This window comes from Pinus tabuliformis, chromosome 9, assembly GCF_031772625.1.
Source record: "Pinus tabuliformis cultivar Carrire ecotype Pingquan chromosome 9, CPIR1, whole genome shotgun sequence".
NCBI classification, from domain to species: Eukaryota; Viridiplantae; Streptophyta; class Pinopsida; order Pinales; family Pinaceae; genus Pinus; species Pinus tabuliformis.
The window spans coordinates 641131632-641203720 of NC_142307.1; positions in this window are offsets into that span (position 1 = coordinate 641131632).

Here is a 72089-nt window from a genome sequence, read left to right on the forward strand (position 1 = left end):
ATAGGAATTTCTTCAAGATCCATTAATTTCGCACCTGTAAAGATACTTAGGGCAAAATCAATTCCTCCAATGATCTGATAATAATTTAGAACTTTAAGAGTTCAGATCATTTCATCAATGTATACACTAGACCATAAATCAGATAAACTCCTAAAAAAGAGTTTCACCTTCATATTTGGTAAAGGAAATATTTTTACCAATGTATCATCTAGGCCCAGAGAAACACCTAAATTCTTGGATTGCCATGCTTGGCACTTTTTTATCCAAGTACTTCTTCTTAACCTCGTTCCTACCACCTTTTTTATTTCTTCTGCAAGATGCATTGCATGACCTTCAAAAATTCTAAATCTATCTACAAAAGTAGCAAAATTATCATCCTTTGAACATTTGCCTGGAATATCAAAAAATGAACCTGTACAAGTCCTGAATGCCTTATTCATGTCTCTTGTTAGTGAATCTGTAAAAAAATTTGAATTTCCTAGGATCCACTCAACTTCAAAGTCGAATTGTTGGAACAAGATCTGCCAAGCTAGAATCCTTCCTTTAGCAATTTGCCTTGATATTTTGGCAAATAGAAAATATTTGAAATTCCTGGAATCTGTTCTGATCAAAAATTTTACGGGAGTAAGATATTCCTCAAATCACTGTATCCCGTTAAATATAACCAATGTTCCTTTTCGGCTATGAAATAATTCTTCTGGCTAGGTGTAAATTCACCAGAAGGATATGCACAAAGTTTTTCTTCTGATTTACCTTCACTGTCTTTTCTTTGTTCTAATAGAACGGCTGCCCAAAAATCTAAAGAAGCGTCAGTCTGTAAGATAAGCAAACCATCACCTGGTGGCTGAAGCTTTGGCAGGTGTTGACACTCTTCTTTCAATTGTTTAACAGCTTTTGTTGCTTCTTGTGACCATCCCTGTTTGAGATGTCGTCTGATTGGTGTTGTCTTCTCTGTCAAATTTGGAATATACTTGTGAAGATAATTCAAAACTCCTAAGAATCTTTGCATTGTCTTGGTATCCTTCAATTCATCAGGGAATTGTGTCAATTTTGTTAAAACATGAGGTTGCATTTGAATTGCACCATTGACAACATTAATTCCCAGAAAATCAATACTATCTTGGAATAAAGACATTTTTCTTTCTGACAGGACTATACCATGTTGTTGAACTAATTTCAGGAAAATTTCTAAATGCTCTAGATGAGTATGTACATCTGGACTATGAATAAGAATATCATGTATGTATGTTACAATGAAATCATATTTAGCAAAAATAAAATCCATTCTTCGCTGGAAGAATGCAGGGGCGTTTTTTAAACCGAAAGGAACAACCTTCCACTGGTAAAATCCGGCTGGACAAATGAAAGCAGTTTTATGTCGGTCTTCTGGCTGCTAAATCTGATAATACCCTGACTTCATGTCAAACTTACTAAACACCTTGCTATGCTGAATTTTCTGCATGATTGTCTCAGGCCTTGGCAATGGATAATTAAAGCTCTGAGTAATGGCATTGAGGGGTTTATAATTTATCACCATCCTTGTTTTACCCCTGACTATCTCAGAGTGATTCCTCAATAGAAAAGCTGAGCAAGAATAATGAGATTCACTCAGCTCAATGAGCTGCATCTGTAACATTTCTTTTATCTGCTTCTTTATTTCCTGCTCATCAGAAGGGGTGCAGGGAATCATCTTACCTTTTACTCCATTGTCATTCAAGGTTATGATCTCTTGCATCGGGCTCTCTGTTTCCCAAAACTGCTGTGGGTTTTCTCAGCAACTCTTTAAAAGTCTTTGATGGATATCACCTTGTTCTGTAAACCAGTTGGGATCAATACATGCCAATTGTTTTGTTTTAGATTCTGCTATTTTTTCATAAAATTGCAGGACTTCCTGCCAATCATCAGAATCCTTTTGTGGTTTTCTGGCTCCTATCGTTTTCTGGCTATTTTCATACCTAGCTTCTGAATTTGCAATAAAAAATCTAGGAACAAAAATAGCTTTCTTTTTCAAATTGATAATCAGCTTATCCTAGCTGATTGTTACGCGAAGCACAGAATTTAGAAATGGCATTCCCAACATTAAACTAGCTGTGGGATCAAAATGATGAATTGCATAAATCTTCACAATACTTCCCCCAACTTTCAAAGAAATGTTGTCTACATAATGTGTTAAACTTACAGATCCTCCAATTGTTTCTGAAACCAGAATGTTTTTTAATAGTTTCCACAGAGATTTGAATAAAGATGGTCTAGCCAAATTATTTGATCCTCCGGTATCAACAAATGCATCTACAGATACCCATTCATTTTTTACCTGAACTTGTACCGAGATGTAGAAAAGGCTATTAGTTTTGACTATATTTTTCAATAATGCACTTTCTTCTGTTCTTTTAATCTCTGGTTGTGGAAGACTTATTGACAGTGTTGTTCTTTCTTCAAATGGACAAAAAGCATTTATTTCTAGCAAAGGTGCCACAGGTTGCTTACCTTATTTGACTGATAATGATACTGCACTTGCAGGTTCATCGTCTGAGTCTTCTGATGTCTCACTTGTGACTTCATAGTTAGTGTCACTCTCCTCTTCGCTATAATGGTGTTCTTCTAAAAAATCATCATCAGAACATGACGGACAAAAATTCATTTTCTGAACATTCTCTTCTTCTTCAACATCTGATATTTCAGTTAAGATATATACATCTGAAACATCGTCTTCTGAATCTACAACTGACCAATCATCCTAAAATTCTTCTATATCTCTACATGCTTTTAGTTTACTAGATGAATTCTCGGGACACTTTCTTGCAAAATGTCCTTCTTTCTTACAGATGAAACAACAGTTGTTGTTTCGAGGTCTGGATCTTTTCTTCAAAAATTTGAATTTTCTGAAAGGCTTTTTTGGATTAGAGACTCTCTTGGGTTTGAATCTACCATACCTTTTTGTTTTCTTCTTGTTTCTGAAAGGTGTCCATGGTAGCATTATTTTGCAGACATCAGAACTGGGTGTGATGTCGTGCACCTTCTTTTGCCAGCATAAATATTTTACTTTCTCTGTAACTCTAAAAAGAAGGTCAACCCAATATATTTGATCTAGTCTTTTACTTTGTACATCTAGATCTTTCGTTACGAGGTCTCCTAGATTGCCTGGTAATTTTGACAAAAATGAAATTTTCTGAGCCACATCATTAAAGAGATTAGCTTTAAGTACCTTAGCCATAAAATCCTTACTGAATTGATCAAGATATTTCAGATCTTTTAATTCCATTCGGCTAAGATCAGTTATGATTTGCTTCTTCTCATCCACTGGTTCTGGCACAAACTGTGTTTTTAATAATAATTCCAATGTGGACAGTCCGGCTTCCATGACGGCTCTTCTTTCTTCTTCAGATGGTCCCATCCACCAATCATAGACTATTCCAGTCATTCTTTTCTCTGCTAGGACCATGATGTATATATTATCCAACTTTGTAGTAACCTGCATTTGATATAATGCTCCTATCCAAATCCGGATTGATTCTCTAGGGTTTGAAGAATTATATAGATCTAGGATATAGCCACTAGTATTAGCTACATACAGGTCTTCTTCAACTCTAGGATATTTATTGACTTATTTCAAAATATGTGCCTTATTCTGATTATTTATAGATGGCAGAATGAAAGATGGGAATTTAGAGGCAGCTCTTTCTAAGGTCATTACTTCCTTCTTTGATTCAAAAGGTTTATCAGATTTAAATGTCCTGGATTCACTAGTTAATTTTCCAGTGTCTTTGGAAGTACCTTCTCCTGCACTATTTGCAGTTGTTTCTCCCTTTGCTTCCTCTTCTTCCTCCTCTAGATCCCAATAGTTGGGTGCAGACATATCTATATGGAATTTTGGAGTTTCTTTGGCCTTTTTCTTTTGTCTTCTTTTTCTCCTTTCTTCCTTTTCTTGCTTCTCTGATTGTTGCTCATCATATAGCAACTTAAGATTGGCATTTATCAGATCAACTTGTTTGCCTAGATCATCTAGAACATCTTCTGCATGGGCACACCAAGTTGTTAGATAGTTTCCTATCCGATATACTTGGTCCAAATCATTTGAGAGAGCATTGCTTGAGAGAGAACTTTGAGACTTCTTGTTGTAATAAGCTTTATGTATTCTGTTTGCTTTTTGTTAATATTGAAGCCTACTGGGCCGCCTGTCCGAGGACAGTTCCTGTATCCAAAAGAACCTTGAGCTGTAAGGCGTTGGAGTTTTGAAGACCCGTGGAGAGAGGTCGTGTTGCTCACGCATGATCGGTTGAGGAAGGTTGCTTGTCTTAGATCTGCTGTTTAGAAAGCTTCGACTTTAATTAGAAGTAAGTTCGAATGCACCAAAGCTTCATCTTATTATCTGTATGTCTTGATAAATAATCTCTGTTAAACGGTCACCCCTAAATTTGGTATCAGAGCCACACCTCGTTCCTTGGACAATATATATTCTATAGACAGAGCCTGAAGTTAGCCAGGTAGCCTTTGAAAAGCATCTTGTTTACGAGTGCTGAGTAAATAAAAGCTACTTCAGTGAATCTCTAGAATAGAATTGTAAAAGTTCAACATGGCCAGCTTCTTGAGATCTTTCTCGACCATTGATAAGAAATCTGTCTAAAGCAGAGAATGAACCAATCCATAATAGTGGAAGGAGATATTTCTATCGTCATATTGCTATACCAGAGGAGCCTAGTTCTTCCACCTATATGCCACTGTATGCAAATCAGTTGTATATACCAGAAGAAAAGCTGTTTTTTGCAGTAAATAAGATGTTTAGAACTTATGTAAATACTTTCCCGCCAGTAGAGGAATTTCAATATGCAAATCATAGATTTATAAGAGGAGGAAAATGGCCACCAAAAACAAGGTTTTGTACTTCCTCATCCAATACCAAACAGCCACCCACAAGCGTTGACTGTGCCCCATTGCTAGAACATAATTCACAGAATCCAAATGATTTGGACCAAGTATATCAGATAGGAAACTATCTAACAACTTGGTGTGCCCATGCAGAAGATGTTCTAGATTGTCTAGGCAAACAAGCTAATCTGATAAATGCTAATCTTAAGTTGCTATATGATGAGCAACAATCAGAGAAGAAAGAAAAGGAAGAAAGGAGAAAAAGAAGACAAAAGAAAAAGGGCAAATAAACTCCAAAATTCCATATAGATATGTCTATACCCAACTATTGGGATCTAGAGGAGGAAGAAGAGGAAGCAAAGGGAGAAACAACTGCAAACAGTGCAGGAGAAGGTACTTCCAAAGACACTGGAAAATTAACCAGTGAATCCAGGACATTTAAATCTGATAAACCTTTTGAATCAAAGAAGGAAGTAATGACCTTAGAAAAAGATGCCTCTAAATTCCCCTCTTTCATACTGCCATCTATAAATAATCAGAATAAGGCACATATTTTGAAAGAAGTCAATAAATATCCTAGAGTTGAAGAAGACTTGTATGCAACTAATACTAGTGGCTATATCCTAGATCTAGATAATTCTTCAAACCCTGGAGAATCAATCCGGATTTGGATAGGAGCAATATATCAAATGCGGGTTACTACAAAGTTGGATAATATATCCATCATGGTCCTAGCAGAGAAAAGAATGACTAGAATAGTCTATGATTGGTGGATGGGACCATCTGAAGAAGAAAGAAGAGCCATCATGGAAGCCGGACTGTCCACATTGGAATTATTATTGAAAACACAGTTCGTGCCAGAACCAGTGGATGAGAAGAAGCAAATCATAACTGATCTTAGCCGAATGGAATTAAAAGATCTGAAATATCTTGATCAATTCAGTAAAGATTTTATGGCTAAGGTATTTAAAGCTAATCTCTCTAATGATGTGGCTCAGAAAATTTCATTTTTGTCAAAATTACCAGGCAATCTAGGAGACCTCGTAATGAAAGATCTAGATGTACAAAGTAAAAGACTAGATCAAATATATTAGGTTGACCTTCTTTTTAGAGTTACAGAGAAAGTAAAATATTTATGCTGGAAAAAGAAGGCGCACGACATCACACCCAGTTCTGATGTCTGCAAAATAATGCTACCATGGACACCTTTCAGAAAAAAGAAGAAAACAAAAAGGTATGGTAGATTCAAACCCAAGAGAGTCTCTAATCCAAAAAAGCCTTTCAGAAAATTCAAATTTTTGAAGAAAAGATCCAGACCTCGAAACAACAACTGTTGTTTCATGTGTAAGAAAGTAGGACATTTTGCAAGAAAGTGTCCCCAGAATTCATCTAGTAAACTAAAAGCATGTATAGATATAGAAGAATTTCAGGATGATTGGTCAGTTGTAGATTCACAAGACGATGTTTCAGATGCATATATGTTAACTGAAATATTAGATGTTGAAGAAGAAGAGAATGTTCAGAAAATGAATTTTTGTCCGTCATGTTTTGATGATGATTTTTTAGAAGAACACCATTATAGCGAAGAGGAGAGTGACACTGACTATGAAGTCATAAGTGAGACATCAGAAGACTCAGACGATGAATCTGCAAGTGCAGTATCATTATCAGTCAAACAAGGTAAGCAACCTGTGTCACCTTTTCCAGAAATAAATGCTTTTTGTCCATTTGAAAAAAGAAAAATAGTGTCAACAAGTCTTCCATAACCAGAGATTAAAAGAACAGAAGAAAGTGCATTGTTGAAAAAGATAGTCAAAACTAATAGCCTTATCTACATCCCGGTAAAAGTTCAGGTCAAAAATGAATGGGTATCTGTAGATGCATTTGTTGATACCAGAGGATCAAATAATTTGGCTAGACCATCTTTATTCAAATCTCTGTGGAAACCATTAAAAAACATTCTAGTTTCAGAAACAATTGGAGGATCTGTAAGTTTAACACATTATGTAGACAACATTTCTTTGAAAGTTGGGGGAAGTATTGTGAAGATTTCTGCAATTCAGAGTTTTGATCCCTCAGCTAGTTTAATGTTGGGAATGCCATTTCTAAATTATGTGCTTCCAGTAACAATCAGCCAGGATAAGCTGATTATCAATTTGAAAAAGAAAGCTATTTCTGTTCCTAGATTATTTATTGCAAATTCAGAAGCTAGGTATGAAAATAGCCAAAAAAGGATAGGGGCTAGAAAACCACAAAAGGATTCTGATGATTGGCAGGAAGTCCTGCAATTTTATGAAAGAAGAGAAGAATCTAAAACAAAACAATTGGCATGTATTGATCCCAACTGGTCTACAGAACAAGGTGATATCCATCAAAGACTTTTAAAGAGTTGCTTAGAAAACCCACAGCAGTTTTGGGAAACAGAGAGCCCGATGCAAGAGATCATAACCTTGCATGACAATGGAGTAAAAGGTAAGATGATTCCGTGCACCCCTTCTGATGAGCAAGAAATAAAGAAGCAGATAAAATAACTGCTACAGATATAGCTCATTGAGCCGAGTGAATCTCATTATTCTTGCTCAGCGTTTCTAGTGAGGAATCACTCTGAGATAGTCAGGGGTAAACTAAGAATGGTGATAAATTATAAACCCCTCAATGCCATTACTCAGAGCTTTAATTATCCATTGTCAAGGCCTGAGACAATCATGCAGAAAATTTAGCATAGCAAGGTGTTTAGTAAGTTTGACATGAAGTCAGGGTATTATCAAATTCAGATCCAGCCAGAAGACTGGCATAAAACTGCTTTCATTTGTCCAGTCGGATTTTACCAGTGGAAGGTTGTTCCTTTCGGTTTAAAAAATGCCCCTGCATTCTTCCAGCGAAGAATGGATTTTATTTTTGCTAAATATGATTTCATTGTAACATACATAGATGATATTCTTATTCATAGTCCAGATGTACATACTCATCTAGAGCATTTAGAAATTTTCCTGAAAGAAGTTCAACAACATGGTATAGTCCTGTCAGAAAGAAAAATGTCTTTATTCCAAGATAGTATTGATTTTCTGGGAATTAATGTTGTCAATGGTGCAATCCAAATGCAACCTCATGTTTTAACAAAATTGACACAATTTCCTGATGAATTGAAGGATACCAAGACAATTCAAAGATTCTTGGGAGTTTTGAATTATCTTCACAAGTATATTCCAAATTTGACAGAGAAGACAGCACCAATCAGAAGACATCTCAAACAGGGATGGTCACAAGAAGCAACAGAAGCTGTTAAACAATTGAAAGAAGAGTGTCAACACCTGCCAAAGCTTCAGCCACCTGGTGATGGTTTGCTTATCTTACAGATTGACGCTTCTTTAGATTTTTAGGCAGCCGTTCTATTAGAACAAAGAAAAGACAATGAAGGTAAATCTGAAGAAAAACTCTGTGCATATGCTTCTGGTGAATTTACACCTAGCCAGAAGAATTATTTCATAGCCGAAAAGGAAACATTGGCTATATTCAATGGGATACAGCGATTTCAGGTATATCTTACTCCCTTAAAATTTTTGATCAGGACAGATTCCAGGAATTTCAAATATTTTCTATCTGCCAAAATATCAGGACAAATTGCTAAAGGAAGGATTCTAGATTGGCAGATCCGGTTCCAACAATTCGAATTTGAAGTTGAGTGGATCCCAGGAAATTCAAATTTTTTGACAGATTCACTAACAAGAGACATGAATAAGGCATTCAGGACTTGTACAGGTTCATTTTTTGATATTCTAGGCAAATGTTCAAAGGATGATAATTTTGCTACTTTTGTAGATAGATTTAGAATTTTTGAAGGTCATGCAGTTCATCTTGCAGAAGAAATAAAAAAGGTGGTAGGAATGAGGTTAAGAAGAAATACTTGGATAAGAAAGTGCCAAGCATGGCAATCCAATAATTTAAGTGTTTCTCTTGGCCTAGATGATACATTGGTAAAAATATTTCCTTTACCAAATATGAAGGTGAAACTCTTTTTTAGGAGTTTATCTGATTTATGGTCTAGTGTATACACTGATGAAATGATCTAGACTCTTAAAGTTCTAAATTATTATCAGATCATTGGAGGAATTGATTTTGCCCCAAGTATCTTTACAAGTGCGAAATTAATGGATCTTGAAGAAATTCCTATCAAAACCGAGTTAGAAAAGTTTATTGTCTCTAAAGATTCTTGACATTTTTGAAGAATTGGAAGCCTCTTTCCTGCAGAGATATGATGAAAACTATGCAGTCATGGACACTTTCCCTCAATATGAAATTTTCGAAGGATTTGCTGATTGGGAAATCAAAGGAGGTTTATGCAGAAAAACGCTAACGACCAGGGTATCCCAATGCATTCAAAGGACATTGCAGTATCTCAGAACTTTCTCATATCCTTGGGATTTTCATGGTTTAAAACTGAGAGAAAGCAATGATCCTAATCCATTCGTACAGGTATTCAGGCATGAAAGAATCAGAGAAAAAACAAGCAACAATCAAGAAATGATCAAGCAGCGTGCCGACTGGTTTCATGATTTTGGCAACCTAAAGTTGATAGAAAAACTCCAGATTCTAAATAAAATGGAAGATTTACAAGGAGAGCCTAAAGCTTTAAAATTTGTAATTAATCAAAAGGCTTTAGTCACCATAATTGCTAGATCACCCAATTGGAACAATAATGCTATTCATATTATCAGTTTGATGATCTCAAAGAAAATTTGCACTTCAGTAATTTTTTAGCAAGGGTGGCAGCAGAAAGATTTCATGAGTGATAATTGCGGATCATGGGTTCAGCATGCTATAGAAGGGTCCACAAATATGTTTGAGATTTTTAAGTGGGAATTATTAGATGGCATTGAGCTGGTAGTTCAGAGATCACCTGCAATCCGAAATGTCTATAATGATTCCTTTCTAGACATAGAGATAAGTGCTTTACCTTTTCTTAACAAATGGGAGAAGGAGGAAGCCATGTACACACCTCAGCAACCGGGCCTCCGCAAGATAAAGACAAATACGGAAAAGGGAGAATCTTCAAAAGCAGCATCTTGAAGGACAATAATTTTAGATAAATATGCCAAAGGAAAAGACGATATGACATATGCCCAGGTCCCAGAAGCAGATATTGACGAAGAATATAATCGATTGATAAACTGCCACTATCAAAGAATACTCGATGAGTACGAGCCATCTCCAGGATCTTCAGAATGAGACGATTCGGATAAGAGTCCGATGCGACCATGGTAGAATCTTTTGCTAGCAATGTGATAATGTGGTCACATGTTGTAGCAAGAATCTTTGTATTGGAAAAGATTGAGTAGACACCGTCGGTGAAAGAAATACCGACAGGACCCTCAATAATTTCCTTTTTACGTCATTGCTTAGGTAGGATTAGATTCGCTAGAACTCTATATAAGAAAGAGTCTGCAGATGTTCAAGGCATCACTTGACAGAGCATTGCTTGAGAGAGAACTCTGAGACTTCTTGTTGTAATAAGCTTTATGTATTCTGCTTGTTTTTGTTAATATTGAAGCCTACTGGGCTGCCTGTCTGAGGACAGTTCCTGTAACCAAAAGAACCTTGAGTTGTAAGGCGCTGGAGTTTTGAAGACCCGTGGAGAGAGGTCGTGTTGCTCGCGCATGATCGGTTGAGGAAGGTTGCTTGTCTCAGATCTGCTGTTTAGAAAGCTTCGACTTTAATTAGAAGTAAGTTCGAATGCACCAAAGTTTCATCTTATTATCTGTATGTCTTGATAAATAATCTCTGTTAAACGGTCACCCCTAAATTTGGTATCAGAGCCACACCCTGTTCCTTGGACAATATATATTCTATAGACAGAGCCTGAAGTTAGCCAGGTAGCCTTTGAAAAGCATCTTGTTTTACGAGTGCTGAGTAAATAAAAGTTGCTTCGGTCAATCTCTAGAATAGAATTGTAAAAGTTCAACATGGCCAGCTTCTTGAGATCTTTCTATCGTCATATTCCTATACCAGAGGAGCCTAGTTCTTCCACCAATATGCCACTGTCTGCAAATCAGTTGTATATACCAGAAGAAAAGCCGTTTTTTGCAGTAAATAAGATGTTTAGAACTTATGTAAATACTTTCCCGCCAGTAGAGGAATTTCAATATGCAAATCATAGATTTGTAAGAGGAAAATGGCCACCAAAAACAAAGGTGTTTACTTCTTCATCCAATACCAGACAGCCACCCACAAGAGCTCACTGTACCCCATTGCTAGAACATAATTCACAGAATCCAAATGATTTGGACCAAGTATATCAGATAGGAAACTATCTAACAACTTGGTGTGCCCATGCAGAAGATGTTCTAGATGATCTAGGCAAACACGCTGATCTGATATATGCCAATCTTAAGTTGCTATATGATGAGCAACAATCAGAGAAGCAAGAAAAGGAAGAAAGGAGAAAAAGAAGACAAAAGAAAAAGGCCAAAGAAACTCCAAAATTCCATATAGATATGTCTGCACCCAACTATTGGGATCTAGAGGAGGAAGAAGAGGAAGCAAAGGGAGAAACAACTGCAAACAGTGCAGGAGAAGGTACTTCCAAAGACACTGGAAAATTAACCAGTGAATCCAGGACATTTAAATCTGATAAACCTTTTGAATCAAAGAAGGAAGTAATGACCTTAGAAAAAACTGCCTCTAAATTCCCATATTTCATTTTTCCATCTATAAATAATCAGAATAAGGCACATATTTTGAAAGAAGTCAATAAATATCCTAGAGTTGAAAAAGACCTGTATGCAGCGAATACTAGTGGCTATATCCTAGATCTAGATAATTCTTCAAACCGTGGAGAATCAATCTGGATTTGGATAGGAGCATTATATCAAATGCAGGTTACTACAAAGTTGGATAATATATCCATCATGGTCCTAGCAGAGAAAAGAATGACTGGAATAGTCTATGATTGGTGGATGGGACCATCTGAAGAAGAAAGAAGAGCCGTCATGGAAGTCGGGCTGTCCACATTGGAATTATTATTAAAAACACAGTTCGTGCCAGAACCAGTGGATGAGAAGAAGCAAATCATAACTGATCTTAGCCGAATGGAATTAAAAGATCTGAAATATCTTGATCAATTCAGTAAAGATTTTATGGCTAAGGTATTTAAAGCTAATCTCTCTAATGATGTGGCTCAGAAAATTTCATTTTTGTCAAAATTACCAGGCAATCTAGGAGACCTCGTAATGAAAGACCTAGATGTACAAAGCAAAAGACTAGATCAAATATATTGGGTTGACCTTCTTTTTAGAGTTACAGAGAAAGTAAAATATTTATGCTGGCAAAAGAAGGCGCACGACATCATGCCCAGTTCTGATGTCTGCAAAATAATGGTACCATGGACACCTTTTAGAAACAAGAAGAAAACAAAAAGGTATGGTAGATTCAAACCCAAGAGAGTCTTGAATCCAAGAAAGCCTTTCATAAAATTCAAATTTTTTAAGAAAAGATCTAGACCTCGAAACAACAACTGTTGTTTCATCTGTAAGAAAGAAGGACATTTTGCAAGAAAGTGTCCCCAGAATTCATCAAGTAAACTAAAAGCATGTATAGATATAGAAGAATTTCAGGATGATTGGTCAGTTGTAGATTCAGAAGACGATGTTTCAGATGTATATATTTTAACTGAAATATCAGATGTTGAAGAAGAAGAGAATGTTCTGAAAATGAATTTTTGTCCGTCATGTTTTGATGATGATTTTTCAGAAGAACACCATTATAGCGAAGAGGAGAGTGACACTGACTATGAAGTCACAAGTGAGACATCAGAAGACTCAGACGATGAATCTGCAAGTGCAATATCATTATCAGTCAAACAAGATAAGCAACCTGTGTCACATTTGCCAGAAATAAATGCTTTTTGTCCATTTGAAAAAAGAACAACAGTGTCAACAAGTCTTCCACAACCAGAGATTAAAAGAACAGAAGAAAGTGCATTGTTGAAAAATATAGTCAAAACTAATAGCCTTATCTTCCTCCCCGTACAAGTTTAGGTCAAAAATGAATGGGTATCTATAGATGCATTTGTTGATACTGGAGGATCAAATAATTTGGCTAGACCATCTTTATTCAAATCTCTGTGGAAACCATTAAAAACCATTCTGGTTTCAGAAACAATTGGAGGATCTGTAAGTTTAACACATTATGTAGACAACATTTCTTTGAAAGTTGGGGGAAGTATTGTGAAGATTTCTACAATTCAGCATTTTGATCCCTCAACTAGTTTAATGTTCGGAATGCCATTTCTAAATTCTATGCTTCCAGTAACAATAAGCCAGGATAAGCTGATTATCAATTTGAAAAAGAAAGCTATTTCTGTTCCTAGATTATTTATTGCAAATTCAGAAGCTAGGTATGAAAATAGCCAGGAAAGGATAGGAGCCAGAAAACCACAAAAGGATTCTGATGATTGGTAGGAAGTCCTGCATTTTTATGAAAAAAGAGTAGAATCTAAAACAAAACAATTGGCATGTATTGATCCCAACTGGTCTACAGAACAAGATGATATCCATCAAAGGCTTTTAAAGAGTTGCTGAGAAAACCCACAGTAGTTTTGGGAAACAGAGAGCCCGATGCAAGAGGTCATAACCTTGAATGACAATGGAGTAAAAGGTAAGATGATTCCCTGCACCCCTTCTGATGAGCAAGAAATAAAGAAGCAGATAAAAGAACTGTTACAGATGCAGCTCATTGAGCTGAGTGAATCTCATTATTCTTGCTCAGCTTTTCTATTGAGGAATCACTCTGAGATAGTCAGGGGTAAACCAAGGATGGTGATAAATTATAAACCCCTCAATGCCATTACTCAGAGCTTTAATTATCCATTGCCAAGGCCTGAGACAATCATGCAGAAAATTCAGCATAGCAAGGTGTTTAGTAAGTTTGACATGAAGTCAGGGTATTATCAGATTCAGATCCAGCTAGAAGACCGGCATAAAACCGCTTTCATTATTCCATCCGGATTTTACCAGTGGAAGGTTGTTCCTTTCGGTTTAAAAAATGCCCCTGCATTCTTCCAGCGAAGAATGGATTTTATTTTTGCTAAATATGATTTCATTGTAACATACATAGATGATATTCTTATTCATAGTCTAGATGTACATACTCATCTAGAGCATTTAGAAATTTTCCTGAAATAAGTTCAACAACATGGTATAGCCCTGTCAGAAAGAAAAATGTCTTTATTCCAAGATAGTATTGATTTTCTGGGAATTAATGTTGTCAATGGTGCAATTCAAATGCAACCTCATGTTTTAACAAAATTGACACAATTCCCTGATGAATTGAAGGATACCAAGACAATTCAAATATTCTTGGGAGTTTTGAATTATCTTCACAAGTATATTCCAAATTTGACAGAGAAGACAGCACCAATCAAACGACATCTCAAACAGGGATGGTCACAAGAAGCAACACAAGTTGTTAAACAATTGAAAGAAGAGTGTCAACACCTGCCAAAGCTTCAGCCACCAGGTGATGGTTTGCTTATCTTACAAACTGACGCTTCTTTAGATTTTTGGGCAGCTGTTCTATTAGAACAAAGAAAAGACAGTGAAGGTAAATCTGAAGAAAAACTCTGTGCATATGCTTCTGGTGAATTTACACCTAGCCAGAAGAATTATTTCATAGCCGAAAAGGAAACATTGGCTATATTCAACGGGATACAGTGATTTCAGGTATATCTTACTCCTGTAAAAATTTTTATCAGAACAGATTCCAGGAATTTCAAATATTTTCTATTTGCCAAAATATCAAGACAAATTGCTAAAGGAAGGATTCTAGCTTGGCAGATCTGGTTCCAACAATTCGACTTTGAAGTTGAGTGGATCCCAGGAAATTCAAAATTTTTGACAGATTCACTAACAAGAGACATGAATAAGGCATTCAGGACTTGTACAGGTTCTTTTTTTGATATTCCAGACAAATGTTCAAAGGATGATAATTTTGCTACTTTTGTAGATAGATTTAGAATTTTTGAAGGTCATGCAGTTCATCTTGCAGAAGAAATAAAAAAGGTGGTAGGAATGAGGTTAAGAAGAAATACTTGGATAAGAAAGTGCCAAGCATGGCAATCCAAGAATTTAGGTGTTTTTCTGGGCCTAGATGATATATTGGTAAAAATATTTCATTTACCAAATATGAAGGTGAAACTCTTTGTTAGGAGTTTATCTGATTTATGGTCTAGTGTATACACTGATGAAATGATCTGGACTCTTAAAGTTCTAAATTATTATCAGATCATTGCAGGAATTGATTTTGCCCTAAGTATCTTTACAGGTGCGAAATTAATGGATCTTGAAGAAATTCCTATCAAAACCGAGTTAGAAAAGTTTATTGTGTCTCTAAAGATTCCTGACATTTTTGAAGAATTAGAAGCCTCTTTCCTGCAGAGATATGATCAAAACTATGCAGTCAGCGACACTTTCCCTCAATATGAAATTTTCGAAGGATTTGCTAATTGGGAAATCAGAGGAGGTTTATGCAGAAAAAAGCTAACGACCAGGGTATCCCAGTGCATTCAAAGGACATTGCAATATCTCAGAGCTTTCTCATATCCTTGGGATTTTCATATTTTAAGACTGAGAGAAAGCATTGATCCTAATCCATTCGCACAGGTGTTCAGCCATGAAAGAATCAGAGAAATAGAAACATGCAACAATCAAGAAATGATCAAGCAGCATGACCACTGGTTTCATGAATTCGGCAACCTAAAGTTGATAGAAAAACTCGAGATTCTAAATAAAATGGAAGATTTACAAGGAGAGCCTAAAGCTTTGTAATTTGTAATTAATCAAAAGGCTTTAGTCACCATAATTGCTAGATCACCCAATTGGAACAATAATGCTATTCATATTATCAGTTTGATGATCTCAAAGAAAATTTGCACTTCAGTAATTTTTGAGCAAGGGTGGCAGCATAAAGATTTCATGAGTGATAATTGCAGATCATGGGTTCAGCATGCTATAGAAGGGTCCACAAACATGTTTCAGATTTTTAAGTGGGAATTATTAGACGGCATTGAGCTGGCAGTTCAGAGATCACCTGCAATCCGAAATGTCTATAAAGATCCTTTCTAGACATAGAGATAAGTGCTTTACCTTTTCTTAACAAATGGGAGAAGCAGGAAGCCATGTACACACCTCAGCAACCGGGCCTCCGCAAGATAAAGACAAATACGGAAAAGGGAGAATCTTCAAAAGCAACATCTCGAAGGACAATAATTTTAGATAAAGATGCCAAAGGAAAAGACGATATGACAGATGCCCAGGACCCAAAAGCAGATATCGACGAAGAATATAATCCACTGATAGACCGCCACTATCAAAGAATACTCGATGAGTACAAGCCATCTCCAGGATTTTCAAAACGAGACGATTCGGATAGGAGTCCGATGGGACCATGGTAGAATCTTTTGCTAGCAATGTGATAATGTGGTCACATGTTGTAGCAGGAATCTTTGTACTGGAAAAGATTGAGTAGACACTGTCAGTGAAAGAAATACCGACAGGACCCTTAATAATTTCCTTTTTACGTCATTGCTTAGGTAGGATTAGATTAGCTAGAACTCTATATAAGAAAGAGTCTGCAGATGTTCAAGGCATCACTTGACAGAGCATTGCTTGAGAGAGAACTCTGAGACTTCTTGTTGTAATAAGCTTTATGTATTCTTCTTGTTTTTGTTAATCTTGAAGCCTACTGGGCCGCCTGTCTGAGGACAGTTCTTGTATCCAAAAGAACCTTCAGCTGTAAGGCGTTGAAGTTTTGAAGACCCGTGGAGAGAGGTCGTGTTGCTCGCGCATGATCGATTGAGGAAGGTTGCTTGTCTCAGATCTGCTGTTTAGAAAGCTTCAACTTTAATTAGAAGTAAGTTCGAATGCACCAAAGCTTCATCTTAATATCTATATGTCTTGATAAATAATCTCTGTTAAACGGTCACCCCTAAATTTGCCATCATAGAAAACTGCTTTGGTGCATTCGATATTACTTCTAATTAGAAGTAAAGATCATACAGTTCGTTAAACAAGACCTACAGAGGTCGTTAATTATTTGGTATCAGAGAGCCAAAGATGGTCTAGCCAAATTATTTGATCCTCCAGTATCAACAAATGCATCTACAGATACCCATTCATTTTTGACCTGAACTTGTACCCAGGGTGTTACTTCAAGATATACACTATAATAAGCTTTAAATTGTCGTTGACTGCATAGTTTTCATCAGAGACAAGCAACCTTTGAAGACCTGTGGAGAGAGGTCGTGTTGCTCACGCATGATCGGTTGAGGAAGGTTGCTTGTCTCAGATCTGCTGTTTAGAAAGCTTCGACTTTAATTAGAAGTAAGTTCGAATGCACCAAAGCTTCATCTTATTATATGTATGTCTTGATAAATAATCTCTGTTAAACGGTCACCCCTAAATTTGGTATCAGAGCCACACCCCGTTCCTTGGACAATATATATTCTATAGACAGAGCCTAAAGTTAGCCAGGTAGCCTTTTAAAAGCATCTTGTTTTATGAGTGCTGAGTAAATAAAAGTTGCTTCAGTCAATCTCTGGAATAGAATTGTAAAAGTTCAACATGGCCAGCTTCTTGAGATCTTTCTCGACCATTGATAAGAAATCTGTGTCTGAAGTAGAGGAATTTCAATATGCAAATCATAGATTTGTAAGAGGAGGAAAATGGCCACCAAAAAGAAAGTTTTGTACTTCTTCATCCAATACCAGTCAGCCACCCACAAGAGCTGACTGTGCCCCATTGCTAGAACATAATTCACAGAATCCAAATGATTTGGACCATGTATATCAAATAGGAAACTATCTAACAACTTGGTGTACCCATGCAGAAGATGTTCTAAATGATCTAGGCAAACAAGATGATCTGATAAATGCCAATCTTAAGTTGCTATATGATGAGCAACAATTAGAGAAGCAAGAAAAGGAAGAAAGGAGAAAAAGAAGACAAAAGAAAAAGGGTAAAGAAACTCCAAAATTCCATATAGATATGTCTGCACCCAACTATTTGGATCTAGAGGAGGAAGAAGAGGAAGCAAAGGGAGAAACAACTGCAAACAGTGCAGGAGAAGGTACTTCCAAAGACACTGGAAAATTAACCAGTGAATCCAGGACATTTAAATCTGATAAACCTTTTGAATCAAAGAAGGAAGTAATGACCTTAGAAAGAGCTGCCTCTAAATTCCCAACTTTCATTCTGCCATCTATAAATAATCAGAATAAGGCACATATTTTGAAAGAAGTCAATAAATATCCTAGAGTTGAAGAAGACCAGTGTGTAGCGAATAATAGTGGCTATATCCTAGATCTAGATAATTCTTCAAACCGTGGAGAATCAATCCAGATTTGGATAGGAGCATTATATCAAATGCAGGTTACTACAAAGTTGGATAATATATCCATCATGGTCCTAGCAGAGAAAAGAATGACTGGAATAGTCTATGATTGGTGGATGGGACCATCTGAAGAAGAAAGAAGAGCCGTCATGGAAGCTGGACTGTCCACATTGGAATTATTATTAAAAACACAGTTCGTGCCAGAACCAGTGGATGAGAAGAAGCAAATCATAACTGATCTTCGCCGAATGGGATTAAAAGATCTGAAATATCGTGATCAATTCAGGAAAGATTTTATGGCTAAGGTATTTAAAGCTAATCTCTCTAATGATGTGGCTCAGAAAATTTCATTTTTGTCAAAATTACCAGGCAATCTAGGAGACCTCGTAATGAAAGATCTAGATGTACAAAGTAAAAGACTAGATCAAATATATTGGGTTGACCTTCTTTTTAGAGTTACAGAGAAAGTAAAATATTTATGCTGGCAAAAGAAGGCGCACGACATCACACCCAGTTCTGATGTCTGCAAAATAATGCTACAATGGACACATTTCAGAAACAAGAAAAAAACAAAAAGGTGTGGTAGATTCAAACCCAAGGGAGTCTCTAATCCAAAGAATCCTTTCAGAAAATTCAAATTTTTGAAGAAAAGAACCAAACCTCGAAACAACAACTGTTGTTTCATCTGTAAGAAAGAAGGAAATTTTGCAAGAAAGTGTCCCCAGAATTCATCTAGTAAACTAAAAGCATGTATAGATATAGAAGAATTTTAGGATGATTAGTCAGTTGTAGATTCAGAAGACGATGTTTCAGATGTATATATATATATATATTTATTTATTTTTGAATTGATCGGAGAATCCACAGTGTAAACATTTTTGAACCAACGTTTCGAATCCCAAGTGGGATCCATCATCAGGGTTGAAGAATGATGATAAAAGAAGAGCAAGCAGGGAGAATAAATACTAACGAGGCCAAAACTATCTAAGGAGGAACAAACAGTCGGCTAGAACCCTAATTTTAATTTATTATTATTTTTATCATTTTTATTATATTTTATTTTAATTATTCTTAATAATTAACATTCAAATAAATTAATATAATAATAACTTATACGTTAATTAATGTAATATTAATATTAATATGATAATTAATAATTATTATATAATAAATAATTAACTATTACTAAATAATAATAATTAAAATTTTCTTTTTTATAATACCAATTATTAATTAATAACTAAATTAATAAGATCAAAACATATTATAAATGAATAATATTTACAGCTAACCTAAATAATAAATTTCTAAATCATATTAATTGATTAATATATTAATTTAAATTATATTAGAAAATATAAATAATTAATAATTAAAATAGATGAATATAATAATTCATATATTAATTAATAAGATAGCTGATAAATAAATTAACATAGACTTTTTATATAAAATCTTTTTATATAATTAAAATAATAATGATCAACTACTTGATTTCAAAATAAATTAAATTAATAAATATTTGATCTTATTAATAATTAATTATTTATACTAGATTAATATAATAATTCATATATTTATAAAATAACTAATGTATAAATCAAAATTAATATTAATAATCAATTATTTTATAATAAATAATTAATTTCTATTTTTATTTTATAATAAATAATTAATATCTATTTTTATTTTTATTTGAATAATGTATAATAATTGATAATTATTATTCTTATTATATAATAATAATTAAATATTATATTAATAATTATTATTATTATTAATTAATTATAAAATTAATGTCTTATAATAAATTAATAATTCTTATAATAAATATTATAAAGAATAAACTAATAAATTCTATATATTTATTACATTATATTAGAAAACATAAATAGTTAATATATAGTTAACTAATGAATAAATTCATTGATAGCTAGAAAGAAATTAAATTATTATAGAATAAAAGAGGACAACATACCTGAGGACGCATTACCTGGGGATGGGATGGCGACTTTTAACTTCATTGATCAAGGGCAGCCAGCTTCCGCTAATTTCCAAACCATTGTCTCTGTTCAGATTCTGAGGATACTTCATAATTTCAAGAGCTTCTCTGATCTTCCGTCTTTGATGGTGTTCCTCTCTTGCGATAATCGAAGCGTTTTCCAGGCAAATATGGTGCTTAGTCTTCAAGGAGTGTTCTGCCAGTGCTGAGGTACGAGATCTTCCATTCTTGATATCAGCGCCATGTTCTTTGAGCCTAGTCTGGAGGGAGCGACCTGTTTCACCTATGTAGCCTTTTCCATAAGAGCAGTCTATCTTATAGACTCCCTTAAGCTGAAGATTGTCAATATCATCTTTAACAGACTTCAAACCTTGTCTGATGGTACCCGGAGCTGAGAAATGAGTGAAAATGTTCTTCTTCCTTAGGATTTTTGCGATTTTGTCTGTAACACCAAGGATATAAGGAAGAAAAATCTTACCTTGAGGCTGATCTTGCGCCTTATGCTCATGGGATGACAACTTTCTTTCAGCTCTCTCTATGGCTTTTTTAATCTCATGCTCTTTGTAGCCTATATTCTTGAAAACTGAAACCAAATGCCTCTTTTCTTCAATCAGATGCTCTGAGTCAGAAACCTCTTATAACTGCCACAGTTTAGGTGATCATTCATTTTGCGCACATAGTCTTCTTTATCTAAGATGACTGCTGCTCCTCCTTTATCAGCTTTAAGAACCACCACCTTGTCATTGTTTCGCAAAGATTTGAAAGCTTTTTGTTCCTCCCTACTCAGGTTGCTTTTGGGAGCCTTGGCTTTTCTCATGATGAGAGAAATTTCTTGCCTTAATGCTTCTTTTTCATCCAGAGGGAGGTTACTAATCCCATCTTCTATGCTGCATATCATGCTCTCAATGGGTAGGCTTCTAGGAGCAACCGCAAACCCCATACCCTTGCTGAGAACATTGGTTACTAGAGGATCTAATTCTTGGGAAGAAAGGTTGACCACTTTTCTATTAGGTCTTGGCTCACCGGTATTTTCTGAAGACATATCTTTTCCTTTTATCTGGACATTCATGACTAAGCCTTGATTTTTATTGCTTCCCATGCCATCACCAGAGTTCTGAATGCGCTCACAATTATGCGACCTGAGAGTACTTAATGAATTGTATTCAAAGTTATCCTCTTTTGAATCAACAAGACTGTTTTGACCGAAACCGATGACATTGTCTTTTATTAATAAATTAGGGTTATTATTATTAATAGCGCAGTTGTTGTCGTTTCTTCCATCTGCATAATCTATTGAAACCTTTAAACTGTCATCGTTGCTAACTGGTTCAGATGTGTCTTTGGGAGACTTGACACCGCAATCTGCGAAGTTACTGGAATGTTCAACGAATTTCACCTTATTATTATTACTGTCATTAACTGCGCAGCTACTTGTGACAATAAAACCGTTTGCTGCTCCGTGGTTTTCAAGGACTGCGCTGTTTTTAGTTGGATCATCAACGTAGCAGGCACGGTTTCTAAGGATGGAATCATCTGCGCAGCTTTCAAAGGTTTCATCATTTAAATTGCTGGAACTGACAGCGGCATTCACCATGCTGGAACCTTCTGCGAACTGTCTCTCAAATGATTCAACATTCAAACCGCTTACAACTACGCTATCTCCAGAGCTGGAATTCACAATGCTGGAACCTTCTGCGAATTGTCTCCCAAATGATTCAACATTCAAACCGCTTACAACTCTGTCCATTAATCTGCTTGTATTATAATCTACGCTATCTCCAGAGCTAACACTGCTTGGACTACTTCTGCTGCCCCCCATTATGTTGATCAAATTTCTCGGATTACATTTACCTGCGTGGTTTATATTGGAGTTAACTGAAATATTAGATGTTGAAGAAGAAGAGAATGTTCAGAAAATGAATTTTTGTCCGTCATGTTCTGATGATGATTTTTCAGAAGAACACCATTATAGCTAAGAGGAGAGTGACACTGACTATGAAGTCACAAGTGAGACATCAGAAGACTCAGACGATGAATCTGCAAGTGCAGTATCATTATCAGTCAAACAAGGTAAGCAACCTGTGTCACCTTTGCCAGAAATAAATGATTTTTGTCCATTTGAAAAAAGAACAACAGTGTCAACAAGTCTTCCACAACCAGAGATTAAAAGAACAGAAGAAAGTGCATTGTTGAAAAAGATAGTCAAAACTAATAGCCTTATCTACATCCCGGTACAAGTTCAGGTCAAAAATGAATGGGAATCTGTAGATGCATTTGTTGATACCGGAGGATCAAATAATTTGGCTAGACCATCTTTATTCAAATCTCTATGGAAACCATAAAAAAACATTCTGGTTTCAGAAACAATTGGAGGATCTGTAAGTTTAACACATTATGTAGACAACATTTCTTTGAAAGTTGGGGGAAGTATAGTGAAGATTTCTGTAATTCAGCATTTTGATCCCTCAGCTAGTTTAATGTTGGGAATGCCATTTCTAAATTCTATGCTTCCAGTGACAATCAGCCAGGATAAGCTAATTATCAATTTGAAAAAGAAAGCTATTTCTGTTCCTAAATTATTTATTGCAAATTCAGAAGCTAGGTATGAAAATATCCAGAAAAGGATAGGAGCCAGAAAACCACAAAAGGATTCTGATGATTGGCAGGAAGTCCTGCAATTTTATGAAAAAAGAGCAGAATTTAAAACAAAACAATTGGCATGTATTGATCCCAACTGGTCTACAGAACAAAGTGATATCCATCAAAGACTTTTAAAGAGTTTCTCAAAAAACCCACAACAGTTTTGGGAAACAGAGAGCCCGATGCAAGAGATCATAACCTTGCATGACAATGGAGTAAAAGGTAAGATGATTCCCTGCACCCCTTCTGATGAGTGGGAAATAAAGAAGCAGATAAAAGAACTGTTACAGATGCAGCTCATTGAGCCGAGTGAATCTCATTATTCTTGCTTAGCTTTTCTAGTGAGGAATCACTCTTAGATAGTCAGGGGTAAACCAATAATGGTGATAAATTATAAACCCCTCAATGCCATTACTCAGAGCTTTAATTATCCATTGCCAAGGCTTGAGACAATCATGCAGAAAATTCAGCATAGCAAGGTGTTTAGTAAGGTTGACATGAATTCAGGGTATTATCAGATTCAGATCCAGCCAGAAGAAAAGCATAAAACCGCTTTCATTTGTCCAACCGGATTTTACCAGTGGAAGGTTGTTCCTTTCGGTTTAAAAAACGCCCCTGCATTCTTCCACCGAAGAATGGATTTTATTTTTGCTAAATATGATTTCATTGTAACATACATAGATGATATTCTTATTCATAGTCTAGATGTACATACTCATCTAGAGCATTTAGAAATTTTCCTGAATGAAATTCAACAACATGGTATAGTCCTGTCAGAAAGAAAAATGTCTTTATTCCAAGATAGTATTGATTTTCTGGGAATTAATGTTGTCAATGGTGCAATTCAAATGTAACCTCATGTTTTAACAAAATTGACACAATTCCCTGATGAATTGAAGGATACCAAGACAATTCAAAGATTCTTGGGAGTTTTGAATTATCTTCACAAGTATATTCCAAATTTGACACAGAAGACAGCACCAATCAGACGACATCTCAAACAGGGATGGTCACAAGAAGCAACAGAAGCTGTTAAACAATTGAAAGAAGAGTGCCAACACCTGCCAAAGCTTCAGCCACCAGGTGATGGTTTGCTTATCTTACAGACTGACGCTTCTTTAGATTTTTAGTTAGCTGTTTTATTAGAACAAAGAAAAGACAGTGAAGGTAAATTTGAAGAAAAACTCTGTGCATATGCTTCTGGTGAATTTACACCTAGTCAGAAGAATTATTTCATAGCTGAAAAGGAAACATTGGCTATATTCAACGGGATACAGCGATTTAAGGTATATCTTACTCCCATAAAAAATTTGATCAGAACAGATTCCAGGAATTTCAAATATTTTCTATCTGCCAAACTATCAAGACAAATTGCTAAAGGAAGGATTCTAGCTTGGCAGATCTAGTTCCAACAATTCGAATTTGAAGTTGAGTGGATCCCAGGAAATTCAAATTTTTTGACAGATTCACTAACAAGAGACATGAATAAGGCATTCAGGACTTGTACAGGTTCATTTTTTGATATTCCAGGCAAATGTTCAAAGGATGATAATTTTGCTACTTTTGTAGATGGATTTAGAATTTTTTAAGGTCATGCAGTTCATCTTACAGAAGAAATAAAAAAGGTGATAGGAATGAGGTTAAGAAGAAATACTTGGATAAGAAAGTGCCAAGCATGGCAATCCAAGAATTTAGGTGTTTCTCTGGGCCTAGATGATACATTGGTAAAAATATTTCCTTTACCAAATATGAAGGTGAAACTCTTTGTTAGGAGTTTATCTGATTTATGGTCTAGTGTATACACTGATGAAATGATCTAGACTCTTAAAGTTCTAAATTATTATCAGATCATTGGAGGAATTGATTTTGCCCCAAGTATCTTTACAAGTGCGAAATTAATGGATCTTGAAGAAATTCCTATCAAAACCGAGTTAGAAAAGTTTATTGTCTCTAAAGATTCTTGACATTTTTGAAGAATTGGAAGCCTCTTTCCTGCAGAGATATGATGAAAACTATGCAGTCAGCGACACTTTCCCTCAATATGAAATTTTCGAAGGATTTGCTGATTGGGAAATCAAAGGAGGTTTATGCAGAAAAAAGCTAACGACCAGGGTATCCCAGTGCATTCAAAGGACATTGCAATATCTCAGAACTTTCTCATATCCTTGGGATTTTCATAGTTTAAGATTGAGAGGAAGAATTGATCATAATCCATTCGCACAGGTATTCAGCAATGAAAGAATCGGAGAAATAGAAACAAGCAACAATCAAGAAATGATCAAGCAGCATGCCGACTGGTTTCATGAATTCGGCAACCTAAAGTTGATAGAAAAACTCTAGATTCTAAATAAAATGGAAGATTTACAAGGAGAGCCTAAAGCTTTAAAATTTGTAATTAATCAAAAGGCTTTAGTCACCATAATTGCTAGATCACCCAATTGGAACAATAATGCTATTCATATTATCAGTTTGATGATATCAAAGAAAATTTGCACTTCAATAATTTTTGAGCAAGGGTGGCAGCATAAAGATTTCATGAGTGATAATTACAGATCATGGGTTCAACATGCAATAGAAGGGTCCACAAATATGTTTCAGATTTTTAAGTGGGAATTATTAGACGGCATTGAGCTGGCAGTTCAGAGATCACCTGCAATCCGAAATGTCTATAAAGATTCCTTTCTAGACATAGAGATAAGTGTTTTACCTTTTCTTAACAAATGGGAGACGCAGGAAGCCATGTACACACCTCAGCAATCGGGCCTCCACAAGATAAAGACAAATATGGAAAAGGGAGAATCTTCGAAAGCAACAGCTCGAAGGACAATAATTTTAGATAAAGATGCCAAAGGAAAAGACGATATGACAGATGCCCAGGACCCAGAAGCAGATATCGACAAAGAATATAATCGACTGATAGACCGCCACTATCAAAGAATTCTCGATGAGTACGAGCCATCTCCAGGATCTTCAAAATGAGACGATTCGGATAGGAGTCTGATGGGACCATGGTATAATCTTTTGCTAGCAATGTGATAATGTGGTCACATGTTGTAGCAGGAATCTTTGTACTTGAAAAGATTGAGTAGACACCGTCGGTGAAAGAAATACCAACAGGACCCTCAATAATTTCCTCTTTACGTCATTGCTTAGGTAGGATTAGATTAGCTAGAACTCTATATAAGAAAGAGTCTACAGATGTTCAAGGCATCGCTTGATAGAGCATTGCTTGAGAGAGAACTCTGAGACTTCTTGTTGTAATAAGCTTTATGTATTCTGCTTGTTTTTGTTAATATTGAAGCCCACTAGGGCGCCTGTCTGAGGACAGTTCCTGTATCCAAAAGAACCTTGAGATGTAAGGCGCTGGAGTTTTGAAGACCCATGGAGAGAGGTCGTGTTGCTCGCGCATGATCGGTTGAGGAAGGTTGCTTGTCTCAGATCTGCTGTTTAGAAAGCTTCGACTTTAATTAGAAGTAAGTTCGAATACACCAAAGCTTCATCTTATTATCTGTATGTCTTGATAAATAATCTCTGTTAAATGGTCACCCCTAAATTTGGTATCAGAGCCACACCCCGTTCCTTGGACACTATATATTCTATAGACAGAGCCTGAAGTTAGTAACAAATATAAAATAACCAGCTTTATTACCTTTCAATCTTGTTGACCCATGGGGTTCAACAGCTGCTTGGAAAATGTTTCCTAGGATGTAGTCTACTGGAATATCTGCAACTGCAAATTTCAGATTAATGCAATGATGTTCGAAACATATAGAAACTTTTGGAACTTCATAATTGAGCGTTTTCTTGCCCAAGTCTACTACCTTTCTTTCTGCAGAAACCCAGTGTTTTACTGGTATGACTTTTTTGTTCAGAATATTCACATCAGCTCCTGAATCAAGGAGTGTTGTGAGTTCAAACATCTCGCCTTTAATACAAATGTTTATTTTGACATGATGCCGCTGGTAAGAGATAGCTAGCAGCCTCATTTCCTAGAATCTGAATACTGGATCCCTTTTTCCTTCAATGATCTCAACATTTGAATTTCTGGCATGTTCTGTAGTATCCCAATGGGATTTTTCATTTTCTTCTGTAACCCTTTTTCCATTTTTGATTTCAGAAAGTTGAGTTTTTAAAGCAAAGATTTCTACTTTAATATTGTGAATTTCTCTACTCACTTCCCCTAAGGTGAGGAAACGCACCTTATGAGGCTTCTCTTGATGTCTTTGGAAAGATCTAGTATTTCGTTCAAAAGAAGCATCAATAAACAATGGCTTTTTACCTGAGTTTCTAGAAGAGCTAGATTTGAGTTGATCCATGAAGGCTTCAGTTAATCTGTTCTTCATGTCACCATCTTCCATTGCTCTGATTCGAGATAATATTTTTATCTCATCTTCTTCTGTTGCAGCCATTAGAATTTTTCTTTCTAAGGTTTGAAGAAAGTTTCCTCAGAGCTTGAATCACTATATGACTCTAAATCAGAATCATAATGCATTTGACAGGCGCATTCTTCAGATTCACCACAGGAACAAGATGTACTTTCTGAATCTGAATTTCCTTGTATATGTGCTTGTTACTCATCCGGAGATGATGAATCAAAAGATGATTCTTCAAATTGGTGTTGCTGAAGTTGTTCTCTGATGACCACATTTTGGCACTGTTCTGTTGTATGAGAACGTGAGCCATATTTCATGCATTTGATCTGTCCTTCTTTCTTGACTTGTTTTCCTCCCCTTCTGGACACCTTGATGATGTATGTCCAATCTTTCCACACGGCCAACAGGTGAGCTTGTTCCATTTCTTCTGCTTTGAAGTGTGAAGATGTACGTCAGAAGGTTTATAATAATGTGTTATGGGCACATACTTGTAATAACCTTTTCTGACCTTGGAGGATTGGCCTTTAGATCACTGAGGAGTCCTCTTTTATGCTATCACTGTTAATTTCATTGAATGGTGGCGAATATATGGTCTTTCAGCTTTGATCATAAAGCCATATACACTCCATATGCTTAAAATCCCTGGTTTCAGTGAATTGCTTCATCAAGGATTGTTCTATTATATTTGCAGAAGGATAATACCATTCATAGAATGATATCCATTGATTTTCTGCCTTCATCCATTCTTTCCATTTTTCAACATTCTGTCTGTTGAAGGCAGGACGATCATTCTTTGGAAGAAGCATTACTTCTTCAAAATACAAATGTTCTTTTTCATGTGTAAACATATCCCAATTGAACATTTTCTTTTTCCATTTATCATCAGGATCATATGGACTGATTCCTTTAAAAATCTTTAAAAAGGCAATTATCTCTGAATCAGAAGGAATTTCTACATGTCTTGGAATCTTGTCAATGGGATTTCTTCTGAATTCAGGAACCAGGCTAAGCAGAAAAAAATCAAGGATCCAGAAAAATTTGTAGAAGAAAAGTTGAAAGAAAATCCAGTAGTGATTCCTCCTCCTTTGAAAGCACATGTTTTTCAGCCAAAGATTCAGAGCATGTTAAATAAGCCAAATATTCCCAGATCTCTGATTGCTGTTCAGGTTGAAGGAGAAAAACTACTAAGAAAAATTTGTTCTCAGTTCCAAGTAAACATGATGAGGACTGGGACTCCAAATAAGCACAAGTGGGAACTCCTTGATGGAAACCTTTTAGAAACAGACACAGAGTTTCCCCCTTGGAAAAATTTTGTGATTAGAAGCCAAGATGGGAAGTTGTATAAATTACTTCCATCTCATGTTGATGATCCTAATTTAGTAGCAAGAGATGTTGTTGCTGCTACAAATTGGACAAATTTAGCTCTATCCAGTCTGGAGAAATTTGTCAGTTCTAAGTTTGAAAACATTGAAACTGCTAATTCTGAAATGAAGATCATGCTAGAAAGCATCTTGAGAAAACAAGACTATAATACAGCCTGCTTGAATAACAGTGTTACTACTTTAGCAGAAAATGATAAGGCTCTTGCTAAGAGTCTTGACAGATTACCTTTACAAACAGGACAGATAGACAGGAAAACCCATGATGCCACCAATGCTCATGGAAAGGAGATTGTAAAGATTAGTAATTCCATGGATATTGTAAAGAAACAAGTTTGGGAAGTAACTCAAGGGATAGAATCCTTGAAAAAGAAGCCTAAGGTTGAAGCATATAAATCTGCCACTATATTTTCAGAACCTAAGACTTCTGTTCCATATTCTATTAGTCCTTCTGTGGAAAGACTTATTAGAACACCCAACTCTATAACCTTTCCACCACCTACTTCTTCTCATCCATATTCTCTGTTTGCAAATCCCAGTTTCTTTAGTCCACATCCTGTCATAAAACATTCCAAAGAAACTAGTGAATCCAGCAAACCAGAATCTTCTAATCTCATGACTGAAGATTCCTACACTAGAGAAGAAGAAGAAAGTTTTGATACAAGTTTTCGCAAAACAGAGACTTCCTTTGGTGATATGACTCTTCACAAAATAGAGGCAGAACCACAGATTGAAGAGCTTGAAACTTGTATTAATAACTTATCTCTGACAGATCAAGAACAGGATCAACTTGATAATGAAAATCAAGTCAATGCTACATCATCCAGGTCAAGATGGGAGACTACTTGGAACCCTGCTCCTGATAGAAGAGATCTTATGAAATCTGAATACCATAAAGATTGGTCTGCAAATGCTACTTACTCATGGAATATTGATAATTGCAGAGAGGCTAAAATCATGTCTGTTCTACATTCCATGCTTGTATGTTATAGGACTTACCTTGCAGATGAATAAAGTCCGGTAAATGCGTAGACAGTCGACCTCTGTAGGGAGATTTATCCTATGTAATATCTGCATCCATATAATAAAAATTCCAGTTCAAAATTCCGTAATCTTGCTGTGTTCATTTACTTGCTAAAGGTCCTGTATGAGATGGTATCAGAGCCAAGTATTGTTTGAGTTGATATTTTGCTGTGAGATATTGTTTGAGTGAAAAAATTCGCTTGAGTCCTGAATAGCGTTCGAGCTCGTTGTTGCCGGTGTTGGCGTTGGAGAGCGTTGAAGACGTTGGACGAGAATTTGCCGCAATTTCTCCTTCAGAAGAAGACCGCAATTCTTCTCATCATTTTCTGCAAGACTTTTGATCGGGTATTTATCTATTCTAAAATGGATGCTCCTAGACATTCTTCAGCTGAATCTTCTGATTCTATTTTTGGAACTAAGCACTTTAGAACTATGAAAGATGAAGAAAAATCAAAATCTGCATTAGAATGGTTATGTAGATCTGAATCCACTTCTGGTAATTCTGCTATCATAGAACAAGAAGAAACAGATCCCTCTGTTAATTGGAAACTTCCACCAGTTTCTCCACATGATGTCTATAGAAATTTATCCTCATTTAATTTCCGTGACATTAGCCAAATCAAAATCAAAGAAAAATCCATCAAAGAAGATTTAACTTTGAATGCTATGTTAACTATATCTCTCCTCGAAGCCAAACATATTAAATCAGCTCTCAAAGCTAGTTACCAGTATGTCCATCTGGGGATGGTAAGGATAGGACTGAATGCATTACATAGAAAAGGACAAAAAGCTTATGTGTTCTCAGCCCTATTTGATAATCGATGGACCACATTCACACAGGCCATGATAGGTGGTATTGAAACAAGCCTTGCTGAAGGCCCAGTACAGTATGATGTTTTTCCAGATTTCTCTGTTGCACTTGACGACCCAAATGTCCTGCAATGCCTAACCTTAGGTATCCAGACTGCCAGGTATCAAAACTTCAAAGCAAAATCAAAAAATTTGGCCATATTTTATATTACTTGCGTTAGGTTTTATAATACAACAATCCCTGCTGTTTTGCACACCCCTGATAAAGATGAAGGCCGAGTTACTCTTATCCAGTATGATTCATCTTGTAATCCAGTAGCACCAGTCTATGTCTCCAGAAATGATTTATGTCCTCTTGATGACTGGGTAACTAATTGGGGAAAACCCACAAAGAAACCTATTGCTGCTGCACAGTCAATAATAACAGAGATAGATGGAAAGGTTATCACACGGTTTCCCAGAATTAACATAGTTCAGAATGGTGAACCTTCTACTTCTGTCTCTGCAATTCCTACTACAATCAGTCAGTTACATCCTAGTCAGTCTTCTGCACCTCCACAGTTTGTAATAGACCAAGCAGTGTATGATTCTATCAGAAGAATGTTTTCACAGCCAAGCTCATCTCAGCCTTTTAGTTCAGTCTGTGATCATCCACACTACTCCAAGACTTTCTGTCAATTTTTTTCAGAACCACCAACTCCACATGGGGAGTCATCAGATCGTCATAGGATAAACATGATCATATTTACTCCTCCATCTGACTCTTCTGAAGAAAATTACAAAAAGGTTGTATTTTTTAATCCACAAGAAGAGCTACTTGTACATACTGTATCCAGTTCTTCTACTTATGGTTTAGGATATGTTGATTCTTCACCTATTCCTGAATACAGAAGAAATCCCATTGACAAGATTCCAAGACATGTAGAAATTCCTTCTGATTCAGAGATAATTGCCTTTTTAAAGATTTTTAAAGGAATCAGTCCATATGATCCTGATGATCAATGGAAAAAGAAAATGTTCAATTGGGATATGTTTACACATGAAAAAGAACATTTGTATTTTGAAGAAGTAATGCTTCTTCCAAAGAATGATCGTCCTGCCTTCAACAGACAAAATGTTGAAAAATGGAAAGAATGGATGAAGGCAGAAAATCAATGGATATCATTCTATGAATGGTATTATCCTTCTGCAAATATAATAGAACAATCCTTGATGAAGCAATTCAGGAACCAGGCTAAGCAGAAAAAAATCAAGGATCCAGAAAAATTTGTAGAAGAAAAGTTGAAAGAAAATCCAGTAGTGATTCCTCCTCCTTTGAAAGCACATGTTTTTCAGCCAAAGATTCAGAGCATGTTAAATAAGCCAAATATTCCCAGATCTCTGATTGCTGTTCAGGTTGAAGGAGAAAAACTACTAAGAAAAATTTGTTCTCAGTTCCAAGTAAACATGATGAGGACTGGGACTCCAAATAAGCACAAGTGGGAACTCCTTGATGGAAATCTTTTAGAAACAGACACAGAGTTTCCCCCTTGGAAAAATTTTGTGATTAGAAGCCAAGATGGGAAGTTGTATAAATTACTTCCATCTCATGTTGATGATCCTAATTTAGTAGCAAGAGATGTTGTTGCTGCTACAAATTGGACAAATTTAGCTCTATCCAGTCTGGAGAAATTTGTCAGTTCTAAGTTTGAAAACATTGAAACTGCTAATTCTGAAATGAAGATCATGCTTGAAAGCATCTTGAGAAAACAAGACTATAATACAGTCTGCTTGAATAACAGTGTTACTACTTTGGCAGAAAATGATAAGGCTCTTGCTAAGAGTCTTGACAGATTATCTTTACAAACAGGACAGATAGACAGGAAAACCCATGATGCCACCAATGCTCATGGAAAGGAGATTGTAAAGATTAGTAATTCCATGGATATTGTAAAGAAACAAGTTTGGGAAGTAACTCAAGGGATAGAATCCTTGAAAAAGAAGCCTAAGGTTGAAGCATATAAATCTGCCACTATATTTTCAGAACCTAAGACTTCTGTTCCATATTCTATTACTCCTTCTGTGGAAAGACTTATTAGAACACCCAACTCTATAACCTTTCCACCACCTACTTCTTCTCATCCATATTCTCTGTTTTCAAATCCCAGTTTCTTTAGTCCACATCCTGTCATAAAACATTCCAAAGAAACTAGTGAATCCAACAAACCAGAATCTTCTAATCTCATCACTGAAGATTCCTACACTAGAGAAGAAGAAGAAAGTTTTGATACAAGTTTTCGCAAAACAGAGACTTCCTTTGGTGATATGACTCTTCACAAAATAGAGGCAGAACCACAGATTGAAGAGCTTGAAACTTGTATTAATAACTTATCTCTGACAGATCAAGAACAGGATCAACATGATAATGAAAATCAAGTCAATGCTACATCATTCAGGTCAAGATGGGAGACTACTTGGAACCCTGCTCCTGATAGAAGAGATCTTATGAAATCTGAATACCATAAAGATTGGTCTGCAAATGCTACTTACTCATGGAATATTGATAATTGCACAGAGGCTGAAATCATGTTTGTTCTACATTCCATGCTTGTATGTTATAGGACTTACCTTGCAGATGACATAGGACATATTAATGCTACAAGGAGAATAATAGGAGGATTTGAAGGAACATTGGATTCTTGGCTAAAAGCTGAGACAGTAAAAGATCCCCATCTCCTTGCAGGATGGGAACAAGCAGTTGTTGAAAATGGAGATGGATCTACTCACATAGATCCTGTCACTAGTCTGCCTGTGAACAATATGATAGGAAAACTTCTTTATGCTATCACTATTAATTTCATTGGTTTCCCACAGATAACCAATGAACGGCGGACGAGGGCACGGGCGGGTGAGGCGGGTGAGGGCGCCGGCGGGCGATGGCGCCGGGCGGGCGGGCGGGTGAGGGCACCCGGGCGGTAGGGCGATTCCCGGAATCGCCCGGGAGCCCTCACCCGCCCGCCCGCCCGGCGCCCTCACCCTCCCGCCCGCATGGCACCCTCGCCCGCCCGGCGCCCACACCCGCCTCAACCGCCCGGGCGCCCTCGCCCGCCCGCCCGGCGGCACCCTCACCCACCTCACCCACCCGGGCGCCCTCGCCCGTCCGCCCACTCGGTGCCCTCACCCTCCTCACCCGCCCTCGCCCGCCCGACCCTCGCCCACCCTCGCCCTCACCCGCCCGCCCGCCCGTGCCTTCGTCCGCTCGGCGCCCTCACCCGCCTCACTCGCCCGGCGGGCGGGCGGGTGAGGGCGCTGGGTTGGCGAGGGCGCCGGGCAGGCGGGGGGGTGAGGGAGCCCGGGCGATTCCCGGAATCGCCCGGGCGCCCTCACCCGCCCGCCCGCCCGTGCCCTCGCCCGCCCGGCGCCCTCACCCGCCTCACCCGCCCGTGCCCTCGCCCGCCCGGCGGGTGAGTCGGGTGAGGGCGCCGGGCGGACGAGCGGGTGAGGGCGCCCGGGCGATTCTGGTAATCGCCCGGGCGCCCTCACCCGCCCGCCCGCCGGGCGGGTGAGGCGGGTGAGGGTGCCAGGCGGACGAGGGCACGGGCGGGCGGGCGGGTAAGGGCGCCCGGGCGATTCCCGGCGGGTGAGGCGGGTGAGGGCGCCGGGCGGATGAGGGCACGGGCGGGCGGGCGGGTGAGGGCACCCGGGATTCCGGCGCCCTCACCAGCCCGCCTGCCCGTGCCCTCGCCCGCCCGGCGCCCTCACCCGCCCGTGCCCTCGCCTGCCCGGCGGGTGAGGCGGGTGAGGGCGCCGGGCGGACGGGCGGGTGAGGGCGCCCGGGCGATTCCGGGAATCGCCCGGGCACCCTCACCCGCCCGCCCGCCGGGCGCCCTCACCCGCCCGCCCGCAGGGCGGGTGAGGCGGGTGAGGGCGCTGGGCGGACGAGGGCACGGGCGGGCGGGCGGGCGGGTGAGGGCACCCGGGCGATTCCCGGAATCGCCCGGGCGCCCTCACCCGCCCGCCCGCCCGTGCCCTCGTCCGCCCGGCGCCCTCACCCGCCTCACCCGCCCGGCGGTCGGGCGGGTGAGGGCGCCGGGCGGGCGGGCGGGTGAGGGGAATCGCCTGGGTGCCCTCACCCGCCCGCCCGCCCGTGCCCTTGTCCGCCCGGCGCCCTCACCCGCCTCACCCGCCCGGCGGTCGGGCGGGTGAGGGCGCCGGGCGGGCGAGGGCGCCGGGCGGGCGGCCGGGTGAGGGCGCCCGGGCGATTCCCGGAATCGCCCGGGCGCCCTCACCCGGCCGCCCGCCCGGCGCCCTCGCCCGCCCGGCGCCCTCACCCGCCTCACCCGCCCGTGCCCTCGCCCACCCGGCGGGTGAGGCGGGTGAGGGCACCGGGCGGACGAGGGCGCCGGGCGGGCGGGCGGGTGAGGGCGCCCGGAATCGCCCGGGCGCCCTCACCCGCCCGCCCGGCGCCCTCGCCCCCCCGGCGCCCTCACCCGCCCGCCTTCCGGGCGAGTGAGGCGGGTGAGGGCGCCGGGCGGACGAGGGCACGGGCGGGCGGGCGGGTGAGGGCGCCCGGGCGATTCCGGGAATCGCCCGGGCGCCCTCACCCGCCCGCCCGCCCGGCACCCAAACTCGCCCGCCCGGGCGCCCTCACCCGCCCGCCCGGCGCCCAAACCCGCCCGCTCGGGCGCCCTCACCCGCCCGCCCGCCCGTGCCCTCGTTCGCCCGGGGCCTCACCCGCCTCACCCTTCCGGCGGTCGGGCGGGTGAGGGCGCCGGGTGGGCGAGGGCGCCGGGCGGACGGGCGGGTGAGGTCTCCCGGGCGATTCCCGGAATCGCCCGGGCGCCCTCACCCGCCCGCCCGCCCGTGCCCTCGCCCCCCCCCCCCCCCGGCGCCCTCACCCGCCTCACCCGCCCGTGCCCTCGCCCGCCCGGCGGGTGAGGCGGGTGAAGGCGCCGGGCGGGCGAGGGTGCCGGGCGGGCGGGCGGGTGAGGTGGGTGAGGGCGTCGGGCGGACGAGGGCACGGGCGGACGAGGGCACGGGCGGGCGGGCCGGTGAGGGCGCCCGGGCGATTCCGGGAATCCCCCGGGCGCCCTCACCCGCCCGCCCGCCCGGCGCCCTCGCCTGCCCGGCGCCCTCACCCGCCCTCCCGCCGGGAGGGTGAGGGCGCCGGGCGGGCGATGGCGCCGGGCGGGCGGGCGGGTGAGGGCGCCCGGGCGGCAGGGCGATTCCCAGAATCGCCCGCCCGCCCGGCGCCCTCGCCCGCCCGGCGCCCTCACCCGCCCGCCCGCACGGCACCCTCGCCCGCCCGGCGCCCTCACCCGCCTCACCCGCCCGGGCGCCCTCGCCCGCCTGACCCGCCCGGGCGCCCTCGCCCGCCTGCCCGGCACCCTCACCCACCTCACCCGCCCGGGCGCCCTCGCCCGCCCGCCCGCTCGGCGCCCTCACCCTCCTCACCCGCCCTCGCCCGCCCGGCCCTCGCCCGCCCGGCGCCCTCGCCCGCCCGCCCGGCACCCTCACCCGCCTCACCCGCCCGTGTGCCCTCGCCCGCCCGCCCGGCCGGCACCCTCACTCGCCTCACCCGCCCTCGCCAGCCCAGCGCCCTCGCCCGCCCGCCCTCGCCTGCCCGGCGCCCTCGCCCGCCCGGCGCCCTCGCCCGTCCGCCCTCGCCTGCCGCCGTTACTCGCCACACCCGCCCGCCCGGCGCCCTCACCAGCCTCGCCCGCCCCGACGCCCTCACCCGCCCGCCCGGCGCCCTCACCCGCTTGCCAGCCAGGTGCCCTGACCCGCCCGCCCCCCCGCACGGGCGCCCTGACCCGCCGGCCCCCCCGGCCACCCTCACCAACCCTGCCTAGGCCGCACCCCCCCTGGCAGGCGGCAAGGCGTTTCCGGCAATCGCCCGGGTGGCCCTCACCCGCCCGCCCGCCCGGCGCCCTCACCCGCCTTGCCCCCCCAGGCGCCCTCGTCCGCCCGCCCGTCCGGCGCCCTTGCACGCCCGACACCCTCACCCGCCTCACCCGCCCGGGCGCCCTCGCCCGCCCACCCGCCTGGCACCCTCACCCGCCTCACCTGCCCGCCCGCCCTCGCTCGCCTGCCCGCTCGGTGCCCTCGCCCGCCCGCCCCGCGCCCTCACCCGCCCAGGCGCCCTCGCCCGCCCGCCCGACGCCCTCACCCGCCTCACCCGCCCGCCCGCCCCCGCCCGCCCGCCCCGGCGCCCTCACCCGGCTGCCCGCTCACCCTACTGCCCGCTCGCCCGGCGGCCTCACCCACCTCACCCGCTCGGCACCCTGACCCGCCCGCCCCCCTGCCCGGGCGCCCTGACCCACCCTCCCCCCCCCCCCCCCGGGGCGCCCTGACCCACCCTGCCTCGTCCGCGCCACCCGGGCGGCCCCCGCCCCGGCCCGGCAAGCGGCAGGGCGATTCTGGTAATCGCCCTGCCGCCTGTCGGGCGGGGGCGCGGGCCGCCCAGGTGGCGCCTGCCTCGGCCGCGCCACCCGGGTAGCCCGCGCCCCCGCCTGGTGAATCACGTGTGGCAAAAAAGGCAAAGGAACCCCAACCACCATTACATGGAATGTTTGGAAAGACATACATTGGGAGTTTCGCAGACATCAAAGACCCATTAGAAGAGGAAAATGAGCAAAATGAAACAGAAAATATTGTGGAAGAGGACAATGATGAAACTCTAGAGGACGAAGAGTTTGGATTACGTGACATTGTTGATTAAATTTAAGTTATGCTTGTAAATCAAGCTTTGCAATGTTTTGACTTTGACATTTTATGAGAAGAATAAACACTCAATTATGGTTGTTATACGTTCAATATTGGTAATATGTGATTTTTGCATTGATTTTTAAGTTAATCATTATTTTTTGAAAAAAAAAGTGATTTTTATTATTTTTTTGACATGAAATTCATAGAAAAAACTATTATTTAACCATTTTTAGTTAAAATTATCGTATAAAAATTGTGATTTTGACATGTCAATTCTAACAAAAAATTATCAAAACGTGTAGTTTTTTAGTTATATTTATGTTAAAAATGGTTATTTTTATGTCCATTGTTAAAAAATATTGTTTTTTAGAAACAATTATTTCATGTCGATTGAAAAATTAATTAAGGATGTATAAATATGTAGAATATCGAAAAGTCTAAATATCGACCTTCTAATTTAAAAATGCAAAACAGTAAAAACCTCACGAAAAAAAATTTTAAAATTATAATAAAAAACAAGGAAATGTGAAGAAAACGACCACTTCAAAAATTATCAAATTTACTAAATAATTATTTACATTTTATACATTAAAAAATTTAAAGCCAAAAAACAGGGCTTTTAAGAAAGGAGTGTGATGCAGAATGCTCACTTTTTAAAATCAGCATGAAAATCACTACCATTCTAAAATGTGATGTACATAAAAAAAAACTAAAGTGCCAAAAACTATGCTCTAGAAAAAACATGTGCGTTCTGCATCACCCATTTTCAAAATCAGGTCACTTTTTAGCTATCTCTACGAAACGGGTAACAGTATCAGTTCCCGTTTCATAGTTTACATTGTTAGTATAGAAATAAGAAAGGAAAGATAAATTCATTTGATCTTCCTAGTAGCTGTGATGAATTGGTATCTTCTGATTCAGGATCTGAAAATGAATTTAATTTTGTTGATTCAGAAGAATCATCTGATGAAGAATTCTGTAATGATCCCCATTGTACAGAATGTAAATACTGTGATTGTGATGATCCTGATATTTGTACATGTAATGCAGTCAGGATGATGAAGACTGATTATGATGAAATCAGTAAGAATATTTTTGCACAAATGATGGCTGCTACAGATCCGCAAATGAAAGAAATGTACAGATCCTTGCTGACAGAACATTTGAAGAAATCACCCTCTACTCCAAAGAACTCTCCAAATAAAGGGTATGTGCCTCCTGCTACTTTTTTCTCTGTTGAAGCCTTAACCAGACAATTTAAGAATGAAGATTTTGGAGAAGACTTGCCACAGACTTTACCTGCAGTGCATCAGGCAATAAAAGAATTTAGAAAAACAATCAAAGAGAATAGAAGGTTGTGTGTGGAAAGGCACAATGAGTTAAGCCTAAAGATGTTAAATCCACAAGCTCCTTTTGTGTCTTCATCACAAGATCCTATTTTAGGAAAGACAGAAAACTGGACCTATCATACAGGGCCAGTTCAACAGCAGTATAACAAAGAAGAAGGAGAAGAAGAAGAAGAGGTAGCAAGAACAGATTTTGGATGCAATAGCATGAATAGAGATGTCATGTGTTGTGTCAAAATGAAGGTAAAGATTGGACACCAGTATGAATTCTGGAAAGTTCTTATGGATACTGGTTCCAGGCTAAATATTGTAAGTGATACAGTGGTTGGTATGCATCATAGAAGACCAACAACATGTCCAAGGGTAATCACTGCAAGTGGTGATATCCCTACAAAGCATGAAGCAGAAATTGATGTTCTGCTTACAGACAAAATAGGAGTTCACCTGGTTTGTCCTGTTGTTCCAGGACTGGATTGTGCAATGTACCTCGGGACACCATTTTTTCAGAATTTCAATATGCATGGAGCAAAATTTGATGAAAAGACTCAGAGGTATGGATACTTTGTCAATTTTCATAATAAAGAAGTCTTTTTCCCATTCATTAATTCCAATTTTCAACATTCTGTCTGTTGAAGGCAGGACGATCATTCTTTGGAAGAAGCATTACTTCTTCAAAATACAAATGTTCTTTTTCATGTGTAAACATATCCCAATTGAACATTTTCTTTTTCCATTGATCATCAGGATCATATGGACTGATTCCTTTAAAAATCTTTAAAAAGGCAATTATCTCTGAATCAGAAGGAATTTCTACATGTCTTGGAATCTTGTCAATGGGATTTCTTCTGTATTCAGGAATAGGTGAAAAATCAACATATCCTAAACCATAAGTAGAAGAGCTACTTGTACAGTAGACATTTACCGGACTTTATACCGTCCTCAAGGAACAAGTATCACCGGAGGCTACCTGGCAATAGACAGACTCTGCCTCAGAGATTATAGACAAACTCTCAGACTTTCCTAATGGTTCAGCCACTTTAGGTTCTCACCAGTGCCGAGCACACTGATGCGCAGGCTTCCAAACCAGACTCTAGGACTTACAAAACTCTTCGTGATGCAAGCAGATCAGACACAAATGTCCGCAGATGCAGAGCAGGAAAAGCTTATGACTCTAGACTCAGACTCTCTCACGACCCGAATGAGTCTTACTTCGCAGCTAGCTCTTATTTATAAGCTGGAAGGGAACAAACATTCATGAGTGCTCTTTGTACAGACTGATGACTCAGAAACATAAGTACTCAGACAGATCTGGCTGGATCACCGAAAGTAATATTCGGGCATAGGACCAAATCGTCCTATGTTATCTCGTCCCTACTCTTTATCAGAGAGCCTAAGGCATGTGGGGACCGAATCTTAGTACAAACAAACTATTTACACAGAGGAAATTCGTAAGTGAACCCTCGAAAGACTAGAATGACATAAAAGATGAGATTTGCAAATCTCAAGGTTTGTACAAAGTGGAGATTCCAGAGCGAGGGAATCCACGAAAGCTCGTCCGGCACCATAGTCGGCCAGAAAGACGACACTCAATCCATAGTATAGTATTCTATCTGCAGATGTGTATAATGCTGGTATCTGAATCTTTCAATCAGAGAATTATTAAAGTATTGCACTCTTATTTCTTTCCCTGATTCCCACATTTGTGAAATATTTTGGTTGGGTGGTTCCAGGCAAATTGATGGGTTGGAAAGGATTTGATGTGATATCAACCTGATGGTGGAAATCTTCATAATTAGTACTATGGGATATCATTCTTGCCTTGTACTGGTTTGTGACAAACCATCTGATGTGACCACATCGTCTGATCGCTTGTAGAAAAGATAGATCATTGATGTCGGCAACATTTTCAACATCTTTGTATACTATTCCGTTCATATGGGAAAATGGTTCACTGAAACCAGGGATTTTAAGCATATGGAGTGTATATGGATTTATGATCAAAGCTGAAAGACCATATATTCGCCACCATTCAATGAACCAATCTGGTGTAGGATCTTCTTGTTCCAAAGCTTCTGCTGTCATACCTTCAAATTCAAATGAGGACTGTATGGAATAAAATAAATTGGCTGAGCAATTTTGTAGATTCATAGTTGTATAGAAACATTCCTTTTGTTTGTCAGGGTCATAATTCTCTACCAGAAGAGGGTTATCAAATCTTCTGAGTGTGATATGGCAGCTTGTCATCCAATCATCATCCTCATCATCTCTCTCAAGAGTATAATGTATACTGTCAATGTGTTCCAGATATTCCAGAGCCTCCAATGCTTCTTGATTCATTTCATCTTGCATTGTTTCTGTCCATAGATAGGGAATATCTTCTCGATGTCTAATTTCTTTGATTGGGTACCAATCTACATCATGGATAAGTACTGGAGTTTCAAGCATATAACTTACCCAACCATTTGGAGTTTCTATTTCAACAGTGCTTTCCCTTCTCCTGATATAATTGCAGTGTAGACTTAAGATTGAATGTTCGGACAGAAATTCTCTACTCAACATATCTGCAAAATTGTTCTTATCACCTTTAACAAATTCAACATCAAAATTATACTGACTTAACTGCATGATCCATCTGACCATAGCAGCATCCTCAAAATCACACTTATGAATTGCAAATTTCAATGCCTGGCAGTCTGTCTTAACAGTAAATTTGGTGTAGATAACAAAATCCCTGAATTTCTCTATTCCCAAACAAACTGCTCTAAGTTCTTTCTTCAGACTTGACCAATTTAATTGATTTTTGGCCCATAATCCAGATGCATATTGGCAGATTTCAATCTCACTTTTACTGCTGGGATTCTTCTGACATAAAACTGCTCCCCATCCTTCATAACTGGCATCTGTCATGATTATTTTCTCCCATTCTTCTCTAATAGGAGAGAGAGGTTGGATATTTCTGACTTTTTCCTTTATTGTTCTTACTGCCTGGGTGCAATCATTATTCCATGGTATAGGATCCTTCTGAAGCCTTTTATTCAGCAATTTTCTTTCTTGTGCACAATGCTTCAGAAATTTACAAATATAATTCAGACTTCCCAGAAACCTTTGTAATTGTGTTTTATCTTTAATCTCATCAGGGAAGTGATCAATGAAATTCAGACTTCTTTGGATTACAGTATATGATCCATACTGTATATTGTAACCCAAGAAATCTATTATTGGCCGGAACAATTTCATCTTGGATTCTGATAATACTATGCCCATTTCTTTGACCCTGCGAAGAAAGATTTTCAAATGTTTGATATGGTCAACAATATTATCAGAATGAATCAATAAATCATCAATGTATTTCTTCAAGAAACTTTCCATTCCTTCGAAAGTTTCATCCATTATTCTCTGAAAGGCTGAAGGAGCATTGAGCAGGCCGAATGGCATGATATTCCACTCATAATGTCCTTCTGGTACAGAGAATGTTGTCTTCCATTTATCTTCTTCTTTGATCCCTACTTGCCAAAAACCAGATTTAAGGTCAAACTTGGAGAATATCTTAGATTTTGAGATCTGAGCAAGTATGGAGGATGGTTTTGGCAAGGGATATGCATCATAGTCCAGAATATTATTCAGAGGTTTATAATTCACGACTAACCTTGGTTTACCTCTGGCAATTTCAGCATGCTTATTAACATAGAATGCAAAACATGCTATGGGGCTTTTACTTTTCCTGATAAGCCCTTTCTTTAAAAGATCCTTTATTTCTTCCTTGCAGAGTTTCATCTATTCTTCATTCATCGCCACTGCTTTGGATCTCCTTAATTTTCCACTAAAATCTTTTTTGAGAGGAAGTTCTACTTCTTGTTTCTTAATATGCCAGAAACCATTTGGATCATCTGAACAACATTCTTTAAATTGAGCAGTGAGGTTTGCGATTTCAGAAGCAAATTTTCCATTATCCAAATGTTCTTTTGTCTTTAATACTTCTCTTTTTATTTCCATCTTTGCCAAAAGATTTTCCATCCTTTCTATTCTCTTAATCCTGATTGGAGAATTGGAATTAATGAATGGGAAAAAGACTTCTTTATTATCAAAATTGACAAAGTATCCATACCTCTGAGTCTTTTCATCAAATTTTGCTCCATGCATATTGAAATTCTGAAAAAATGGTGTCCCGAGGTACATCGCAAAATCCAGTCCTGGAACAACAGGACAAACCAGGTGAACTCCTATTTTGTCTGTAAGCAGAACATCAATTTCTACTTCATGCTTTGTAGGGATATCACCACTTGCAGTGATTACCCTTGGACATGTTGTTGGTCTTCTATGATGCATACCAACCACTGTATCACTTACAATATTTAGCCTGGAACCAGTATCCATAAGAACTTTCCAGAATTCATACTGGTGTCCAATCTTTACCTTCAGAAGGAGACAGTCGACCTCTGTAGGGAGATTTATCCTATGTAATATCTGCATCCATATAATAAAAATTCCAGTTCAAAATTCCGCAATCTTGCTGTGTTCATTTACTTGTTAAAAGTCCTATATGAGATGGTATCAGAGCCAAGTATTGTTTGAGTTGATATTTTGCTGTGAGATATTGTTTGAGTGAAAAAATTCGCTTGAGTCCTGAATAGCGTTCCAGCTCGTTGTTGCCGGTGTTGGCGTTGGAGAGCGTTGAAGACGTTGGACGAGAATTTGCCACAATTTCTCCTTCAGAAGAAGACCGCAATTCTTCTCATCATTTTCTGCAAGACTTTTGATCGGGTATTTATCTATTCTAAAATGGATGCTCCTAGACATTCTTCAGCTGAATCTTCTGATTCTATTTTTGGAACTAAGCACTTTAGAACTATGAAAGATGAAGAAAAATCAAAATCTGCATTAGAAGGGTTATGTAGATCTGAATCCACTTCTGGTAATTCTGCTATCATAGAACAAGAAGAAACAGATCCCTCTGTTAATTGGAAACTTCCACCAGTTTCTCCACATGATGTATATAGAAATTTATCCTCATTTAATTTTCGTGCCCTTAGCCAAATCAAAATCAAAGAAAAATCCATCAAAGCAGATTTAACTTTGAATGCTATGTTAACTATATCTCTCCTCGAAGCCAAACATATCAAATCAGCTCTCAAAGCTGGTTACCAGTATGTCCATCTGGGGATGGTGAGGATAGGACTGAATGCACTACATAGAAAAGGACAAAAAGCTTATGTGTTCTCAGCCCTATTTGATAATCGATGGACCACATTCACACAGGCCATGATAGGTGGTATTGAAACAAGCCTTGCTGAAGGCCCAGTACAGTATGATGTTTTTCCAGATTTCTCTGTTGCACTTGACGACCCAAATGTCCTGCAATGCCTAACCTTAGGTATCCAGACTGCCGGGTATCAAAACTTCAAAGCAAAATCAAAAAATTTGGCCATATTTTATATTACTTGCGTTAGGTTTTATAATACAACAATCCCTGCTGTTTTGCACACCCCTGATAAAGATGAAGGCCGAGTTACTCTTATCCAGTATGATTCATCTTGTAATCCAGTAGCACCAGTCTATGTCTCTAGAAATGATTTATGTCCTCCTGATGACTGGGTAACTAATTGGGGAAAACCCACAAAGAAACCTATTGCTGCTGCACAGTCAATAATAACAGAGATAGATGGAAAGGTTATCACACGGTTTCCCAGAATTAACACAGTTCAGCATGGTGGACCTTCTACTTCTGTCTCTGCAATTCCTACTACAATCAGTCAGTTACATCCTGGTCAGTCTTCTGCACCTCCACAGTTTGTAATAGACCAAGCAGTGTATGATTCTATCAGAAGAATGTTTTCACAGCCAAGCTCATCTCAGCCTTTTAGTTCAGTCTGTGATCATCCACACTGCTCCAAGACTTTCTGTCAATTTTCTTCAGAACCACCAACTCCACATGGGGAGTCATCAGACCGTCATAGGATAAACATGATCAGATTTACTCCTCCATCTGACTCTTCTGAAGAAAATTACAAAAAGGTTGTATTTTTTAATCCACAAGAAGAGCTACTTGTACATACTGTATCCAGTTCTTCTACTTATGGTTTAGGATATGTTGATTTTTCACCTATTCCTGAATACAGAAGAAATCCCATTGACAAGATTCCAAGACATGTAGAAATTCCTTCTGATTCAGAGATAATTGCCTTTTTAAAGATTTTTAAAGGAATCAGTCCATATGATCCTGATGATCAATGGAAAAAGAAAATGTTCAATTGGGATATGTTTACACATGAAAAAGAACATTTGTATTTTGAAGAAGTAATGCTTCTTCCAAAGAATGATCGTCCTGCCTTCAACAGACAGAATGTTGAAAAATGGAAAGAATGGATGAAGGCAGAAAATCAATGGATATCACTCTATGAATGGTATTATCCTTCTGCAAATATAATAGAACAATCCTTGATGAAGCAATTCAGGAACCAGGCTAAGCAGAAAAAAATCAAGGATCCAGAAAAATTTGTAGAAGAAAAGTTGAAAGAAAATCCAGTAGTGATTCCTCCTCCTTTGAAAGCACATGTTTTTCAGCCAAAGATTCAGAGCATGTTAAATAAGCCAAATATTCCCAGATCTCTGATTTCTATTCAGGTTGAAGGAGAAAAACTACTAAGAAAAATTTGTTCTCAGTTCCAAGTAAACATGATGAGGACTGGGACTCCAAATAAGCACAAGTGGGAACTCCTTGATGGAAACCTTTTAGAAACAGACACAGAGTTTCCCCCTTGGAAAAATTTTGTGATTAGAAGCCAAGATGGGAAGTTGTATAAATTACTTCCATCTCATGTTGATGATCCTAATTTAGTAGCAAGAGATGTTGTTGCTGCTACAAATTGGACAAATTTAGCTCTATCCAGTCTGGAGAAATTTGTCAGTTCTAAGTTTGAAAACATTGAAACTGCTAATTCTGAAATGAAGATCATGCTAGAAAGCATCTTGAGAAAACAAGACTATAATACAGCATGCTTGAATAACATTGTTACTACTTTGGCAGAAAATGATAAGGCTCTTGCCTAGAGTCTTGACAGATTATCTTTACAAACAGGACAGATAGACAGGAAAACCCATGATGCCACCAATGCTCATGGAAAGGAGATTGTAAAGATTAGTAATTCCCTGGATATTGCAAAGAAACAAGTTTTGGAAGTAACTCAAGGGATAGAATCCTTGAAAAAGAAGCCTAAGGTTGAAGCATATAAATCTGCCACTATATTTTCAGAACCTAAGACTTCTGTTCCATATTCTATTACTCCTTCTGTGGAAAGCCTTATTAGAACACCCAACTCTATAACCTTTCCACCACCTACTTCTTCTCATCCATATTCTCTGTTTGCAAATCCCAGTTTCTTTAGTCCACATCCTGTCATAAAACATTCCAAAGAAACTAGTGAATCCAGCAAACCAGAATCTTCTAATCTCATGACTGAAGATTCCTACACTAGAGAAGAAGAAGAAAGTTTTGATACAAGTTTTCGCAAAACAGAGACTTCCTTTGGTGATATGACTCTTCACAAAATAGAGGTAGAACCACAGATTGAAGAGCTTGAAACTTGTATTAATAACTTATCTCTGACAAATCAAGAACAGGATCAACTTGATAATGAAAATCAAGTCAATGCTACATCATCCAGGTCAAGATGGGAGACTACTTGGAACCCTGCCCTTGATAGAAGAGATCTTATGAAATCTGAATACCATAAAGATTGGTCTGCAAATGCTACTTACTCATGGAATATTGATAATTGCACAGAGGCTGAAATCATGTCTGTTCTACATTCCATGCTTGTATGTTATAGGACTTACCTTGCAGATGACATAGGACCTATTAATGCTACAAGGAGAATAATAGGAGGATTTGAAGGATCATTGGATTCTTGGCTAAAAGATGAGACAGTAAAAGATCCCCATCTCCTTGCAGGATGGGAACAAGCAGTTGTTGAAAATGGAGATGGATCTACTCACATAGATCCTGTCACTAGTCTGCCTGTGAACAATATGATAGGAAAACTTCTTTATGCTATCACTGTTAATTTCATTGGTTTCCCACAGATAACCAATGATATTACAACTATTACTCTGTTGGCCATGAAATTGCATAATATGCAACATTTTGATGAATACTTTAATGAATTCCTTCACAGATTGCATACTTTGACTCCAGATCTCATTCTTGAGCCAAAATGGAAGGAAATTTTTGTTGCATCTCTTCCCCAATGGGTCTCTTCAGCTATTGTCAATAAACTACCAGGAAAGATTGGGGATTATAAATTTGGCATAATCAGACAAGCAGTAAAAGCAATCATTGTTGAATTATGTTCACAAATGAAGATTGCAAGAGCTGCCACAAATCCTAAAAAGCCACATGGATATCAACAGCTTTGCAAACAATGGCATCTTGGTAAAGCTGGCAATTCTGAGGGGCATAAGAGGAGAAAAAGACATTTCAAGAAGAATTCCCAGATCTCCCAAGATAAGCCAAAAAGAAAACATTACAAAGCAAAACCTTACAAGCATACAAAGATGTTTTCTAAGGATAGAGAAATAATTTGTTACAACTGTAACAAAAAAGGTCACACAGCTCCAAATTGTCCAAATAAAAAGAAAGACTCTTCTAAAAAGAAAGTCCAGTATAGAAATAAGAAAGGAAAGATAAATTCATTTGATCTTCCTAGTAGCTGTGATGAATTGGTATCTTCTGATTCAGGATCTGAAAATGAATTTAATTTTGTTGATTCAGAAGAATCATCTGATGAAGAATTCTGTAATGATCCCCATTGTACAGAATGTAAATACTGTGATTGTGATGATCCTGATATTTGTACATGCAATGCAGTCAGGATGATGAAGACTGATTATGATGAAATCAGTAAGAATATTTTTGCACAAATGATGGCTGCTACAGATCCGCAAATGAAAGAAATGTACAGATCTTTGCTGACAGAACATTTGAAGAAATCACCCTCTACTCCAAAGAACTCTCCAAATAAAGGGTATGTGCCTCCTGCTACTCTTTTCTCTGTTGAAGCCTTAACCAGACAATTTAAGAATGAAGATTTTGGAGAAGACTTGCCACAGACTTTACCTGCAGTGCATCAGGCAATAAAAGAATTGAGAAAAACAATCAAAGAGAATAGAAGGTTGTGTGTTGAAAGGCACAATGAGTTAAGCCTAAAGATGTTAAATGCACAAGCTCCTTTTGCTTCTTCATCACAAGATCCTATTTCAGGAAAGACAGAAAACTGGACCTATCATACAGGGCCAGTTCAACAGCAGTATAACAAAGAAGAAGAAGAAGAAGAAGAAGAGGTAGCAAGAACAGATTTTGGATGCAATAGCATGAATAGAGATGTCATGTATTGTGTCAAAATGAAGGTAAAGATTGGACACTAGTATGAATTCTGGAAAGTTCTTATGGATACTAGTTCCAGGCTAAATATTGTAAGTGATACAGTGGTTGGTATGCATCATAGAAGACCAACAACATGTCCAAGGGTAATCACTGCAAGTGGTGATATCCCTACAAAGCATGAAGCAGAAATTGATGTTCTGCTTACAGACAAAATAGGAGTTCACCTGGTTTGTCCTGTTGTTCCAGGACTGGATTGTGCAATGTACCTCGGGACACCATTTTTTCAGAATTTCAATATGCATGGAGCAAAATTTGATGAAAAGACTCAGAGGTATGGATACTTTGTCAATTTTGATAATAAAGAAGTCTTTTTCCCATTCATTAATTCCAATTCTCCAATCAGGATTAAGAGAATAGAAAGGATGGAAAATCTTTTGGCAAAGATGGAAATAAAAAGAGAAGTATTAAAGACAAAAGAACATTTGGATAATGGAAAATTTGCTTCTGAAATCGCAAACCTCACTGCTTAATTTAAAGAATGTTGTTCAGATGATCCAAATGCTTTCTGGCATATTAAGAAACAAGAAGTAGAACTTCCTCTCAAAAAAGATTTTAGTTGAAAATTAAGGAGATCCAAAGTAGTGGCGATGAATGAAGAACAGATGAAACTCTCCAAGGAAGAAATAAAGGATCTTTTAAAGAAAGGGCTTATCAGGAAAAGTAAAAGCCCCATAGCATGTTTTGCATTCTATGTTAGTAAGCATGCTGAAATTGCCAGAGGTAAACCAAGGTTAGTCGTGAATTATAAACCTCTGAATAATATTCTGGACTATGATGCATATCCCTTGCCAAAACCATCCTCCATACTTGCTCAGATCTCAAAATCTAAGATATTCTCCAAGTTTGACCTTAAATCTGGTTTTTGGAAAGTAGGGATCAAAGAAGAAGATAAATGGAAGACAGCATTCTCTGTACCAGAAGGACATTATGAGTGGAATATCATGCCATTCGGCCTGATCAATGCTCCTTCAGCCTTTCAGAGAATAATGGATGAAACTTTCGAAGGAATGGAAAGTTTCTTGAAGAAATACATTGATGATTTATTGATTCATTCTGATAATATTGTTGACCATATCAAACATTTGAAAATCTTTCTTCGCAGGGTCAAAGAAATGGGCATAGTATTATAAGAATCCAAGATGAAATTGTTCCGGCCAATAATAGATTTCTTGGGTTACAATATACAGTATGGATCATATACTGTAATCCAAAGAAGTTTGAATTTCATTGATCACTTCCCTGATGAGATTAAAGATAAAACACAATTACAAAGGTTTTTGGGAAGTCTGAATTATATTTCTAAATTTCTGAAGCATTGTGCACAAGAAAGAAAATTGCTGAATAAAAGGCTTCAGAAGGATCCTATACCATGGAATAATGATTGCACCCAGGCAGTCAGAACAATAAAGGAAAAAGTCAGAAATATCCAGCCTCTCTCTCCTATTAGAGAAGAATGGGAGAAAATAATCATGACAGATGCTAGTTATGAAGGATGGGGAGCAGTTTTATGTCAGAAGAATCCCAACAGTAAAAGTGAGATTGAAATCTGCCAATATGCATCTGGATTATGGGCCAAAAATCAATTAAATTGTTCAAGTCTGAAGAAAGAACTCAAAGCAGTTTGTTTGGGAATAGAGAAATTCAGGGATTTTGTTATCTACACCAAATTTACTGTTAAGACAGACTGCCAGGCATTGAAATTTGCAATTCATAAGTGTGATTTTGAGGATGCTGCTATGGTCAGATGGATCATGCAGTTAAGTCAGTATAATTTTGATGTTGAATTTGTTAAAGGTGATAAGAACAATTTTGCAGATATGTTGAGTAGAGAATTTCTGTCCGAACATTCAATCTTAAGTCTACACTGCAATTATATCAGGAGAAGGGAAAGCACTGTTGAAATAGAAACTCCAAATGGTTGGGTAAGTTATATGCTTGAAACTCCAGTACTTATCCATGATGTAGATTGGTACCCAATCAAAGAAATTAGACATCGAGAAGATATTCCCTATCTATGGACAGAAACAATGCAAGATGAAATGAATCAAGAAGCAGTGGAGGCTCTGGAATATCTGGAACACATTGACAGTATACATTATACTCTTGAGAGAGATGATGAGGATGATGATCGGATGACCACCTGCCATATCACACTCAGAAGATTTGATAACCCTCTTCTGGTAGAGAATTATGACCCTGATAGACAAAAGGAATGTTTCTATACAGCTATGAATCTACAAAATTGCTCAGCCAATTTATTTTATTCCATACAGTCCTCATTTGAATTTGAAGGAATGACAGCAGAAGCCCTGGAACAAGAAGATCCTACACCAGATTGGTTCATTGAATGGTGGCAGATATATGGTCTTTCAGCTTTAATCATTAAGCCGTATACACTCCATATGCTTAAAATCCCTGGTTTCAGTGAACCATTTTCTCATATGAATGGAATAGTATACAAAGACGTTGAAAATGTTGCCGACATCAATGATCTATCTTTTTTGCAAGCAATCCGACGCTGTGGTCACATCAGATGGTTTGTCACAAACCAGTACAAGGCAAGGATGATATCCCATAGTACTAATTATGAAGATTTCCACCATCAGGTTGATATCACATCAAATCCTTTCCAACCCATAAACTTTCTGGAACCGCCCAACCAAAATATTTCACAAATGTGGGAATCAGAGAAAGAAATAAGAGTGCAATACTTTAATAATTCTCTGATTGAAAGATTCAGATATCAGCATTATACACATCCTCAGATAGAATACTATACTATGGATTGAGTGACGTCTTTCTGGCCGACTATGGTGCCGGACGAGCTTTCGTGGATTCCCTCGCTCTGGAATCTCCACTTTGTACAAACCTTGAGATTTGCAAATCTCATCTTTTTTGTCATTTTAGTCTTTCGAGGGTTCACTTATGAATTTCCTCTGTGTAAATAGTTTGTTGGTACTAAGATTCGGTCCCCACATGCCTCGGGCTCTCTGATAAAGAGTAGGGACGAGATAACATAGGACGATTTGGTCCTATGCCCGAATCTTGCTTTCGACGATCCATCCAGATCTGTCTGAGTACTTGTGTTTCAAAGTCATCAGTCTGTACAGAGCGCACTCATGAATGTTTGTTCCCTTCCAGCTTATAAATAAGAGCTAGCTGTGAAGTAAGATTCATTCGAGTCGAGAGAGTTTGAGTCTAGAGTCATAAACTTTTCCTGCTCTGCATCTGCGGACATTTATGTCTGATCTGCTTGCATCACGAAGAGTTCTGTAAGTTTTAGAGTCTGGTTTGGAAGCCTGCGCATTAGTGTGCTCGGCACTGCTGAGAACCTAAAGTGGCTGAACCATTAGGAAAGTCTGAGAGTTTGTCTATAATCTCTGAGGCAGAGTCTGTCTATTGCCAAGTAGCCTCTGGTGATACTTGTTCCTTGAGGACGGTATAAAGTCCGGTAAATGCGTAGACAGTCGACCTTTGTAGGGAGATTTATCCTATGTAATATCTGCATCCATATAATAAAAATTCCAGTTCAAAATTCCGCAATCTTGCTGTGTTCATTTACTTGTTAAAGGTCCTGTATGAGATGGTATCAGAGCCAAGTATTGTTTGAGTTGATATTTTGCTGTGAGATGGTATCAGAGCCAAGTATAGCTTTTGAATTTTTGTTTATATTCTTTCTTGACCCTTTTATTTGCTTTCCTCCGTTTAACCAAGGGGTCATCGACTGTAATTCCATATCTACTGCAGATGGACTTCTTATCTGGGAATCTTGAAAGTTTTTCCAAAGATTTGTTAACTTTGGAACTTGTGCAGAGACTTACCAGGGTCTTGGTAATGTGTGCATAAATCTCTCCCCATGTGTAAGATTCAAATGGTAATTGGAAAATTTCTTGCAGTCTGATGTAGTCCACAAACCTGGATGGCAGGGCTGCAAGATAAACTTGTTTCCATAGCGGATTCTTTGAATATTTTACTTCATATATCCATTGCATCCAATCTCTATGGAAATCTTCATACTGAGACATTTTGTGACATTTTAAATTCATAAGAATGACCGCATTCTTATCAACAATTTCAGTCTCGCTGCCACACCAATGTTCTAAGATCATAGATGTCAAAGCACCTATCATGCTACCGATGGTTGAGCCATCAGGATTATGTATGACATCTCCATTTTCATCTTTGAGCACTTCTTCTTCCATTTTTGCTATCAGCTTTGGAGATGATTCTGTCTCCCACCACCTGAGTAAAGTTCCTGTTAAACATTGGATAATTGATTTGCAGGCTTCAATTTCACTTTTTCCCCTTAAACACATGAGCTTGTATTCTGTATACATCACGTCAATCAACTGTCTAATCTGGACTACGCTCAGATTATCAATGTTCCATTCTCTATGTGATTCTCGGAAGAAGTATGTGCTTCTGGGAGTTTTCCTTTTCCTGCAATATCAGGTGCAGGATATGCAGTGAACCTACTCTCGAGGTTCATATATAGGAAAGTCCTGAGAATGAGAGTCTTTCTCTTTTTCTATAGCCTCTGGTTCTGAAGATGTGGCTACTTCTTTTGGGAATAGTGCTAGAAACCTATTTATAGGCTTAACAGGATCCTGAATCTTTATATTTGGTTTGTACAAAAAGGAAGTAGGGATTGGTTTTTCTATTTTTGACACACCGATTTTTTCAACTTTGTCAGCTTAACCAAATATGAGATTTTTAGTAGTATCAAGATAATCTAATAACTTATCTTCTACTCCTTCTATCTTAGATAAAGATTCTCTAGCATATGAACGAACTACTAAAGAGGCATATTGTACGTCATTGAGGTTTTTATTGACCTCATTTATTGACACTTGAACAGTATCAAACTGTTCTTTGATTTCTGTTGATTTTGCAACATTTATTTCTAGGCCCTTAATAGCAGTATTGGTCCAATTAAGTTGTTCACTTGCCTTCCGGATTCTCCCATCAATGCCTAAAGCATTATCATCTTTTGTACTAAAGGAATAGCTTTCACTGCATTCTGATTTTCCCCAATGATAATTCCTTTCTATGGAGGGAAAGTTGATGGGATTTCTATTCTGCTGCCATCTAAAGCAGTCCATGCATGTTTGACGGATGAAGAGGAAGATGAACCAGTTAATACATGCACAGGGGAAACATTATTTTTCCATTCATAGAAAGAAATCCATGAGTTATTGATTTCCATGTAATGTTTCCAATCTTCAGCTAGTTCTTTCTTTTCTTCAGGAGTATGACTTCTATCAAACTGTTCTGCTTTTGGATTAGTAAATAAATCCCAATTTATCATTGCTTTCATCCATTTAGCAGGCACTTCTTATTTTAAGCATCCAGTCATAAGAGTGAAGAATTTATGCATTTCCATGACTGAAGGTTTCGTACAGTCATTTGGAATAGGACCAAATCTACAGGCTGGAATGACACCTTTTGCCTGCTCAAGAAATCCTAAGCCATACTTTGGTTTAGCAGGTCTCATCATGCTCATCATTTCTTTCAGTCTAGGGTCTTCTCCTTCAAGAGCTATAATCTCATGCATCATAAGGACATGGTCAGAGTCTGACTCCTGTGGGAAAGGTATATCAGCACATTTAGGATTAGGACATGGATTAACAAACATAGAAGGAGGAGCTTCACCAGTTCTGGGATGGTGGTTGATGTGAGTGACAGACTCAACAAGCGTGCTTAAATTTACAGCAGTTTGACACTCTGGACATGTAACTTCTAAGGAATGGAAGTTAACTATCTAGGGAAACTCAAAAAGAGAAACATGTTTACAAGAAGTAGAAGTGGAACATGCGGTATCAACAATGGACGGATTTCTATAGTACTTGGAGCTTTTACAGGCTTTTTCAATACCTCTATAATCAATAGTAGATATTCCGAGAAATGAAAAGATTGCAGAAGACTGATTTTCTTTTATATTGGCAAAGGTTATTCTTTTTTGGACATGAGGCTTGGGATTAGCTACTACCCAATGCTCAGGGAAAGTAATGTCTTCCCATATAATAGTCTGGTGTTCTATTTTTTGGTTTTTTAGATCTGTAAGAATAACAACACTAGACTTTGCGTTCCGGTTGGGAGCATGTTTTATAGCTGGCCATAGAGTATTTGTATGTTTGAAACATCCTTTGAACTGTATAGCGATATTGTGTCTTTTCTGTTTCATATCAAACCCAGAGGTCTGAATTTGTAATTGTAAGATGTCACTGATAGTCTTATCATAGAAATAAACAGAAAATTTTGTATAATAGTGAAATTGGACAGGGCCATGCGACAGAGGAGCAACAATCCCCCCAATTAGGGAATCAGTATACTTATTGTGGATAAGATCTTAGATAGTAGCCAACACAAAAGTATTTAACCCTTGATGAGTTAAAGGGTATATTCCAATTCTAATAGATCCCAGGTGTAAGTATTGGGTATTTTGTCTTTTAGCCTCGGCCTGTAGGGCGTTGGGATTTAGTAAAGGAATAGACTTGATACTCTCAGCATTCTCTTGTATCTGACTGGTAGACTCTTTAATACCAATTCTAATAACAACCTTTAGATGAAACATGGACAAATCACTATATACTTCTGATGCAGATTGCAGGTAACTGACAGTGAGCAGATGGCTGGGGTTCTTCATACTCAAGTTTAGCTTGGTTAAGAACTCTACTGGAACTTGACGCAAACATATCCCTAAGAGGATTCTCTTCTGCAGATGTCTCTCTGTCTTCAATTTCTCATAATGAATTCATCTTTATATGAGTATTGGATTTAGAATACCGACCTTCTGAACCAAGTTCAGCGAGCAGGGGCTTCTGTCACAATCTTGCTCTAACTCTTGGCCTTGTTGTGTCTCTCCGATTGTCTTTGCGAACCAACTCCTGGTGAACCAGTGGTGAACCGAGTGTGGACCTACTCAAATCTTTCTCGCTCTGCAACCTCGACAAATGGCTACCTCGCCTAACAACGGTCTGGCGTCCCATCGATTCTTTGGAGAACTCTTGGTGAACTTCCTGTGAACTTCGAATGAAGATTCAACGACAACTACTACCACAGCAGACAATTAAAAATGTGCAGAGATATTCACATGCGGAATGGTGTACTCATATTATTTCAAAAACAGAGATGGATTCCAGACTGAAGATTGCAGAGATTACAGACTGAAAATTATAGAGATAAATTCCTTATCATAGACTGACTATCGTTGATTTTATTGGAATTTATGCTCTTCTCAAGGAAGGAGCAATACCGAAGGCTACCTGGCAACTGATAGACTCTGCCTCAGAATATACACACTTGACTCCTGTACAGACTTGACTGACTGGTAACAGATCTGGCCACTTTAGGTTCTTACCAGTGTCGAGCACACTGATACGCAGGCTTCTTAGATCTCTAAGACTCTATACTCAAACTCCGAATGCCTCATGAATGATCCTAACCATCAATTTATAGTAAATGAAAGGGGACAAGCTTTCCTGTAGAGCATCGGACAGGTGGATGGAGTCATTGCTTTCGGGTAACACCGAGGTGACATCTGCACAAAGATTCCAGTCCGAAAAAGTAAATCTTACGGAAAATATGTTGTTTATATTGTTTACAAAGTGGATGCTTTCATATGATAAAACCCACGAGAAATTATTGTCGAAAATTTACAGTGTGGATGCTTTTTGTACAACAAAGCCCACAAGAAAAGCTGGCCACAATTAAGTCCTTGTGACTAGACAACATAATTACACTATGGATGCTTTTATGGATAAGCCCATGAGAACCGTCAGAATACTCTGATTTCTGGGAATCTATCCCTTTTATACATCAATTCGTCCCATGCTTTAGTAAAGATTCGTTTGACAATCATGGGTTTTCCCAAAACTATTTGATGTTTGATCTTAGTTAGGATTAACCATTCATAATGACCTTTCATGTATTCTTTTAAGGAATTGTTTACATCATGGAATGGTGTCCATTCATCGTACATTTCTTTAACAGTTTTATATGCGGTATGAAAGCATTCTACGATGTTATGCTCAAAGCATATGTCACAATGCTACATGCAAAATTTTTCATGATAAATCGGATCCATGGCTGTTCTGTTAACCCCATAATCAACCCACCATTGTTGAAACCAATCAGCTTGCTAGTTTTTCTGAAAAGATGCGATTGTACTAAACTTAAGTTTAGTATAATGCGTTTCCTCTTTGTCATCTACATTAAGAAAATCCCACCACAACTTTTTATACCCTGCAAAATCATAAACAGTGTCAGGAAATATAATCTTTGGATCGCCTTTTGGCCAGGTGGCTGCATTATGAGTGGGACAAGACCATGATAAATTTCTGGTGCAATGAATACAGAAATATTTCTCATATATTCCACTTCGGGGCCCTCCATGATACCAGATACCGGATATGTCATGGAAATCTTGCTGTAAAGCTACTTCAGCATATCTGGCTTCTCTTTTTTCTTTTTCATATATCATATCATGTATCCATCTGCTGCCTTTTGGATACACTTTTCTTTCGGGTACAAGATGTTGGATATCTATATGCGGTTGTAGATTAGCATCGAGTACTTTTGTATTCCTTAGCTGCCAAGTGGGTTTCCAATTTTTCTTGTATTCTTCCCAATCTTGGTTATCAGGAATAGTCCGAAGGACTTCTTGCTTTTGGGCCTAGTCCCATTCAGTGACTATCATCATGATGTGGTCTTGGGGCTGGATGTATTCTCTGTTGAGAAAGTCTGGAAGATTGTTCTGTTCTCCTTTTATATGTTCGACCTGGAAGTCGAAATTAGCAAAGAGTGCTTGCCATCTAGCAAACTTTGCTTCTCCAGGCTTTTTGATGTCTTTTGTCAAAACTTTATGAAGTGTTGAAGCATCAGTTCTGAGTAAGAACTGCTTGTTTATCAGATAGACATCAAATTTGTTGATGCAGTTCTAGGCATCTTTAACTTCCTTCTCTATTGTGGAATAGTTCTGCTTAGCTGGATTCCAAATCCCAGATGCATACTGAACAACTTGTTCAATGTCACCAATCCTTTGTTTTAAGATTCCACCCCATCCAATATTACTTGCATCTGTCTCCACAATTTTGAAGGCATTATCATCAGCAACATATAATATGGGAAGAGTTTTTACCTTGGCTTTGATATTTTGGACAGCTTTGGTATGAACTTCTGTCCATTCTGGAGGATTCTTCTTAAGCCTTTTATTCAACACGCTCCTGTCACTGGCACAATCTTGATAAAAGTTGCTAACATAATTCAAACATCCCAAGAATCTTTGGAGTTGATTTTTGTCTGTAATAATATCAGGGAATTTGTCAGCAAATTCCAGAGCATGCTTCTGTAGAGATATTTGGCCATTGGAAATAGTATGGCCAAGGAACTTGAGAGTAGTCTGAAAGACTTCTATCTTCTTCTTACTCAAAACAAGACCATTATGCTTCACTAATTGCTTAAATGTATAAACATGTTTAAAATGATCTTGGATGTTCTTTGAAAAGATTAGAACATCATCAATATAAACTATGAGCCAATCAAAAATATGGCTTGAATATCTTGTCCATTACCTTTTGGAACTTTGATGGGGCATTTTTCAAACCAAAAGGCATTACATTCCACTCGTAGTGGCCTGCTGGAATGCTGAAGGCAGTTTTGAATTTATCTTTTTCTGCAATGGCAACTTTCCAGAATCCTGCTTTCAAATCAAACTTAGAGAAAACTTTAGCTCCTGGTATCCTACTTATCAGATCTCCTTTGTGAGGAATAGGATAGGTATCATCTGCAAGAACTGAATTCAGAGGTTTAAAATTTATTACTAACCTCGGGATGCCTTTGATTTGTTCGGCTCTCTTGTTGACATAGAACCCATAACAGTTCCAGGGACTGTCGGATTCTCTGATAAGCTTTCTTTGCAAAAGTTGTTTGATTTCTTGTTCGCAGAGCTTTCTATATACTTGGCTCATGGGGATGGATCTGCTATTGCAAGGCTTACTTGTGTAGCCTTCTTTGTATGGAAGCTCTACTGTATGTTGTTTTCTATGCCAGAATGCATTTGGCTCTTCAGAACAGCGTTCATCTTTGATCTGCTTCTTTAATTCCTCAATTTTTCTTCTGACCTGAGGATTCTTCAAGTGGTCTTCTACCTTGAGTGTGCATTTCAGATCTTTAAGATCTGTCAATCTGGCTTCTGCTTTGTCCAAATTTTGGACAGTCTACACCATTGTAGAAACTCTAGGATTCGAGATGTATGGCAATTCAACTCTTTTTTTTGTTCCTGCAGAAGTAGAAACAGATATAAAATAACTAGCTTTATTACCTTTCAATCTTGTTGACCCATGGGGTTCAACCGCTGCTAGGAAAATGTTTCCTAGGATGCAGTGTACTGGAATATCTGTAACTGCAAATTTCATATTAATGCAATGATGTTCGAAACATATAGAAGCTTTGGAACTTCATAATTGAGCGTTTTCTTGCCCAAGCCTACTACCTTTCTTTCTGCAGAAACCCAGTATTTTGCTGGTATGACTTTTTTGTTCAGGATATTCACATCAGCTCCTGAATCAAGGAGTGTTGTGAGTTCAAACATCTTGCCTTTAATACAAATGTTTATTTTGACATGATGTTGTTGGTAAGAGATAGCTAGCAGCCTCATTTCCTTGAATCCATATACTAGATCCCTTTTTCCTTCAATGATCTCAACATTTGAACTTCTGGCATGTTCTGTAGTATCCCAATGGGATTTTTCATTTTCTGCTGTAACCCTTTTTCCCTTTTTGATTTTAGAAAGTTGAGTTTTTAAAGCAGAGATTTCTACTTTAATATTGTGAATTTCTCTACTCACTTCCCCTAAGGTGAGGGAACACACCTTATCAAGCTTCTCTTCATGTTTTTGGAAATATCTAGTATTTCGTTCAAAAGAAGCATCAATAAACAATGGCTTTGTACCTGAGTTTCTGGAAGAGCTGGATCTAAGTTGATCCATGAATGCTTCAGTCAATCTGTTCTTCATGTCACCATCTTCCATTGCTCCGATTTGAGATAATATTTTTACCTCATCTTCTTCTGTTGTAGCCATTAGAATTTTTTCTTTCTGAGGTTTGAAGAAACTTTCCTCAGACCTTGAATCACTTTATAACTCTGAATTAGAATCATAATGCATTTGACAGGGGCATTCTTCAGATTCACCACAGGAACAAGATGTACTTTCTGAATCTGAATTTCCTTGTATATGTGCCTGTAACTCATCCTGAGATGATGAATCAAAAGAATCAAAAGATGATTCTTCAAATTGGTGTTGCTGAAGTTGTTCTCTAATGACCACATTTTGGCACCGTTCTGTTGTATGAGAACGTGAGCCACATTTCATGCGTCTGATCTGTCCTTCTTGCTTGACTTGTTTTCCTCTCTGGACAACAACTTGGGATTTCTTTCCTCTGTTATGTTTGGATTCCTCCTCTTCTGGACACCTTGATGATGTATGTCCAGTCTTTCCACACAGCCAACAGGTGAGCTTGTTCCATTTCTCCTACTTTGAAGTGTGAAGATGTGTGTTAGAAGGTTTATAATAATGTGTTCTGGGCACATACTTGTAATAACCTTTTCTGACCTTGGAGGATTGGCCTTTAGATCGCTGAGGAGTCCTCTTACGATCTTTATAGCTTTTGAATTTTTGTTTATATTCTTTCTTGGCCCTTTATTTTGCTTTCCTCCGTTTAACCAAGGGGTCATGGACTGTAAGTCCATATCTGCTACAGATAGACTTCTTATCTGGGAATCTTGAAAGTTTTTCCAAAGATTTGTTAACTTTGGAATTTGTGCAAAGACTTACCAGGATCTTGGTAATGTGTGCATAAATCTCTCCCCATGTGTAAGATTCAAATGGTAATTGGAAAATTTCTTGCAGTCTGATGTCGTCCACAAACCTGGATGGCAAGGCTGCAAGATAAACTTGTTTCTATAGCAGATTCTTTGAATCTTTTACTTCATATATCCGCTGCATCCAATCTCTATGGAAATCTTCATACTGAGACATTTTGTGACATTTTAAATTCATAAGAATGACCTCATTCTTATAAGCAATTTCAGTCTTGCTGCCAAACCAATGTTCTAAGATCATAGATGTCAAAGCACCTATTATGTTACTGATGGTTGAGCCATCAGGATTATGTATGGCATCTCCATTTTTATCTTTGAGCACTTCTTCTTCCATTTTTGCTGTTAGCTTTGGAGATGATTTTGTCTCCCACCAATTGAGTAAAGTTCCTGTAAAACATTGGATAATTGTTTTGCAGGCTTCAATTTCACTTTTTCCCCTTAAACACATGAGCTTGTATTCTGTATACATCATATCAATCCACTGTCTAATCTAGCCTACGCTTAGATTATCAATGTTCCATTCTCTATGTGATTCTGGGAAGAAAGTATGTGCTTCTGGGAGTTTTCCTTTTCCTGCAATATCAGGTGCAGGGTATGCAGTGAACCTACTCTCAAGAGGTTTATATATAGGAAAGGCCTTAGAATCAAAATCTTTATCTTTTTCTTCTTCTCCTTCCTTCAACAAGGAAGCAATGGTGAACTTTTCTGTAGCCTCTGGTTCTAAAGATGTGGCTACTTCTTTTGGGAATAGTGCTGGAAACCTATTTATAGGCTTAATAGGATCCTGAATCTTTATATTTCGTTTGTACAAAAAGGAAGTAGGGACTGGTTTTTTTGTTTTTGACAAACTGATTTTTTCAACTTTGTCAGCTAAACCAGATATTAGATTTTTAGTAGTATCAAGATGATCTACTAACTTATCTTCTACTCCTTCTATCTTAGATAAAGATTCTCTAGCATATGAACGAACTACTGAGGAGGCATATTGTACATCATTGAGGTTTTTATTGACCTCATTTATTGACACTTGAACAGTATCAAACTGTTCTTTGATTGCTGCTGATTTTGCAACATTTATTTCCATGCCCTTAGTAGCAGTATTGGTCTAGTTAAGTTGTTCACTTGCCTTCTGCATTCTCCCATCAATGCCTAAAGCATTATCATCTTTTTGTACTGAAGGAATAGCTTTGGCTGCATTCTGATTTTCCCCAATGATAATTCCTTTGTATGGAGGAAAAGTTGATAGGGTTTCTATTCTGCTGCCATCTAAAGAAGTCCATGCATGTTTGACAGATGAAGAGGAAGATGAACCAGTTAATACATGCACAGGGGAAACATTATTTTTCCATTCATAGAAAGAAATCCATGAATTATTGATTTCCATGTAATGTTTCCAATCTTTAGCTAGTTCTTTATTTTCTTCAGGAGTATGACTTCTATCAAATTGTTCTGCTTCTGGATTAGTAAATAAATCCCAATTTATCATTGCTTTCATCCATTTAGCAGGCGCTTCTGATTTTAAACATCTGATGATAAGAGTGAAGAATTTATGAATTTCCATGACTGAAGGTTTCTTACAGTCATTTGGAATACGACCAAATCTATAGGCTGTAATGACACCTTTTGCCTACTCAAGAAATCCTAAACCATACTTTGGTTTAGTAGGTCACATCATGCTCATCATTTCTGTCGGTATAGGGTCTTCTCCTTAAAGAGCTATAATCTCATGCATCATAAGGACATAGTCAGAGTCTCACTCATGTGGGAAAGGTATATCAACACATTTAGGATTAGGGCATGGATTAACAAAGGTATAAGGAGGAGCTTCACCAGTTCTGGGATGGTGGTTGATGTGAATGACAGACTTAGCAAGCATGCTTAAATTTACAGCAGTTTGACACTCTGGACATGTAACTTCTAAGGAATGGAAGTTAACTATCTGGGCAAACTCAAAAAGAGAAACATGTTTACAAGAAGTAGAAGTGGAACATGCGGTATCAACAATGGACGGATTTCTATAGTACTTGGAGCTTTTACAGGCTTTTTCAATACCTCTATAATCAATAGTAGATCTTCCGAGAAATGAAAAGATTGCAGAAGACTGATTTTCTTTTATATTGGCAAAGGTTATTCTTTTTTGGACATGAGGCTTGGGATTAGCTACTACCCAATGCTCAGGGAAAGTAAGGTCTTCCCACATAATAGTCTGGTGTTCTATTTTTTGGTTTTTCAGATCTGTAAGAATAACAACACTAGACTTTGAGTTCTGGCTGGGAGCATGTCTTATAGCTCGCCATAGAGTATTTGTATGTCTGAAACATCCTTTGAACTGTATAGCAATATTGTGTCTTTTTTGTTTCATATCAAACCCAGAGGTCTGAATTTGTAATTGTAATATGTCACTGATAATCTCATAGTAGCGTTCTTAACCAAGCTGAACTTAAGTATGAAGAACCCCAGCCCTCTGCTCGCTGGCAGTAAGCTACAATCTCTGCATCAGAAGTATATAGTGATCTGTCCATGTTTTATCTAAAGGCTATTACTAGAATTAGTATTAAAGAGTCTACCAGTTAGATATAAGAGAATGCTGAGAGTATCTAGTCTATTTCTTTACTGAATCCCAAAGCCCTACAGGCCGAGGCTAAAAAACTAAATACCCAATGCTTACTCCTCTGTCGCATGGCCCTGTCCAGTTTGATTGTTATCCAAAATTTTCTGTTTATGTCTATGATGAGACTATCAGTGACATTTACAATTACAAATTCAGACCTCTGGGTTTCATATGAAACAGAAAAGACACAATATTGCTATACAGTTCAAAGGATGTTTTAGACATACAAATACTCTATGGCCAACTATAAAACATTCTGCCAGCTGGAACTCAATTTCTAGTGTTGTTATTCTTACAAATCTGAATAACCAAAAAATAGAACACCAGACTTTTATGTGGGAAGACCTTACTTTCCCTGAGCATTGGGTAGTAGCTAGTCCCAAGCCTCATGTCCAAAAAAGAATAACCTCTGCCAATATAAAAGAAAATCAGTCTTTTGCAATCTTGTCATTCCCCATAAGATCTACTACTAATTATAGAGGTATTGAAAAAGCCTATAAATGCTTAAAGTACTATAGAAATCCGTCCATTGTTGATACCGCATGTTCCACTTCTACTTCTTGTAAACATGTTTCTCTTTTTGAGTTTTCCCATATAGTTAACTTCCATTCCTTAGAAGTTACATGTCCAGAGTGTCAAACTGCTATAAATTTAAGCACGCTTGCTAAGTCTGTCATTCACATCAACCACCATCCCAAAACTGGTGAAGCTCCTCCTTCTACCTCTGTTAATCCATGCCCTAATCCTAAATGTGTTGATATACCTTTCCCACATGAGTCAGACTCTAACCATGTCCTTATGATGCATGAAATTATAACTCTTGAAGGAGAAGACCCTAGACTGACAGAAATGATGAGCATGATGAGACCTACTAAACCAAAGTATGGTTTAGGATTTCTTGAGTAGGCCAAAGGTGTCATTCCAGCCTGTAGGTTTGGTCCTATTCCAAATGACTGTAAGAAACCTTCAGTCATGGAAATGCATAAATTCTTCACTCTTATGACTGGATGTTTAAAATCAGAAGTGCTTGCTAAATGGATGAAAGCAATGATAAATTGGGATTTATTTACTAATCCAGAAGCAGAACAGTTTGATAGAAGTCATACTCCTGAAGAAAAGAAAGAACTAGCCGAATATTGGAAACATTACATGGAAATCAATAATTCATGGATTTCTTTCTATGAATGGATTAATAATGTTTCCCCTGTGCATGTATTAACTGGTTCATCTTCCTCTTGATCTGTCAAACATGCATGGACTGCTTTAGATGGCAGCAGAATAGAAACCCCATCAACTTTCCCTCCATACAAGGAATTATCATTGGGGAAAATCAGAATGCAGCCAAAGCTATTCCTTTAGTACAAAAGGATGATAATGCTTTAGGCATTGATGGGAGAATCCAAAAGGCAAGTGAACAACTTAACTGGACCAATACAGCTATTAAGGGCCTGGAAATAAATGTTGCAAAATCAGCAGAAATCAATGAACAGTTTGATACTGTTCAAGTGTCAATAAATGAGGTAAATAAAAACCTCAATGATGTACAGTATGCCTCCTTAGTAGTTCGTTCATATGATAGAGAATCTTTATCTAAGATAGAAGAAGTAGAAGATAAGTTAGTAGATCATCTTGATACTACTAAAAATCTCATATCTGGTTTAGCTGACAAAGTTGAAAAAATCAGTCTGTCAAAAACAGAAAAACCAGTCCCTATTTCCTTTTTGTACAAACGAAATATAAATATTCAAGATCCTGTTAAGCCTATAAACAGGGTTCCAGCACTATTCCCAAAAGAAGTAGCCACATCTTCAGAACCAGAGGCTACAGAAAAGATCACCATTGCTTCCTTGTTCAAGGAAGGAGAAGAAGAAAAAGAGAAAGATTCTGATTCTCAGACCTTTCCTATATATGAAACTCTTGAGAATAGGTTCACTGCATATCCTACACCTGATATTGCAAGAAAAGGAAAACTCCCAGAAGCAAATACTTTCTTCCCAGAATCACATAGAGAATGGAACATTGATAATCTAAGCATAGGCCAGATTAGACAGTTGAATGACATGATGTATACAGAATACAAGCTCATGTGTTTAAGGGGAAAAAGTGAAATTGAATCCTGCAAAACAATTATCCAATGTTTTACAGGAACTTTACTCAGGTGGTGGGAGACAGAATCATCTCCAAAGCTGATAGCAAAAATGGAAGAAGAAGTGCTCAAAGATGAAAATGGAGATGTCATACATAATCCTGATGGCTCAACCATCAGTAACATGATAGGTGCTTTGACATCTATGATCTTAGAACATTGTCGTGGCAGCGAGACTGAAATTGCTGATAAGAATGAGGTCATTCTTATGAATTTAAAATGTCACAAAATGTCTCAGTATGAAGATTTCCATAGAGATTGGATGTAGTGGATATACGAAGTAAAAGATTCAAAGAATCTGCTATGGAAACAAGTTTATCTTGCAGCCTTGCCATCCAGGTTTGTGGACTACATCAGACTGCAAGAAATTTTCCAATTACCATTTGAATCTTACACATAGGGAGATATTTATGCACACATTACCAAGACCCTGGTAAGTCTCTGCACAGGTTCCAAAGTTAACAAATCTTTGGAAAAACTTTCAAGATTCCCAGATAAGAAGTCTATCTGTAGCAGATATGGACTTACAGTCGATGACCCCTTGGTTAAACGGAGGAAAGCAAATAAAAGGGTCAAGAAAGAATATAAACAAAAATTCAAAAGCTATAAAGATCGTAAGAGGACTCCTCAGCGATCTAAAGGCCAATCCTCCAAGGTCAGAAAAGGTTATTACAAGTATGTGCCCATAACACATTATTATAAACCTTCTGACATACATCTTCACACTTCAAAGCAGGAGAAATGGAACAAGCTCACCTATTGGCTGTGTGGAAAGACTGTACATACATCATCAAGGTGTCCAGAAGGGGAGGAATCCAAACATAATAGAGGAAAGAAATCCCAAGTTGTTGTCCAGAGAGGAAAACAAGTCAAGCAAGAAGGACAGATCAGATGCATGAAATGTGGCTCACGCTCTCATACAACAGAACGATGCCAAAATGTGGTCATCGGAGAATAACTTCAGCAACACCAATTTGAAGAATCATCTTTTGTTTCTTTTGATTCATCGTCTCAGGATGAGTTACAGGCACATATACAAGGAAATTCAGATTCAGAAAGTACATCTTGTTCCTGTGGTGAATCTGAAGAATGCTCCTGTCAAATGCGTTATGATTCTGATTCAGAGTCATATAGTGATTCAAGCTCTGAGGAAAGTTTCTTCAAACCTCAGAAAGAAAAAATTCTAATGGCTGCAATAGAAGAAGATGAGATAAAAATATTATCTCAAATCAGAGCAATGGAAGATGGTGACATGAAGAACAGATTGACTGAAGCATTCATGGATCAACTCAGATCCAGCTCTTCCAGAAACTCAGGTAAAAAGCCATTGTTTATTGATGCTTCTTTTGAACGAAATACTAGATCTTTCCAAAGACATCAAGAGAAGTCTGATAAGGTGTGTTCCCTCACCTTAGGGGAAGTGAGTAGAGAAATTCACAATATTAAAGTAGAAATCTCTGCTTTAAAAACTCAACTTTCTGAAATAAAAAAGGGAAAAAGGGTTACAGAAGAAAATGAAAAATCCCACTGGGATACTACAGAACATGCTAGAAATTCAAATGTTGAGATCATTGAAGGAAAAAGGGATTCAGTATATGGATTCCAGGAAATGAGGCTGTTAGCTATCTCTTACCAGCAGCATCATGTCAAAATAAACATTTGTATTAAGGGCGAGATGTTTGAACTCACAACACTCCTTGATTCAGGAGCTGATGTGAATATTCTGAACAAAAAAGTCATACCAGCAAAATAATCGATTTCTACAAAAAGAAAGGTAGTAGGATTGGGCAAGAAAACGCTCAATTATGAAGTTCCAAAAGCTTCTATATGTTTCGAACATCATTGCATTAATTTGAAATTTGCAGTTGCGGATATTCCAGTAGACTGCATCCTAGGAAACATTTTCTTAGCAGCTGTTAAACCCCATGGGTCAACAAGATTGAAAGGTAATAAAGCTGGTTATTTTATATCTGTTCCTACTTCTGCAGGAACAACAAAAAGAGTTGAATTGCCATACATCTCGAATCCTAGAGTTTCTACAATAGTGCAGACTATCCAAAATTTGGACAAAGCAGAAGCCAGATTGACAGATATTAAAGATCTGAAATGCACACTCAAGGTAGAAGACCAGTTGAAGAATCCTCAGGTCAAAAGAAAAATTTAGGAATTAAAGAAGCAAATCGAAGATGAACGCTGTTATGAAGAGCCAAGTGCATTCTGGCATAGAAAATAGCATACAATAGAGCTTCCATACAAATAAGGCTACACAGGTAAGCCTTGCAAAAGCAGATCCATCCCCATGAGTCAAGAATATAGAAAGCTCTGCGAACAAGAAATCAAACAACTTTTGCAAAGAAAGCTTATCAGAGAATCCGACAGTCCTTGGAACTGTTATGGATTCTATGTCAACAGGAGAGCCGAACAAATCAGAGGCATCCCAAGGTTAGTAATAAATTTTAAACCTCTGAATTCAGTTCTTGCAGGTGATATCTATCCTATTCCTCACAAAGGAGATATGATGAGTAGGATAGCAGGAGCTAAAGTGTTCTCTATGTTTGATTTGAAAGCAGGATTTTGGCAAGTTGCAATTGCAGAAAAAGATAAATTCAAAACTGCCTTCAGCATTCCAGCAGGCCACTACGAGTGGAATGTAATGCCTTTTGGTTTGAAAATGCCCCATCAAAGTTCTAAAAGGTAATGGACAAGATATTCAAGCCATATTTTGATTGGCTCATAGTTTATATTGATGATGTTCTAATCTTTTCAAAGAACATCCAAAATCATTTTAAACATGTTCATACATTTAAGCAATTAGTGAAGCATAATGCTCTTGTTCTGAGTAAGAAGAAGATAGAAGTCTTTCAGACTAATATCAAGTTCCTTGGCCATACTATTTCCAATGGCCAAATATCTCTACAGAAGCATGCTCTAGACAAAAATCAGCTCCAAAGATTCTTGGGATGTTTGAATTATGTTAGCAACTTTTATTAAGATTGTGCCAGTGATAAGAGCGTGTTGAATAAAAGGCTTAAGAAGAATCCTACAGAATGGATAGAAGTTCATACCAAATCTGTCATAAATATCAAAGCCGAGGTAAAAACTCTTCCCATATTATATGTTGCTGATGATAATGCCTTCAAAACTGTGGAGACAGAGGCAAGTAATATTGGATGGGGTGGAATCTTAAAACAAAGGATTGGTGACATTGAACAAGTTGTTCAGTATGCATCTGGGATTTGGAATCCAACTGAGCAGAACTATTCCACAATAGATAAGGAAGTTAAAGTTGCCTGGAACTGCATCAGCAAATTTGATGTCTATCTGATAAACAAGCAGTTCTTACTCAGAACTGATGCTTCAGCACGTCATAAAGTTTTGACAAAAGACATAAAAAGCCTGGAGAAGAAAAGTTTGCTAGATGGCAAGCACTCTTTGCTAATTTCGACTTACAGGTTGAACATATAAAAGGAGAACAGAACAATCTTCCAGGCTTTCTCAGCAGAGAATACATCCAGCCCCAAGACCACATCATGATGATAGTCACTGAATGGGACCGGGCCCAAAAGCAAGAAGTCCTTCGGACTATTCCTGACAACCATGATTGGGAAAAATACAAGAAAAATTGGAAACCCACTTGGTAGCTAAGGAATACAAAAGTACTCGATGCTAATCTACAACCACATACAGATATCCATCATCTTGTACCCGAAAGAAAATTGTATCCAAAAGGCAGCATATGGATACATGATATGATATATGAAAAAGCAAAAAGAGAAGCCATATATGCCAAAGTAGCTTTACAGCAAGATTTCCATGACATATCCGGTGTCTGGTATCATGGAGGGGCCCGAAGTGGAATATATGAGAAATATTTCTGTATTCATTGCACCAAAAATTTATCATGGTCTTGGCCCACTCATAATGCAGCCACCTGGCCAAAAGGCGATTCAAAGATTATTTTTCTTGACACTGTTTATGATTTTGCAGGATACAAAAAGCCGTGGTGGGATTTTCTTAACGTAGATGACAAAGAGGAAATGCATTATACTAAACTTAACTTTAGTACAATCGCACCTTTCCAGAAAAACCAGCAAGCTGATTGGTTTCAACAGTGGTGGATTGATTATGGGGTTAAGAGAATAGCCATGGATCCAATTTATCATGAAAAATTTTGCAGACATCATTGTGACATATGCTTTGAGCATAACATCGTAGAATGCTTTCATACCCCATATAAAACTGTTAAAGAAATGTACGATGAATGGACACCATTCCATGATGTAAACAATTCCTTAAAAGAATACATGAAAGGTCATTATGAATGTGTTGTGGCCAGCAACAACCCCCCCTTTTTTCATTTAAGTGTTGTCCAAAATACTAAATGAATGGGGACCCTTAGTTAAAATTTAGGAAAATCAAGAGTTTCCTTTCTTCAAAGTAAGGTTACCATCGTAAGCTTAGGAAGATCTTTTGAATACTTTAAGACCTAAGTTTATGATAAGAAAAATCTTTAAAAAAGTCGCATCATAAAATAATAGATAAGCACCTCCATTTTGGTATAATCCTGGTATGTGCAAGATTCTCGTACTAAGCAATATATCGCATCGCAATAAGGTAATGCCAATGAGAAAGACTCCAAGATTTTCCGATTTGCGATAACCCTGATCGCAAGATCGCATATCGCAGGGAATGGGCTAACAAAATATGGCAAGCATAAAACTTCTGCGATCTGCGATGTTGCAATATCGCGATAAAGCGATGGTTGCGATATTAAGCCAAATCAACTCTGCGATGTTATATTTGTGAGTCGGTGCGAGAGCGCGATAGTGCGATAATGCGATGTCGCGATCTACGACGATTGCGAACCAAATCGCAAAATCACTCCATCACGAATCTTTCGGGCACGCTATTCAAGAAAAGCCACTTACCATAATCTGACTCAAGATCATGCGCTTTTAATGATAATAAAGGAATTAGTTGTCATCTATTAAATGTAGACGCGTGCTTTTGCAAAGCATTACTTCACGTAAGGTGGCATATTTGATATATCTGCTACATTTAAGACTCTCCCATTACCTTTCTTGATCAGTCATTTCCATTTCGCTTGTGAGTTGCAGGAACAAAGAACGAAGGATGATACCAAGCGATACGCAAGAAGAAATGGGAAAGAAAAATAAGGCTCAGGGCTCTGAGGTGAAGGAAATGGCACCTTTATATACAGACACAGCTTGTAGCAGAGATGCAGGGATATCGACGTGGGAAAGCATGTACAGACTGCTTGAAGAAGAAAACCCCAGGATAATGAAGGTTACCGCTGTCGCAGACTCACGGGGCTCTTCCGAAGCATCCTTAGAAGAACTAGCGTGCTCATTCCTTCATCGGATAGCAGCAAGGCCTAAAATTCTCCCATATACGGATATGATCAAGTGGATACTTGACAATGCAAAAATGAACGACAGACAGTTCAAGATTCAAGGACATGGGCTCATCGGGTCATTCGCTGCACAAGAATTAAAGCTTATGTATCATCTTCCTGAACCACAGGTGACTTACAATGCACAATTCATTAAAAAATTTGTGGCGGAGAACCCAAACCTATCATAGACCACCAAAGATTGGTCCAGAAAGGATGAACCGCTCAAGAAAGATAAAAACGGTATGTACAGCACTGGTTCCCTCATCTCTCCGTATTGTTTTGTTGCGGCCATGCTTTGTAGATTATTTGGAATGCCAGATATCAATAAGTTTTCGACTGAATGGTTACCATTGATCGATGCTGCCACAAATGCCGTTATTATAGATTGGGCCAAGATCTTTTCTGATAACCTATTCACGGCTATTATCAATTACCGGTCTAAAAGATCCATGTCTCAAAGGATCTATCCTCCTTTTTACCTATCCGCATATGTTATGGATTCTATTTGTTATGTGTATAAATTTCCCACTATGGGTTGGAAATGGACAACTCAGGACCCATTACCCATCCATGTTTATCATAAGATATTATGGGATTCTCAGTTCATTCCACATTTCTACCAGATTTGTCACAGGCTTATCTTACCCATGTATAGAATGATGTATGATAAAGAACCCCCGAGGTGCTCACCTGAGGCACAGATAGATATCACCCCATCGCAAGATGGTTTGGAGAAGAATGGTTCACCTATATTAGAGTATTTGGAAGCACCGTCCCCCCTCATGTCCTGCCTTTGTATATCCCTGACAAACTTCTGGCTCAAGAAATTGCATATCAAACTTGTTCAGAAGGCGGCCTAACCAAAGACCTAAAAGACAAAAAGAAGGCCATATGGCCTCAGTTTCCTGTAGCTTGTGGGGCCTTTTCATTGTTTGATGTAGGTCACGCATTCACCGAAGTAGAGAATATGACGTGTCTACAATTATTTAAATTCCCGGCAAGGCCATTTGACCCAAATGAGGTTGCCCAGGATTTCACAATGACAGTCAAGATAAAAGTGTTCGTTGGAAAGAAGGATCTATTTGATGATTTATTTCAGAGTAAAAGCTCACTCCAGGAAATTTTGCGGGAAGCTCAATCGCGATTGTCTCCAGATGACCTCCAAAGATTCATGGTATACAGGGAAAGAAGACTAGCCAGTGTTCCTCTAGAAAAGCTGCAACTACCTGCCAGAGAACCTACTCCAAGCATTAGCCTTAGTGGGAATTCAAGCGCTTCTGGATCTAAATCTAAGACTGGACAAGAGATGCCTGAGCATTCTAAAAGATCCGAAAACAACCAAGATAGAGGTGAAGAGTCAGCTAAGGACACCGCTCAGTCAATGGAATTTCCACAGCAGCAAGTTATCGCCTCCTCGTCAAGAGATGTCCCCCCTCTCGTCATTGAAGCACCACCCGTCACAACAGAATTAGATAAAGAATGGGAAACCTTCAACGAACTGATCAATCTTGAAGGACAGGCCCCAAAAACACCTGTGAGCAATACACAGGTAGCACAAGAAGTGGGCCCAGCGTTGCTCTTCAACGAGTGGGACGATCAAATCAGGGAGGCAGAACAAGCAGAATGGAAGCAGAAGGTGCAAGAAAAGGAAAAAGCGGTCCAAGCACTAAACAGGTTAAATTGGGAGTGTTACTGGGCATACTTGGTGAAGCCGCATAGTCAGTAGATGACTGTGAAATGTATCATAAATGTGGTCGAAAAAGTGGTGCCAGCTCTCATAGATTCCGTTTTCTCAGCCCAGCTCAAAGCAGAAGTCAGCCAGCCGACTCTCCTCAAACCAATGATGAATGCATGCAGCTTTAAAGATCAGATTCAGAAGTAGCTTAATTTAGAATGTTGTTTTTTCTTAAAAATTAGATTAGAAAATGGACGGTCATTTGAAAACCGCATCCTAAATTTTGTAAATAAACTATTATTAGAATTAGGAAGTAGTATTTAAACCCTTCTTATGCATTTAGAGAAGGGTCCAGAAATTTGTCAAAAACTTGTCCTCAGAACATGCACTTCTGCACCCTTAGAGGAGGTTTT